Raw genomic sequence first — 72,089 nt, forward strand, 5'->3', positions numbered from 1 at the left:
ACACAAAGAGCGGGTAAGCAGCAGACAATCCGTGCGCTGTTCATCTCGCACCTTCGGTCAAATGTATCAAATAAGTCCGCCAAGATAGCTACCACCGGGCTCTTGTTGCTATGGTGATATGCAAGGAAAGCATCAATTTCGACTAGTGTAGAAGCAAATGAATTTGATGTTTTGATGATGATCATGATGATTTGATGCAAATGATGCAAATGCACTTTTCTAGTTTAAATTCAAGACAATGATTCAAGAATACAAGACACAACATTTAGATGATCACTAGTATTTTAGGAAGGGAATTCCTAATTGATATAGCAAAAGGTTTGGCCAAGTAATTTAAGTTAAAAAGTGTTTTTCAAGAGATTTACTCTCTGGTAATCGATTACCAGAGGATGTAATCGATTACCAGTGGCCAAAAATGTTTACAACAGCTATTAAAAATTTGAATTCAAATTTTAAACTGTGTAATCGATTACACAATTTTGGTAATCGATTACCAGTAGTTAATAAACGTTTTAATTCAAATTTTAAAACCTGTAATCGATTACACAAAACCTGTAATCGATTACCAGAGGAGATTTTCAGAAAATAACTTCTAAGAGTCACATCTATTCAAATGGTTTATGAATGACCATCAAAGGTTTATTTATATGTGACTTGGAAACACAAATTGTGAGAGAGTTTTTCATTGCCCAAAAAGTTTTATCCTCTCAAAAGATTAAGAGAGTTTTTCTGAATTGAAATGTCTTATCCTCTCAAAGATTCCTTGGTCAAACACTTGCATATTCAATAAGGAATTGTGATTGATCTTCATTGTACAATCTATCTCTATCAAGAGAGATTTCTTTTTCTCTTCTTCTTACTTTTGAAAAGGGATTAAGAGACTGAGGGTCTCTTGTTGTAAAGGATTCCTAACCACAAGGGAAGGGTTGTCCCTGTGTGGTTCAGACTTTGTAAAAGGAGTTTTACAAAGAGAGTGGAAAATCTCAAGTGGGTTGCTTGAGGACTGGACGTAGGCACGGGAAGTGGCCGAACCAGTATAAATCAGTTTGCATTTCTCTCTTCCCTTAAACTTCTTTTATTTATTGCTATTTATCTTTGGCTTGAAAGAAGTTTATTTTGAATTGTCTTTTGAGTAATTCATGTTAAGGATGCATTGTTAATCTAAAAAGAGAGAGTAAAATTTTAATTGGGGAATAGTTCTTGTTATCATAATTCAACCCCCCCCCCTTCTTAAGATAACTGAGGCCATTTGTCTAACAAGTGGTATCAGAGCAGGATTCTTGTACAAAGTTTAAAAACTTCAAGAATAGATATGGCCTCATCCAACTTTCCATTTCTTGAGGGAAATTCTATTAATAGGCCTCTTATGTTCAATGGCGAGGGTTATCACTATTGGAAAACCCGAATGCAGATCCTTATTGAAGCCATAGATTTAAATATATGGGAAGCCATTGAAGTTAGTTCTTTTATTCCTACAAAGGTAGTGGGAAATGCAACTATAGAAAAACCAAGAGAAGAATGGAATGATGATGAAAGAAGAAAGGTTCAATACAATTTAAAGGCCAAAAATATAATCACTTCTGCATTAGGCATGGATGAATTTTTTAGAGTCTCAAATTATAAAAATGCAAAAGAAATGTGGGATACATTGCAAGTAACCTACGAAGGCACAACTGATGTTAAGAGATCTAGAATAAACACTCTCACACATGAATATGAACTGTTCAAAATGTTTCAATATGAGACCATAGAAGATATGCAGAAGAGATTTACTCCTATAGTTAATCATCTTGCATCATTGGGAAAAATATTTCCTAATGAAGATCTTATTAACAAAGTGTTGAGATGTTTAAGCAGGCAATGGCAACCAAAAGTAACAGCAATTGCAGAATCAAGAGATCTCACTAATATGTCTCTTGCCACTCTCTTTGAAAAACTTCAAGAACATGAAATGGAACTTATGAGACTCCATCAACATGAAGAGAATGATATAAAGAGAAAAGGAATAGCACTCAGAGCCTCATCATCTTTTATTCAAGAAGAAAGTGACAAAGAGGACTTGACTGAAACAAAAGAAGATGATGATGATTTCAGACTCTTTGTGAAAAGGTTCAATAAATTTCTGAGAAACAAAAGAAATAAAAGGGAATCAAACATCAATACAAAGAAGAAAGAAGAAGACTCCTCCTTAGCCCCAACATGCTATGAAAGTAATCAACCTGGGCACGTGAGATTCGATTATCTTGTCTTTGAAAGAAGAATTGAAAAATCCGACAAGAGGAATCTCAAAGAAAAGAAAGAAAAGAAAGCATAGATCACTTGGGAAGAAAATAAAAAAAAAGGAAAATTCTTCAAGTGATTCAGAAAAATAAAATCATAAATCTGGGTATCATGATGAAAGAATATGAAAACAAAGAAGAGCAAAGGCGATACATTGATAGCAATTTCTCCAAACACATGGCATGCATCAAAGTTTATTCATATTTCTCCCCAAGACAAATGGATATGTGATTTATAGAGACAACAAACAAAGGCCACTTGATCAACAAGCCCAACAAGTAATATCAAATGATACCAACAGGTCATTTTGTCTTTGATTGATTACGTTGATGATTTTTGTCTATGATTGTTAACTTTTGATTGAGTTTTTGATGCTTGTTTACTCCTTAAATATTTGATTGTCATTAATGTTTTTGATTGATAGTTATGTTGATTGTCTTTGATAATTGTTTTTGATTATGTTTTGATGATTGCTTTTGTTTGATTGTGTTTAATTGTAAGTATTTGATTATATTTGATTGGTGTGTGTTAATTGTTTGATTAATACTTGTTTGAATGAATTAAATACATAATATTGATGATGATTGATAGTGTTAGAAGTATTTAGCATAAACATAGGTTATTTTAAAGGAACTAGCCTAGTTTATGCTCTGGTAATCGATTACCACTCAGAGTAATCGATTACACAAGAACAGGTAGCCTGTAATCGATTACAACATCCTGTAATCGATTACCAGAAGGCTCATTACTCCTGTAATCGATTACCAAGCCTTGTAATCGATTACAACTCGTCCTCGTCTATAAATACCTACGAAACCAGTTATGATGCGTGTAACATCCTGGAAATTTCTACCCGAAATTTTCGAAAACAATGTATTTTGCATGATTATATATATATATATATATAAGTATTATTCAATGTCTATGCCTATATGTTCTTGGTAGAAGTAGGAATAGTGGGGGCAAGATATGCGGGTTAGGCTAATTAAGGAAGAGAAATCCATAACTGGGACGTTATGGGTTAATTCTTAATTAATTAGTTTAAAAATCATCGTTTTGTGTGCGACTTAAAATTTAACGAAACCAACCTCTGAACCATGCTCGGGGTCTTATTCTGAGCGTTTTGATATATATATTGATTACTTTCGAAAACTGGCCCGACGGACGCAGAGAAACGCGAGGAACTGGAATCAGAGAAACGGCACGCAAACCGAGGTAGGATTTTAGCGTTTCAAAGGTCAGATTTTTTTCTCACTTTTTGTGGCTGAGTATGGGTCACAATCAAAAGGGAAAGTGGGCCCTTTTTGCTCCACTCAAATGGAGACATGTGGCATAGCTTAAATAAAATAATAATAAAAGAGGAAAAAGCCTTTTAAAACCAAAAAGCAACTCTCTCTCTCTTCACTCAGCAGAAAAAATTTCAGACAGCTCTCTCTCCCTCTCCCTCACGTTGCTTTTCTCCTTCTTCTTCATCCACCATTGTTGCCCAACAAAGCTTCAACCTTTGGTGCTCATTTTTGCTCCAAATCGCGAAAGGAGGGCATTTTCGGAGTCGTGAAGCGCGTCTCTACGTGTGGGACTTTGAAATTTCAGGTTTGGGTAGACTTCTTCCTCTCTTGATTTTCGTGGGTATGGGGTTTTGGGAGATATGATGGGTAGTTTTGCTAGTTTTCTGCTTCATGATGATTATTTGTGAAGGAACTTGTTGAAAGCATGTTGAACTTGCCATGTTTGGATGAGTTAAGCTTACCCATTCAGTTTTAGGGTTTTTATGATGATGCTTGTGATGTTTATGTGCTGAAATTGCTTATGGAAAACTGTTAGAGATGAAGGGTGGAATTAACCTAGGGTTACAAAGGGAGAATGTGGTGTTATGAGTGGAAAAAGAGTGAGGCTTTGAGAGTTGGAAGGTAAAATCTGAATTATGTGGTAAATGGAGGTTAAAGTGAGTTAATCCTAGCTTGAAATGTCATTTAGGACTTATGAGAAAGCTTGGACTGTGCTAGAGAGAAAAACAAATGACCAAAGTGAACCAAGATCCATTTCTAGGGCAAAATTGAGTGTTGATGAGTCAAATTTTGATTCGGAGGAATTTTAGGTGTAAATCCAGTTTGAGCAAGTTTAGATTGATGTTATAGACTTGTGGGAGGTGAGAGTTTGCTTCAAATTTGTCCCATTCTCAATTTGACTTCTCAAGCCTAGAAAATCCATTAAATTGAGGGGTTTTGGACACCTACATTTTGTGTTGCTGTGGTTTGAAGCTTGACTTTGGTTTAGACATGATTGATACATGATTTGGGACTTGTAGGATTTGATTTGGGCAAGATTGGATGAGGGGAAGTGTGGTTTTCGAAATCTGCACTTTGTGCAGATTTTTGCTGTGAAATTGTGCAGCAGGATTTTGCACAAGTGTAGAAAAATGCTATGCATTTGCTGGTTGGGGAAAGAGCAGTGCAGAATGAGTTCTGGATGTTTGCTAGTAGATACCAATGGTCAAAATGTAGGCTTATGTACTAGAGACTTCCAGTAAAATTTTGGAGTCGATCCAACGGTTAACGAATTGGAACGAAGGAATTGTTACTGGGGTCTTTAAGTGAGAAAAGCTGTGATTTTGGTTGGTGTTTTGGCAGAGTTTTCTGCCTTTGCTCTGTTTTCTTGGCTGTGATAGTTTGTGCTGTTTGAATGTTGTTTTACTTGGATGTTGGGGAAGCTTGAGAGGATTGATGGGGACCCGGTGTTGAGAGAAACGAGGATATGGGCTACGTAGGAGTACGTGAGCTCAGTTGGGAGGTGGGCAACAGGGGATGGTGGGTTTATGCGCGATTTGTGGATGTGGAAAAACTTGTTGTGCACCATCGCCCGACCGCCACCTAGTACCACATGTGATGGGTACCCCATAATCCTACAAGCTTGAGATGAGGAAGCGTTGAAGGGTGAAACTTCCTGCTTTTATTCGTTGACCACAGAGTGGTACCTGGAGATATGTCGCGGGGGTCAGGAGACCTTGGGGACGTCAGGTGGGGTGCTATTGCCCAAAACCAAGCTTGACCAATCCCGACCCGACCCGGGCATAGTCATTCAGTGAGAACCTGTGATGTACCTTAGCAGGCGAGCTCCTGGCAGTCAACAGATAAAAGGAACAAAGACCACAAAGCAAGGAGGCTTGTGGTGGCTGGCCAGCTGTGAATCTTGTGTGACATATGGGTTATGGCCTCTGGTAATCGATTACCAAGGGTGGGTAATCGATTACAAGGCTTAAAAATGAAGACAGGAGGCTAAGATAGTCTCTAGTAATCGATTACTAAGGGGGTGTAATCGATTACCAGGCTTGAAAACGAGGTCAGGAAGCCATGAGGGCTTCTGGTAATCGATTACCAAGTGGGTGTAATCGATTACCAGGCTTACAAATGAAGGCAGCAGGTTGTGGAGGCCTCTGGAAATCGATTACCAGTCTGTGTAATCGATTACACAGAGGAATGGGTCACTGGTAATCGATTACCAGGTATGTGTAATCTATTACACAGTGCCTTTTTCAGGTTTTCATGTCCTGAAGCTGTGTGATTCGAGTTTGGCCTCTGGTATTCGATTACCAAGGCTGTGTAATTGATTACCAGAGATGAAAAGCCTTAAGATACCCCTTTTACTTGCATGTAATGGTTATGAGAAGCATTGTGTTGCGGCATAGTTAGATTCTCGTGAAAGAGTCTACCCCTTTCTTTTCTTCCTTGTAGATCGTGATAGCGGCGCAGCTAATCCATGATCGAGTAGAGATGGAGTGCCTAGAGGGAGCCTGGGAGACCCTCGAAGGCAACACGAGGTGCCAATTTCGGGGCACTATTCGATTTACGGCTACTTCATTGGTGCATCCAGATGAACCGGCGCGTACGCTTCAGCGCACTGTGGAGTGGATACTACCCACGCCTACACCATATCGTCTAGTGGAGCCAGTCCAATTGATTGAGGTAACGTCGTCCGAGGAAGACCCTGAGGAGGATCCCGAGGAGCTACCTCCTGAGCCTGCTGTGGATGCTCTTGACTTTCTAGAGGGCGATGAGGACCCACTTCCTGAGGTGGATTCTCCCGAGGAAGTCATGTCAGCATCTGAGGCAGACTCTACGGAGGATAGTGGCCCAAGAGAGATGGCGACCAGTGGAGGCTCTTCATCATAGTGGACAGTTCCATGGACTAGTTTTATATACTTTTTGAGGGTGGGTGTATCTAGGACTGACTGTTAGGTTTACTCTTTTGTTTTTGTATGGGTAGACCTGATGTATAGGAATTTGATGATTGTATACATGTGGCTGAAGCCACCACTGTGGACACCTTTGCTCTGGATGACACTATGTATTTTGTAAAACTCCCATATTTTGGACAGCTTTAAATGATGAATGCATTTATGATCAATCTTGTTATTTGAAAAGAAAGCATTAGCAACTTTATTTGTAAAAGAGTTTATCGACTGTATTTTATCCTTTTATTTTCACGTGACGACCTAAAGTAATGGCTGGTATATTCTTCCTTTTGAAACAGCAAAATAATTTAGAGAATTATGAGCGGTAAGAAAGAAATGACTCCGAATAGAGTTGTGAACTGGCCATTCAGGACTTTATAGTGAGGATTTTCCTTCTACACCTAGTTATTGTGAAAAAGAGAAAGATATGAAAAGGGAAAAGAAAAAAAAAATTACCATGGTTTTTGTTATTTAAATCATTACTATCAAACCAGTTATTAATTTAGGGACGCCACAATTGGTGGTATCAGAGCAAAAGTTGGATTCTAGTGAACCTGTTTATGGTCTTGCTGTGTGAATGTTGTGTATCTCTGAAACTTGGAAGTAGGTTTCGGGGAGTGACGTTAAGTCACACATTCTGTGTATTTCTGCCTTTTTGTCTTGAGCATGGATGTGTGACTGATTCATAGGGTTGTTGTGTGTATAAGTATGTATAAAGAGAAGGATGTTGTTATAACTGTCATAGCCTGTGTGGTACACCCTCTCGTTAGGATTTCTTGGGTACTAATAGTTTTCCTACAGGATAGGTATGGCAGGACGTGGTAGGGATCAGAACCGTGATGTCCTCGACCGCATCACCGTTGTGCTGGAAACTCTAGTGCAGGAACGTGATGTGGAGCCGGCAGAGTATCGGGGACTCATGGCTTTCCGTAAGAACCACCCGCCAAAGTTCAGTGGAGACTATGATCCAGAAGGTGCTAGGTTGTGGTTAGCTGAGACAGAGAAGATTTTCGAGGCGATGGGTTGCCTTGAGGAGCATAAGGTCCTTTATGCGACATTTATGCTCCAAGGGGAGGCCGAGAATTGGTGGAAGTTCATGAAGCCTTCATTTGTTGCACCTGGAGGCGTGATTCCTTGGAATGCCTTTAAGGACAAATTCCTGGAGAATTACTTTCCACGAGATCTCAGGAAGCGGAAGGCGAGGGAATTTCTGGATTTGAAGCAAGGAAACATGTCTGTTGGAGAGTACACGGCCAAGTTTAATGAGCTTCTGCAGTATTGGCCTCAATACCAAGATGCTCGGAATGAGGAAGATTTATGTGCTCAGTTTGAGAATGGGCTTCGGTTGGAGATCCAACAGGCGGTTAGCTACATGCAGATCACAGATTTTAACCAGCTGGTGACAAAGTGCAGGATTTTTGAGGACAAGATGAAGGAGAGGCAAGCTAGAGGCGTTGGAGGACCTCAGAGAAACCATCCTTTTAGGGGGAATGGTAATAAGAGGATGAAGCCGTATGCTAGCAACAAGGGGAAGCAACCTATGACTACCTCCAACATGAGCCAGTCAAGGGGGACTGGGGTACAGTGCTTTCAGTGTGGGGGACCGCATCTTAAGAGGAATTGCCCACAGCTCCAGCAGACACAGGAGAACCGTTGTTATGTTTGTGGCAAGGTGGGCCATTATGCTCGAGAATGTAGGGTGATCGGGAGACCGACGGTGACTGCCAATTCCAACACCGTCAATCGTGGACCCACTAATTCCACAAGGAGCGGTAATGTTAGCAACAACAACACTAGTGGTGGAAGACCAAAAGTACCCTCTCGGGTGTTTGCTATGAGTGGTTCAGAAGCGGCTGCCTCCGACGATTTGATACGGGGTAAGTGTTTGATTGCTGATAAACTACTAGATGTACTTTATGATTCAGGTGCCACGCATTCTTTCATATCTCATGCATGTGTAGAGAGGTTGGGGTTATGTGCGACGGAGTTACCATATGATATGGTGGTGTCTACTCCGACGAGCGAGCCTACAACCACCTCTCGGGTTTGTTTGAAGTGTCCTATATTTGTTGAGGGTCGATCTTTTATGGCGGATTTGATTTGCCTACCCTTAGCTCATCTTGATGTGATTTTGGGGATGGATTGGTTATCTACTAACCATATCTTTCTAGACTGTAAGGAGAAGATGCTAGTGTTTGGTGGAGATGTAGTTCGAAGTGAATCTTTAAAAGGGGATGCGGCCAACGAAGGAACGGGGGATGTTCGAACTTACATGGTGTTGTTCTCTATGTATGCGGAAGAGGACGCTGAAGTTAATAGTATACCGGTGGTGTCGGAATTTCCAGAAGTTTTTCCTGACGACATTTGTGAATTACCACCTGAGAGAGAAGTGGAATTCATTATTGACTTGGTGCCTGGGGCGAATCCAGTGTCGATTGCGCCTTATAGAATGTCTCCGGTAGAACTAGCAGAGGTGAAGGCACAAGTGCAGGATCTTTTGAGCAAACAATTTGTTCGCCCAAGCGCATCACCGTGGGGAGCGCCGGTCTTGTTGGTTAAAAAGAAGGATGGAAGTATGAGGATGTGTGTAGACTACCGGCAGTTAAACAAGGTCACTATCAAGAACAAATATCCTCTACCAAGGATAGACGATTTGATTGACCAATTGAGGGGAGCAACGGTATTTTCGAAGATAGATCTGCGATCTGGGTATCATCAAATCCGAGTTAAGAAGGAAGATATCCCAAAGACTGCGTTTCGGACTCGGTATGGGCACTACGAGTATTTAGTCATGCCATTTGGGGTGACTAATGCTCCTGCCATCTTCATGGGCTATATGAACCGTATATTCCATGATTACTTGGATCAGTTCGTGGTTGTGTTTATTGATGATATCCTAGTGTATTCGGGGAATAAGGAAGAGCATGAGAAGCACTTGAGGATTGTGTTGCATATCCTGAGGGATAGGAAGTTGTTCGCCAAATTGTCGAAATGTGAATTTTGGTTGGAGAAAGTGCATTTCTTGGGGCACGTGATTTCTAAGGACGGGGTTGCGGTGGATCCGAACAAGGTGGAGTCGGTTATGGAGTGGCAACAACCGACAACTCCAACGGAGGTTCGAAGCTTCTTGGGGTTGGCTGGCTATTATAGAAAATTCATTAAGGGATTTTCTAAATTGGCATTGCCCCTAACTAAGTTGACTCGTAAGAATGAGAAGTTTGTCTGGAATGAGAAGTGTGATCAAAGTTTCCAAGAGTTGAAGAGGCGGTTGACAACAGCTCCAGTGTTAATTTTACCCGACCCTAAGAGACCATTTGAAGTGTATTGCGATGCAAGCGGGCAAGGCCTGGGGTGTGTGTTGATGCAAGAGGGAAGAGTAGTGGCGTATGCTTCACGTCAATTACGTCCTCATGAAGTTAACTACCCGACCCATGATTTAGAACTAGCAGCGATGGTCTTTGCTTTAAAGATTTGGAGGCATTATTTATACGGTACTCGTTTTGAAGTTTTCAGTGATCACAAGAGTCTCAAATACTTGTTCGATTAGAAGGAGCTCAATATGAGGCAACGAAGATGGATGGAGTTCCTTAAGGATTATGATTTCGGTCTTTCCTACCATCCCGGAAAGGCTAATGTAGTAGCCGACGCGCTAAGCCAGAAGTCTTTACATGTTGCGACTATGATGAGTTTGGAGCAGAGGTTGATAGAAGAATTCCGAGACTTGAATCTAGCAATCGAGATGCGACCAAAGAGCTTATTTGTGGGAGCGTTGCGGATCACCAATGAATTCGTAGATCACATACGCAAAGCTCAAGAGGATGACCCGCTTTTGCAAGGCAAGGTAATAGATGTAATGGGGGATAAGGATGTGGAGTTTGAGAAGGACACAACTGGGTTAATTAGATTCAAGGGGAGGATATGTGTGCCATCTTTAGACGATTTGAAAGTTAAGATCTTGGAAGAAGCGCATAAAAGTCATCTTAGTTTCCATCCAGGAATGACTAAGATGTACCATGATTTGAAGAGAAGTTTTTGGTGGCATGGCATGAAGAAAGATGTAGCTAAATATGTAGCGAGATGTTTGACATGTCAAAAGGCTAAGGTTGAGCACCAGCGACCATCAGGAGAATTGAAGCCATTGGAAATTCCGGAATGGAAATGGGAGAGCATATCTATGGATTTTGTATCTAGTTTACCCAAGACTAGTCGTGGACATTATGTTGTGTGGGTCATAATAGATCGACTCACCAAATCTGCTCATTTTATTTCGGTGAATATGAAGTATAGAATGGAGAAGCTAGTGGAGTTGTACATCAAGGAAGTAGTAAGGTTGCATGGAATTCCTTCCAGTATTGTATCCGACAGGGATCCGAGGTTTACTTCACGATTTTGGACGAGTCTACATGAAGCCTTGGGGACAAAGCTAAAGCTTAGTTCATCTTATCATCCTCAAACAAATGGTCAAACTGAACGAACCATTCAGACTCTAGAGGATCTACTTCGGGCGTGTATTATAGAGCAACAAGGTAGTTGGATGGATTGCTTGCCATTGATTGAGTTTACTTACAACAATAGCTACCAAGCCAGTATTGGTATGGCTCATTTTGAAGCTTTATATGGACGGAAGTGCAAAACTCCTATTTGTTGGTACGATGATGGAGAAGCAGTACTTCTTGGACCTGAAATGCTACAACAGATTAACGAACAAGTGAAATTGATTCGAGAGAAGATAAAAGCATCTCAGGATAGGCAGAAGAGCTATTATGATAGAAGGAGGAAGCCACTAGATTTTCAGGAAGGAGAACATGTGTTTTTGAATGTTTCTCCCGTAACCGGGGTCGGAAGAGCTCTCAAATCTAGGAAGTTGACGCCCAAGTACCTAGGTCCATATCAGATTTTGAAGAAGGTTGGGTCTGTAGCTTATCATATCGCCTTACCTCCGAGTTTATCGAATTTGCATCCTGTGTTTCATGTCTCTCAACTGAGACGGTACAACCCAGATCCATCACATATACTTGCAGTGGACGAGGTACTGGTGAAGGATAACCTCACCTATAAAGCACAACCTCAGAAGAGCACTGACCGAAGAATGAAGTCGTTGAAAGGAAAGGAGATCGCTTTGGTGAAGGTGCAGTGGGGAACCGATGAGGGTGATTCTACATGGGAGTTGGAGGATAGGATGAGAGAATTGTACCCAAGTTTGTTCATAGAGTAGTTAATTTCGGGGACGAAATTCCTAAAAGTGTGGGAGTATTGTAACATCCTGGAAATTTCTACCCGAAATTTTCGAAAACAATGTATTTTGCATGATTATATATATATATATATATATATATATATATATATATATAAGTATTATTCAATGTCTATGCCTATATGTTCTTGGTAGAAGTAGGAATAGTGGGGGCAAGATATGCGGGTTAGGCTAATTAAGGAAGAGAAATCCATAACTGGGACGTTATGGGTTAATTCTTAATTAATTAGTTTAAAAATCATCGTTTTGTGTGCGACTTAAAATTTAACGAAACCAACCTCTGAACCATGCTCGGGGTCTTATTCTGAGCGTTTTGATATATATATTGATTACTTTCGAAAACTGGCCCGACGGACGCAGAGAAACGCGAGGAACTGGAATCAGAGAAACGGCACGCAAACCGAGGTAGGATTTTAGCGTTTCAAAGGTCAGATTTTTTTCTCACTTTTTGTGGCTGAGTATGGGTCACAATCAAAAGGGAAAGTGGGCCCTTTTTGCTCCACTCAAATGGAGACATGTGGCATAGCTTAAATAAAATAATAATAAAAGAGGAAAAAGCCTTTTAAAACCAAAAAGCAACTCTCTCTCTCTTCACTCAGCAGAAAAAATTTCAGACAACTCTCTCTCCCTCTCCCTCACGTTGCTTTTCTCCTTCTTCTTCATCCACCATTGTTGCCCAACAAAGCTTCAACCTTTGGTGCTCATTTTTGCTCCAAATCGCGAAACGAGGGCATTTTCGGAGTCGTGAAGTGCGTCTCTACGTGTGGGACTTTGAAATTTCAGGTTTGGGTAGACTTCTTCCTCTCTTGATTTTCGTGGGTATGGGGTTTTGGGAGATATGATGGGTAGTTTTGCTAGTTTTCTGCTTCATGATGATTATTTGTGAAGGAACTTGTTGAAAGCATGTTGAACTTGCCATGTTTGGATGAGTTAAGCTTACCCATTCAGTTTTAGGGTTTTTATGATGATGCTTGTGATGTTTATGTGCTGAAATTGCTTATGGAAAACTGTTAGAGATGAAGGGTGGAATTAACCTAGGGTTACAAAGGGAGAATGTGGTGTTATGAGTGGAAAAAGAGTGAGGCTTTGAGAGTTGGAAGGTAAAATCTGAATTCTGTGGTAAATGGAGGTTAAAGTGAGTTAATCCTAGCTTGAAATGTCATTTAGGACTTATGAGAAAGCTTGGACTGTGCTAGAGAGAAAAACAAATGACCAAAGTGAACCAAGATTCATTTCTAGGGCAAAATTGAGTGTTGAGGAGTCAAATTTTGATTCGGAGGAATTTTAGGTGTAAATCCAGTTTGAGCAAGTTTAGATTGATGTTATAGACTTGTGTGAGGTGAGAGTTTGCTTCAAATTTGTCCCATTCTCAATTTGACTTCTCAAGCATAGAAAATCCATTAAATTGAGGGGTTTTGGACACCTAGATTTTGTGTTGCTGTGGTTTGAAGCTTGACTTTGGTTTAGACATGATTGATACATGATTTGGGACTTGTAGGATTTGATTTGGGAAATATTGGATGAGGGGAAGTGTGGTTTTCGAAATCTGCACTTTGTGCAGATTTTTGCTGTGAAATTGTGCAGCAGGATTTTGCAAAAGTGCAGAAAAATGCTATGCATTTGCTGGTTGTGGAAAGAGAAGTGCATAATGAGTTCTGGATGTTTGCTAGTAGATACCAATGGTCAAAATGTAGGCTTATGTACTAGAGACTTCCAGTAAAATTTTGGAGTCGATCCAACGGTTAACGAATTGGAACGAAGGAATTGTTACTGGGGTCTTTAAGTGAGAAAAGGTGTGATTTTGGTTGGTGTTTTGGCAGAGTTTTCTGCCTTTGCTCTGTGTTCTTGGCTGTGATAGTTTGTGCTGTTTGAATGTTGTTGTACTTGGATGTTGGGGAAGCTTGAGAGGATTGATGGGGACCCGGTGTTGAGAGAAACGAGGATATGGGCTACGTAGGAGTACATGAGCTCAGTTGGGAGGTGGGCAACAGGGGATGATGGGTTTATGCGCGATTTATGGATGTGGAAAAACTTGTTGTGCACCATCGCCCGACCGCCACCTAGTACCACATGTGATGGGTACCCCATAATCCTACAAGCTTGAGATGAGGAAGCGTTGAAGGGTGAAACTTCCTACTTTTATTCGTTGACCACAGAGTGGTACCTGGAGATATGTCGCGGGGGTCAGGAGACCTTGGGGACATCAGGTGGGGTGCTATTTCCAAAAACCAAGCTTGACCAATCCCGACCCGACCCGGGCATAGTCATTCAGTGAGAACCTGTGATGTACCTAAGCAGGCGAGCTCCTGGCAGTCAACAGATAAAAGGAACAAAGACCACAAAGCAAGGAGGCTTGTGGTGGCTGGCCAGCTGTGAATCTTGTGTGATATATGGGTTATGGCCTCTGGTAATCGATTACCAAGGGTGGGTAATCGATTACAAGGCTTAAAAATGAAGACAGGAGGCTAAGATAGTCTCTCGTAATCGATTACCAAGGGGGTGTAATCGATTACCAGGCTTGAAAACGAGGTCAGGAAGCCATGAGGGCTTCTGGTAATCGATTACCAAGTGGGTGTAATCGATTACCAGGTTTAGAAATGAAGGCAGAAGGTTGTGGAGGCCTCTGGTAATCGATTACCAGTCTGTGTAATCGATTACACAGAGGAATGGGTCACTGGTAATCGATTACCAGGTATGTGTAATCGATTACACAGTGCCTTTTTCAGGTTTTCATGTCCTGAAGCTGTGTGATTCGAGTTTGGCCTCTGGTAATCGATTACCAAGGCTGTGTAATCGATTACCAGAGATGAAAAGCCTTAAGATACCCCTTTTGCTTGCATGTAATGGTTATGAGAAGCATTGTGTTGCGGCATAGTTAGATTCTCATGAAAGAGTCTACCCCTTTCTTTTCTTCCTTGTAGATCGTGATGGCGGCGCAGCTAATCCATGATCGAGTAGAGATGGAGTGCCTAGAGGGAGCCTGGGAGACCCTCGAAGGCAACACGAGGTGCCATTTTTGGGGCACTATTCGATTTACGGCTACTTCATTGGTGCATCCAGATGAACCGGCGCGTACGCTTCAGCGCACTGTGGAGTGGATACTACCCACGCCTACACCATATCGTCTAGTGGAGCCAGTCCAATTGATTGAGGTAACGTCGTCCGAGGAAGACCCTGAGGAGGATCCCGAGGAGCTACCTCCTGAGCCTGCTGTGGATGCTCTTGACTTTCTAGAGGGCGATGAGGACCCACTTCCTGAGGTGGATTCTCCCGAGGAAGTCATGTCGGCATCTGAGGCAGACTCTACGGAGGATAGTGGCCCGAGAGAGATGGCGACCAGTGGAGGCTCTTCATCATTGTGGACAGTTACATGGACTAGTTTTATATACTTTTTGAGGGTGGGTGTATCTAGGACTGACTGTTAGGTTTACTCTTTTGTTTTTGTATGGGTGGACCTGATGTATAGGAATTTGATGATTGTATACATGTGGCTAAAGCCACCACTGTGGACACCTTTGCTCTGGATGACACTATGTATTTTGTAAAACTCCCATATTTTGGACAGCTTCAAATGATGAATGCATTTATGATCAATCTTGTTATTTGAAAAGAAAGCATTAGCAACTTTATTTGTAAAAGAGTTTATCGACTGTATTTTATCCTTTTATTTTCACGTGACGACCTAAAGTAATGGCTGGTATATTCTTCCTTTTGAAACAGCAAAATAATTTAGAGAATTATGAGCGGTAAGAAAGAAATGACTCCGAATAGAGTTGTGAACTGGCCATTCAGGACTTTATAGTGAGGATTTTCCTTCTACACCTAGTTATTGTGAAAAAGAGAAAGATATGAAAAGGGAAAAGAAAAAAAAATTACCATGGTTTTTGTTATTTAAATCATTACTATCAAACCAGTCATTAATTTAGGGACGCCACTATGCGCAGCCAAGGCTTCTCCTCGTGCCTCCTCCATCCCTAAATCTTCAAACCTTCGTATCTTACTCAAATCTTCACCAAAACACGTCCCGTAAAGCCCAATCTTCCTCTTTTTCACTCCTCTTTCACTTCCACCGATTGAAATCCACTAAAACTTCATCAAATGTCAGAACCATCAAAGAAGAGAAAGGGATCATCCTCCACCGCCGATGCTGCTGCCCATTGCCGCCACGGACCATCCGATGCACCCACAGCACCTATTCATCCCTCTTTGTCATCTCCAAGATCATCCACGTTGTTTTCATTTGATGATCAGCGTCTACGGTACCTTTCTCAATTTTCTTCTAGGATCATCTTAGACCCTAAATACCTAGACGTAGATTTCTTTAATGTTGAAACGTTTGATTGCTATCAAGTGTTTCAAAATTCTGGCCTGATTGATTTCATGTCATTAAAATTGCCACATTATCCTGAACTTGTAAAGATCTTCTACTGCAATTTAAAAATTCAGTATGGCATTATTTCCTCTGAGGTGCATGGTATTCCTATGATCATTGATCAGTCATTGTTCTTTTCTTTAACTCATTTACCCAGTCAAGGTGCACCTTTTGAGGGCACCATTGTTGATGACTGGAAATTTGATTATTCTAGTCATGATGCTCGCCGTATGGTCTGCAATGACCAAGCTGAAATGACTGGTAGATTGCTGGCCGGGTCATTAACATTTGATAATCGCATCATGCACTATATAATTGTTAGAATTTTGCTTCCCCGATCTTCAAATTTAGCACAAGCCTCTGAGGAGGATTTGATTCTGATGTGGGCTTTCCTTACCGGTCGTCAAATCGACTGGGCCCACTTGGTTCGGTACCGAATGCTTAAGGCATTACGGGCCAATGCACCTCTCCCTTACCCTCAATTGATAACTTTGTTTCTGCGTCATTTTCAAATTCCGCTTGATGATGAACCATTTGTTCAAGTCAAGCGTTCCTTTGCAATTGGTGCTGGTGCACTGACTTCCTTTGGATACCGTAAGGATCAGAATGGTCAATGGCTGAAGAAAGATGCACTCCCTCCTCACGATGAGTGTACTCCTTCACCTCCTCCTCAGCGAGATGATTCAGCACTCATGACTGAAGTTCTTTCCGAATTACGGGGTCTTCGTTCTTATGTTGGTGAATGTTTCGACTCACTGGATACACGTTTTGCCGGAATGGATATTCGCCTCACACAGCTTGAAGAGGATGTGGGTTACATTCGTCAGAGTTTCGATCTTCCACCACCACCTCCACCTTCTTAGAATTTAGTTTCTAATTTTGTCTCTTATAAGCCGTGTATTTTGGCTATGCTACTTAGATTATTATTTTCAGTACTTTATTTATCTTGTAGTATTTGGATTTCAGACTTTTATGCTTTGATACTATGTGTTTTTGAATTTTGAACTATTTGGATTCTGGTTTGGTTATGTCTTATCTATGAGTTTGGTTGGTTATGCCTTATACTTGGTAATTGATCTGTTTCCACTTCATTATTATATTTGTTTTGATTCACAAGTACTTTGGATTTTTGATGATGCCAAAGGGGGAGAAAAATGGGGTGTAGAGAAGCTTAGAAAAAGCTTAGAAATCAAGTGATCATCAATTCCAAAACATAGGGGGAGTGAACGTGCAATATATTATGCGTATACATTGCTTGCTTGTATCTTGATTTCATGACTTATATTGTCATAATCAAAAAGGGGGAGATTGTAGAAGCAAATGAATTTGATGTTTTGATGATGATCCTGATGATTTGATGCAAATGATACAAATGCGCTTTCCAAGTTTAAATTCAAGACAATGATTCAAGAATACAAGACACAACATCAAGATGATCACTAGTATTTTAGGAAGGGAATTCCTAATTGATATAGCAAAAGGTTTGGCCAAGTAATTTAAGTTAAAAAGTGTTTTTCAAGAGATTTACTCTCTGGTAATCGATTACCAGAGGATGTAATCGATTACCAGTGGCCAAAAATGTTTACAACAGCTATTAAAAATTTGAATTCAAATTTTAAACTGTGTAATCGATTACACAATTTTGGTAATCGATTACCAGTAGTTAATAAATGTTTTAATTCAAATTTTAAAACTTGTAATCGATTACACAAAACCTGTAATTGATTACCAGAGGAGATTTTCAGAAAATAACTTCTAAGAGTCACATCTATTCAAATGGTTTATGAATGACCATCAAAGGTCCATTTATATGTGACTTGGAAACACAAATTGTGAGAGTTTTTCATTGCCCAAAAAGTTTTATCCTCTCAAAAGATTAAGAGAGTTTTTCTGAATTGAAATGTCTTATCCTCTCAAAGATTCCTTGGTCAAACACTTGCATATTCAATAAGGAATTGTGATTGATCTTCATTGTACAATCTATCTCTATCAAGAGAGATTTCTTCTTCTCTTCTTCTTACTTTTGAAAAGGGATTAAGAGACCGAGGGTCTCTTGTTGTAAATGATTCCTGAACACAAGGGAAGGGTTGTCCCTGTGTGGTTCAGACTTTGTAAAAGGAGTTTTACAAAGAGAGTGGAAAATCTCAAGTGGGTTGCTTGAGGACTGGTCGTAGGCACGGGAAGTGACCGAACCAGTATTAATATGTTTGCATTTCTCTCTTCCCTTAAACTTCTTTTATTTATTGCTATTTATCTTTTGCTTGAAAGAAGTTTATTTTGAATTGTCTTTTGAGTAATTCATGTTAAGGGTGCATTGTTAATCTAAAAAGAGAGAGTAAAATTTTAATTGGGGAATAGTTCTTGTTATCACAATTCAACCCCCCCCCCCCCCCTTTCTTAAGATAACTGAGGCCATTTGTCTAACAGCTAGGTCCACCAAACCGTCCACGTTCGGAAAGAGGACAACCCCAAAGATTAGCAAAGCTAGTATATCCGCAAACGGGACCCACTCTTCTTGACTTGCCATATCCCTTGCCTTGCCTTCCAAGTATTTCCACGGTAGGCCCACTACGCCGTTTCGAGTTTGCTTCATACGATCTAACTCTCTCACCGAATCTCTGACCACAGCTGCAATCTTGCTCAAGGAGGGAAGAAACCCGGAGAAAAGATACGGTTTTCTTCCCCCAAGAGGGCATCCTAATATCTCCTCAAATTCTTCAACAGTCGGTACTATTTGGAAGTCCCCAAACATGAAGCATCTCAACGGCTGGTCATAGTATTGGGCGAGGGATACAACAGCTTTCGTAAATACCTCCGCTGCGGTCAAATCTAAAATCTTTCCGTACACTTTGCGGAAGGCTTGCCTTTGGAGGGGTCCCATCAACCGTCCCAACTCCTTAAGGCTGGTGACATCTAGGCCCTTAATCTTGACTTGATAAAATCTTTTTCCGTTTTGATTTATCCCCATCATTTACCTAAAAAAGGGGTGGATCAAGGCTCCGATATGAATGATGCAATGCGCATGCATGAAACGGAAAGAAAAAACATGGGGTAATTTACATATACAAGACCGAAAAAGATCCATCTTTTTAACACTACGTTCTAGGCATTGCGGTGCCCCAACGCATGTATTAAAAAGTGACGCCTTACTCGGTTGAGACAAAATATCACTAGCTGTACAGGGAAACTATAATTTATGTGCTATTTGCAGAAGAATGCATGAGAACAAATGGCACGGAGCGTGTTGGCTCCATACCCCTATTTGGGGACCTATAGGATAATATCTAGGGGTCTCTAATAACTACTCCCAACGATTCATATCTCACATGGCTGTTTTCTAGAGGTATCATCACTCAAGATAATAATATTGTGGCGGTATGGAATACCAACGACAACACATTATAAAGAGAGAAAGCTCTAGACGAGGTTTCACTATTATCAAGCAAGTCGGAGACTTAGCATGACCATAGATTCACCTCCACTCCTTAGATTCCCATGAACCCGGGTATAGGGCCCCTTTTTTACTCAAACCCGTGGGTGCTTAGAATGTAGTGTAAAAATGTGGAAACGACAGCATTTATTATATTTACACAGTTCAACAAAAATGCTTACACAAAGTTTCACAATTCCACAATTTCCTAAAATAGGCCTAACTCACAAAATTGTCCCCAGTGGAGTCGCCAACTGTCGCAACCTACCCTTTTGCGGGAGAGCGAGGCGAGGCTCACGGGTGCATCTTCCAAAGGAGGAAAATGCGCGGAGTTGCCACCAACATTTATTTGTGGAAAACGTCGGAAAAACCAAAGGAAATCGGTCATAAAGAATATTCCAAGTTCGGGAATTGTATTTACGTTTGAGGAATGTATTAGCACCTCTCACGTTTGTCTCCAAGGACAACAGCCTTATTTTTAGAATTGTGCGAAATTGTGTTACCCTAACTTTTATTTCTTTTTTATTTTTGGGGTCGACAAAAGCGGGGCTCTTGCTCCTACGTACCCTCCATCGAAGAGGAAATCATACCTACGTAGTTCTTTTTTAAGGGTGAATCAAGCGATTCTTTTTACTTGGAAGGTGATCATTTTAAGGCGTTGGACCTTAAAAATGATCCATTTACTTGGTAAGAAAAACTGAGATATTGAACTTTCAAATCCTTTTTAGTGATTTTTTGCAGATGAGCTTGACTTTGCGAGTTGATTTTAGCCTTAGTTTTACTTTAGTTATTAGTCAATTCAATTAAGAAAGAGAAATCCCAAAGAGAAACGTCCGATTGATTTTTTTGCTTTATTTTACTAAAAGATATTTTTTGATTATTATATTATTATTTTACCTCTTTTTGGTTTCCAACGTGGTTACGGCACGAACGAACGGCTGGATTTCATTTTAACAGAAATTAACGGATATTACAAATCAAACGAACGGTGGAAATTCATTTTATTTTTTGATTAGGCGAGAAAATGACTTAAGTAAATGACTGAAGCACGTCAAAAGGGGGTACGGAAAGTAAATGAAACGAGAATAAAAATACACGAAACAAATGGGGACCACCACGAGTACATAGAATGAATTGAAAAGTTCGATTTCGGGTACTTACCGGTTGAAGACCGAAGAACAATGAAGAACGAACGATGAATGACGAAGAACGGTTGAAAATCTTCGTGAAATCACCCACGGAAACGTTATGGAAACGTTACGGAAGCGCCTCGGCTTGGATTTTCTTGACGGAAACAATTTTCCTCAGTAATTTCAAGTGAATACGAAGTGCCAAGAAGGCTGAACCCTTTCCTTCTTCACTCCTCCCTCTATTTATAGCAAAATAGGGGAGGAGCTTGCCACCCAGCTCGCCCAGGCGAGCCAGGTTGCTTCCTCCAGAAGCAACCGCCTTCTGGAAGAAGAATCTGGAAGGCCCAAGTGGGCCTAGATGCTATTTGCACCCCCTTTTTTACTAAATACACCCCCTTTGCTTTTTTGGGTGATTCTTTTTCCGTAACGTTATGAAACTTTACGAATTTCGTAACGATACTTGTTTTCTTTCCGTAAAGTTACGGAACCTTACGGATCATGTAATTACTCTTTTTTGGCTTTCGAAAAGTTACGGAAACTCACGGATTGCGTAACAATACTTCCTTTTGATTTCCGGCGCGTTACGGAATTTCACGGATTGCGTAACAATGCTTCCTTTTGATTTCCGGCACGTCTCGGAACTTCACATATTGTGCAACAAATGGTGCCAAGTACCTCGAAGCGGTCAATCAAATGTTGCATGCCATCAAACAATAGTCCCCGGACGAAATTAGGGTATGACATCACCCATTGAGGTAAATGCGTCAAGCTAATGACGTTAAAGAAGCGCTTCCTGGGAGGCAACCCAGTTTTAATTTCTGTTATCTTTGTTTTTCATGCATTATATCATGTGGAAATTGCTTTATAATTTGTACATTGGATTATATCAGCTTATCCTTGAATGTTAGATATAAGGGTTTTAATTTCTTGAAAAAAAAAAAGGACTAAAAAATATCTTAGAAAACATTTTCTTAAAAACAGTCCTTTTGCTAAGCGCAAGCCTCGCGCTAAGCACATCTTTGGTCATGCGCGAAGCCACGAGTCTCAAGCGCTTTGCGCCCAACCCTTGCATCTAAGGTTGATTTGGTCTGCTAAGCTGGCCAAGGCTAAGCTAAGCCAATTTCAATTCGATCTGAATTCGGCTAAGTGATGACCTAACCACTAAGCGTATTGTATTCTTTGGCTAAGCGAGACTCGTTGCCGCCAAGCTCAATTCCTTGCAGCCTAAACTGGGTTTCATGGAGCTAAGCGCCAATCCTGGCGGTGGCGGCTAAGCTGAATTCCTTGCGGCAATGTAAGCACTAAGTGATTCCTTATCCGCTAAGTGCTCTCTCCTCTGTACTTAAGATGCATCATTTTAGCTAAGCCGGCCCAGAGCCCGGCTTAGCGAGAGTTGCAGGTTTTTTTATTTGCAGAACTTGCTAAGCGGTCTTATCCGCACGCTAAGCCAAGCCCTTTGTTCTTGAAAAAAAAATCTGATTTTGAATTTCAAACATCGGCTAAGCACGCGGATCCGCTAAGTGAGCCTCATTGAGAAACCAAACGTCTCTCTGGCTCACTTAGCGCAGCGGTCTGCTAAGCGAGAAGGTCAAAAACTGCTTAAGTGAGTGTAAAGGCAGTTACACTCATGTTTGATCACGTGGCCTCAGAATAATTAAGAAGAGGGGTTGAATTAATTATTCCTAAACCTTTACTAATTAAAAATTTACTCTTCTAAGGCTTTTACTTATGTTATTAAGAGAATAATGAGTAGAAGAGAAACTTAACCAAATGTAAAAGCGGAAATTAAAATGCACAGCGCAAAGTAAAAGAGTAGGGAAGAAGGAGACAAACACACAAGAGTTTTTATATTGGTTCGGCAACAACCCGTGCCTACATCCAGTCCCCAAGCGACCTGCGGTCCTTGAGATTTCTTTCAACCTTGTAAAAATCCTTTTACAAGCAAAGATCCACAAGGGATGTACCCTCCATTGTTCTCTTTGAACCTAGTGGATGTACCCTCCACTAGAACTAATCCACAAGAGATGTACCCTCTCTTGTTCTCAGTCAACAACCCAAGTAGATGTACCCTCTACTTGTACCACAAAGGATGTACCCTCCAATGTGTTAAGACAAAGTTCTCAGGCAGTTAAACCTTTGAAACTTTGTGAATGGGGATACAAAAGAATTCTCAGGCGGTTAGTCCTTTTAAATCTTTTGTATATGGGAAAGGGAAGAATGAAAAGAATTCTCAGACTGTGTCGTTTTGAATTCTTTGACAAGGGAGAAGGGAGACACAAAAGAATTCAGGCGGTTAGTCCTTCATTCTTTTGGAAAAGGGAGAAGAGAGACACAAAAAGAATTCAGGTGGTTAGTCCTTGGCGAATTCTTTTTGGCAAAGGGAGAAGAGATGAAAAGAATGAATAGCACAAGTTTTCAAGGTTTAGAAAACCAGAAAACTTTGGAAAGCTTTTGGCACAAAGAAGAAGAAGAAGTTCAAAGAGATTCAAGGCTTGTAAAGGATTGTATTAGATTGATTGGATTGTTTTTAAAATGCAAAACAAAGCCTTGCTTTTATAGACTCTTCATGTCTGGTCAAGAGGACCATTTAGAAGAGTTATGACTTTTAGAAAAACATAAAACCAATTTGAAAAAGTCAAAAACCATTTGAATAGTTACATCTTTTAATTTATTCAGAAACAATCACTGGTTATCGATTACCAAATCAGTGTAATCGATTACACAAAGATTTTATGTGAAAGGATGTGACTCTTCAAATTTGAATTTGAATTTCAACGTTCAAAGGCACTGGTAATCGATTACCAAATCATTGTAATCGATTACAACATTTTGAAATCAATTACAACGTTGTAAATTTAGTTGAAGGATTTTTTGAAAACCATTTTGCTACTAGTAATCGATTACTAGAGAGTAAAAACTCTTTGGTAAACATGTTTTGAGAAAAATCCATGTGCTACTCAGTTTTTGAAAAAACCTTTTCATACTTATCTTGATTAAGTCTTCTCTTGATTCTTGAATCTTGAGTCTTGAACCTTGATCTTGATTCTTGGAAGCTTGATCCTTGAATCTTGACTCTTGATTCTTGAAATTAACTTTCCTCTTGAATCTTGAAGTGTTCTTGATTCTTTCTTGAAAATCTTGAACTCATTCTTTGATTGACCTTTGAGCTTTTTGTCATCACCTTTGTTATCACCAAAACATCCTTGAATCAATCTTGATTCATCATGAAGCTTTGCTTCTACATCTCACAATTGCCAGATTTTCGTAAACTCTTTCTTTGCATTCTCTCTCACCAAAAATTTGCGCATTTTGCATTTGTGCTTTCTTTTTGCATAGACTACTTCCAATCACAAAGCATCAATGATACAAGTAAGTTCCTTACTTCCTTTTCTCTTTTACTTTGTTGAACTTTAGGGTAGAAAACCTTAGATTTAGCTTTAGATTTTTAGGGTCTTAATGTTTTTCTAGAAGTAGTTAAAGATTTGGACTTTATATGCGTTTGTACTGTATTGATTATTTTGGGAACATTGCATGTTTGATATGCCTTTTAGAGGCTTGAAAAGTGCAAGAAAACGAATTGTATTTTCTGTGTTTTCTGGAAAACGCAATGAACTCGCCAAGCAAGCATGCTGCGCTAAGCGAGTTCATCAGTACTCATTGAATATACGTGTCTCTGAAGAACTCGCTAAGCGCTCTTATCACGCTAAGCGATTTTATCTTTTGAGGATGAACACTCATCCTCTTGCTGAGATGCGTGCGGCTAAGCGAGGCTGAATCGCTAAGCCCAGGTAACTTAGTCAAATTTTTTGTTAATAGTCGCACGCTAAGCCGAGCTTACCTGAGCTAAGCGCATTTCGTTGCGGCAAATCCCATACTTAGTTTATTTTCTGAATTGTATGGTGCCGCTAAGCGCAGCTTTTGAGGAGCTTAGCACAAATCCTTGCGATAGACGTTCAGCTTAGCAGGCACTGGCCAGCTAAGCCAATTATGCAGAAGCTGAATTTCTGCAACTTCCACTAAGCGGCCCCACATGTCGCTAAGTGGTAGTGTGTTTTTTGTGAAGGCCAGCTAAGCGGGCCATGTCTCGCTAAGCCGCCAGTGCCTTTTTCAGTTTTATTTTTCAATTTTTGAATTTGAATAACTTGTGTCCTGTTTAACTGTTTGGTTCCTTTATTTGCAGATGGCTTCTAGGAAACGCAAGAGTATTGGTTCAAGACCCACAACACAATATGATACAAGGAGATTTTCCTCCCTAGATGCTTGGAACTGATACATAGATAATGTCCTGCGGAGAAACATGTTGCCTGAGAGGAAGGTGGAGCTCTATCACACTGAGCTAGATGATTTTAAGACTGAATTGGAGAGGTGTAATTTCCATAAACGCCTCACCAATTTGGTTGATGGGAGCATAGACTTGGCTTTGGTGAAAGAGTTCTATGCAAACTTATACCGCTCTGAGGGCCCTTCACCAAAGCAATCTAGAGTCAGAGGCCACCTAATGAAGATTGATGCTGACAACCTCAACACATTCTTAGAGACACATGTGGTGTTGACAGAGGGTGAGACTTTGCCCACATACTCTAGATACTGTAGGCTGCCCACAGATTACAGAGAGATTGAGGTTGCCTTATGCATACCAGGCCGAGGGTTCATCTTGAACACTAATGGCCATCCTGGGAAGATTCTCAAGAAGGATTTGACTACTCTAGCTCAGGTGTGGAGTGTTCTCTCATACTCCAACCTGGCTCCCACATCACATACCTCTGATTTGACAGTGGACAGAGCTAGGCTGATCTTTGGCCTAGTCTCTTGCATGGACATGAACATAGGAGCTCTTATTTCTGGCCAGATGACTTCTATAGCCCAGTCTAACACTTCTAGACTTGGGTTTCCTACTTTGATCACCGCACTATGTAGAGCCATAGGGGTTGTCTCTGACAGCCTTACTTTTGAGCGCCTGAGCCCAGTCATTAACTTGGCCTACATCACGAAGAACTATTGAAATCCTGAGGATCTAATAATTTCTATCCGAGGGGCTACAACTGAGCTTCCTTCCACATTTGCAGCTCCTACTCCAACATCCACATCAGCAGCTCCTTCTGTCCCAGCTCAGACATATTCTCAACACTTTAAAGCCATGCTTCAGAGCATTCATCAGGGACAGATCATTTTATTACAGAGTTTACAGGTGGTGGCGACTCCAGGATCTAATCCTTTAGTTGAGCAGTTCAGGGAGATGATAGCCTGGCCCCGGACTCAACCTTCTCTTCATAGGGAAGATGAAGGTCCCACAGCCCAGGTACCAAAGCATATGGAGGATGAATCATCTGAGGCCACCATTCTAGAGCCATTTGTTCTAGGGGAGGAGGCAGGTGAGACACAGGTGAGACAGGTAGTTGCTGTCACTCCCGAGAGATCTCTTGAGGCCACTTCAGAGCCTCCTGCACCATTAGTGGACCTACCCTCACCTCAGCGTACAACAAACCCCTCCACTCCTGGCTATGGACACTTCTCCTCCAGCTACTCCAGTACTTCATCTGAAAAATGAGGAGGATGTTCAGACACAAGATACTCAAGACCAGTCACAGGAATTCTAAATTCCTAATGATGCTTTTTGTTTTTTTTTTTTTTGTGGATTGTTATTATTATGATTATGGTTTCCGTACAGTATTTCTTTTATGTTTATATGCACTGCTAGTTTTGTTTGTGGGTAGTTGGTTTGCTCATTCTGAAGCATATGGAACATTTTGACTTGATTTTGATGATATGGCAGTGAAACACTTTTATCTTTTTGTGAAAATTGGTGTATGATGTGATTTTGAATTGAATGCATGATTGTTATGGAGTTTGTGTTTCTTTTCATGAGTTTGAGCAAGTGTGTATGTTAGACAAAGAAAGAACAAGAATGAGAACTTGCAATTAGAATTGTTAGTCAGTAGACAGATTGATTGAGAAAGAAAAGCTTGAACCAAAACCGGTGAGAGTGTGATCTTAAACTGTGAGTGAACGACTAGCTGTGAGTATTAATCTTTGCATCAGTCTCTGAATTTTAGAATGAAATGTATGAATGAGGACATGATGAAGGCCATGATTGTGCATACACAAGCCTTTTGACCAAAAAGCTTACCTTGAACTATAATTGTATCATTTGCACCCTTTGTGAGCTGAATGATGTTGTCAATAATTGAACCCTGAACCTAAATGATTATCTCTAGATACCTTGTTTAGATTCTAGGAGAGCATATGGTTCAAAGCATATTTACCCCAAATTTGGGGGAGTGGAACTGATTGGCATGCAAAGAAAAAGGTAAAGCATCAACACACATAACAAATAAGTTGTATGTTAAAAAAAAAGAGCAATCAAAGAAAATATGTGTTGTTGTAATAAGGTCAAAAGCAAATGAAAGTGAAAAACTAGTGAGCAAGCTAATTGTATTAAAAAGATCACTTGGATAAGTCTAGGATTTGTGCTCTCTTAGAATCTAAGCCTTTGAATCCTAGAAAAACCAATGAATTCTTGTAGCCAAGCCTCACTACAAGCCTGCGAAAGAACTTCTGATTCTGTTTATACATTTTTGACTTTATGGCATGAGATGAAGTGCAAAGATTGGACCTCTTGCTAGTTCTTATTAATGAATAACTTAAACACTTGTGCATGAGTGAAACAGTGGCCGTGAGACTGGGTTTAAGCTACTTTCCTTGATATTTGTCTTATGCCTAACTTCATCTAATTGTACAGGTCACATTTTATTCTTCTCTTTGGATAACTGCATGCCTTGTAAAAGACAAGTGATGAGGGCATTTTGCTTCATTCTCTTGTCATGCAATCAGTAACTTTTGCTGCATGCACCTTTGTACATAGTCACTGCATGTTATTGTCACTTGGGGACCAATGAATTGTTCTTTATTTGCTTGAGGACAAGCAAAACTGTAAATTTGGGGGAGTTGTTAGTCGGTGAATACGACTAACTTTTGTGTATAAAACTTGTGTAAATTGTATCAAACTCCTCCAATTTATGGTTATTTTGTAGTGTTGTAATTACTTTTTGTCAAAGATAGGTAATAAATACTTAGTACTTCCATTTTATGTGTTTAATAATCATTTTCTCTCAATTTTAGGATAATTAGGCAAGTTTTGAAGTGCTGATTTTCACCCTCTCGCTAAGCCAATTTGTTGGCTTAGCGAGCCATCTACTGAGCGCAACAATCCTCGACTAAGCGCGAGGAAGAATCTGGAAGAAGGATGAGTTGTGCATGTTCGTTGAGCGAAGGGTCATCCCACTAAGCGCACCGCTTCAGTCCATCCATTGAGCGAGAAAAGTCGCGCTAAGCCGAAATTCACTAATGCGCGCTAAGCGGTTCAGAATTGCGCTAAGCGAATGAGCACGAACCAAGCCACCTATTTAAGCCTGAAATCAGATTTTGGAAAGGAGTTTGGCCTTTTCTTGAAGCTTCTGCATGTCTAGAGAGTTCTAGAGAGAAAAAGGTCCAAGTTCCAGAGAGTTTGAGAGATTTTATTGTGTGAAGATCTGCAGAGACCAGAGCTTGAAGAGGAAGTCGTCCTGAGAGCTTGAGATGAGTTTGTGAGTGATTGTGAGGTCCTAGAGGTAGATGAGACATCCCCACTACTTGTATTTCTGCAATCTTTCATCTTTCTCTTTTCTTTGTTGTAAAGGAAGCTTCCCAGTTATGGAAAGCTAAATCATCTGTTGGATCTTCCTTGTAGGTACTTGATGTAAATATCTTTTTATCTATTTAATGATGTTTTGTGTGTTCATTGTGCTATCAGAACTTCATTCTAGCATGCTTTTGCCTTGATCACGTAGATGCATGTGTTTTTAGGATCATTCAACAATGGAAACTGGTCTAATTCTTATAACTTGATAGGACAGGGCTAGTTTGTCTTATTACCATGAGGGATCGGGGTACGGTAACCTAGTTGTTGTATGTTTCTCTTAATGTAGTCCTGGCCGAGTTTAGTCCAACAAGAGGAATTTGAGGACGATGCTTGATCAGGATTAGGCTAGACTTCATGAGGAATCGGGGTTTAGCATTTCAGGAGACACCATAGAACGCATAAGCATTGTTAAGTAGAGAATATCCTTTTAACATTGGGCACCTATTAGGAAGACCAACGTGTCGTCTATTTGTCTTTACACATCATTACTCACGTGATTTTCCTTTTTAGTAATTAGTTTACACACCTGTTCATAGTAAACACATCTTTTTTTACACTAGACACCTATTCACTGAAATAGCTTTAGCAAGTAACACAAGTTCCCCGAAAGTTTGATACTCAGTTCTTACTGTTTTATACTACTTGCGCGATCTGGTGCACTTGCCAGAAGCAAACACTACCATCAATGCGGCCTCAGATGAGCATGGTTGTACCGAGGGAGACTCCAAGTAAGCATTGCTCACCACTTCCAATGCCTGAAAGGACATTTCCAAGGACTCCTCTGCGGCCTCCACATAAGGCGTAGAAGAAGGACAACTCACAAGAATGTCTTCTTCTCCCGAGACTATAATTAACTGCCCCTCTTCCATAATTTTCAACTTTTGGTGTGGTGTAGAAGGGATCACCCTAACCGAATGAATCCTAGGCCAGCCTAATAAGCAGTTGAAGGCAGGATTTATGTCCATCACTTGGAAGGTAAGTTGGCATATGCGGGGTTTGATTTGAATTGGGAGATCGATCTCCCCCCTTACGTCCCGGCGGTTTCTGTCCAAAGCCCGCACCACCATGGAGCTTGGCCTTAAGTATGATGCATTAAAAGGCAGCTTGTCCAAAGTATCCTTGGGCAGGACATTGAGGGAGGAGCCGTTGTCAATAAGAACTTTGGCCGCTATGTGGTCCAAACATTTTATGGATACGTGCAAGGCTTTGTTGTGCCCCTAGCCCTCGACGGGTATTTCTTCATCGGGGAATGTGAGGTAATTGTTGCCCATGATGTTGTTGATTATGCCCCTAAAACCCTCCACAGATATGTCTTGTGCTACGTGGGCTTCCTTCAAAATCTTGACCAATAACGCCCGATGAGGCTCAAAGTTCATAAGCAATCCCGACAGAAAAATCCTAGCTGGGGTTTTATTTAGTTGTTCAATCACCTTGAACTCGCTCTGTTGGATGATTCGCATGAAATCGATTGCTTCTTCAGAGGATATTCCTTTTTTTCTCAAGTCATCTTCTTCCTTGGCAAACCTTCCGGCCGGGACCTCGTCATCCGGAACTAGGCCCGCCTTGTCGCTCTCTTCTACGCCTGCCTTTGCTTTCCCCTTTGGGTCCTTGGACCACACCGGTGGCTCGGGTGCCGTGAAGATCCGCCCACTACAAGTCATTCCGCTCGTGCCAGAGATGTTAGTGACCTTAGCGAAGGATAGATCACCTTTAACGTGTACGACAGACGCGTCCTTCCTTTCATCGGGCCCTTGTGTGGCGTACCTCCATGGCACTGCTTTGTCACTCTTGTAGGGGAAAGGGGCAGGCTTCTCAACTAGGATAGGCTAGAAACCTCGGGGCTTTTATGTGGCAACATCTCTGGTGAAGTGGATCACCAATGGCTTGGGTTTGCTCGGGCTTTTATCAACCAATTGCATGCACACAACTTCTTCCCCCTTTCTTGCGCCACAAACTTCAATTAGGCCTTTTGTCCATCATCCCATGTAGCAGCTCCTCTGCCACCGAACATTTCTCTACATCGTGTGACACCCTTGGATGTATCAAAGAAGAATCTCCCTTGTCCCTGTCAAGGCAGATCATGCCCGCTTCAAGAAGTGCTTCCAATATGAACCTCCTAGAGGTTAACACGTCTTCCATCCGCTTTAGCCCCCGAGGTCCACATTCCTCCACCGCATTAACCGTTGAGCCTCCATGACTAGTGAGGGGATTCGTCCTAACATTCGGGTTGTCCTCTTGAAATGTCAGCCACCCTGCATCAATCAAACTCTGTACCTTGTGTTTGAAGGCCACACATTGCTCTATTGAATGCCTCAGGACACCCCCGTGATTGGCGTAGGTTGCATTGGGGTTGTACCAGCAAAAGAAGGGAGACTGGTAGATCTTCCCGGGGTTCACTACTACCATCTGGTTGGTGATCAAGGATGGTAGCAGGTCAGCATATGGCATCAAGATCGGGGTGAATTCTGCAAGCTTCTTTGCTGGAAAATTCCTTCCCAAATTGGCCCTTGTGCTGGGATTGGTGTTGCTAGCGGGACAAGATTGTGTGGGAAATGAGCTTTGTGGGGGAGTCCTTTGTGGTTTAGTGGACAACCTTTGTTGGACAGGCGCCAGATTGGGATAAGGCTTATTTTGATTCACAAATCCAGCCACAACTCAGCACCACAACTGAACTTCTTCATAGGCATCATGTAGGAAACTTAGAAAACAAAAAAAAAAAGTTCAACAACAACACTACTTCTAGGAATTGATTTAGAACATGTTATGAACTAAATAACATGCATGAATTAGACTCAAAATTCAAAAGATAGGCTAAGAATGAGAAGAATACATGAACAAATGTATCTAGAATTCAATCAACAAAATCAAAATTCAACACAAACTTAGAACATAATGTGACAATTATTATGACTAAACATGACTCTAAGACAACATGGATTAAGTGATTTACACTTAGATTTTTGTGTTTTTTTTTCTAATCAATATTTTGAAAGAAAATTTAGATCTAAAGGTTCAGCACAAGAAAATTATGACTGAAAAATGATAGAACCTAAAATCAACACAAAAACATGATTCAAGAGTATATCTATAAAATTTGAACCATAGGAATGCAAGAACAAGTGTAGATCTAAGATTTAATCAGTTTATTTTTTTGAATCTACTCTAAACAGCACCAAACCACAAGACAATTGAGGATATACATGGAGAATAAGATGAAGAACAAGGAATTAAAGTGAGTTGACCGAACAAAAAGATAGAGGAAGCAAAAGAACATCACCTAGACGAAGATGCTCTTGATACCACATGACGTAGCTCCATGTGGAGCTTGTAGGCCTTGGATCTTCTTCATCAATGGAGTCCTTTGCTTCTTGAATATGAATGGCAGCGAAATGGAGAAGGAAGAAAGATGATTGGAGACACCACTTCAAGGAGAAGATGAGTCAAGCACAAGTTCACCACCATAGGAAGTCATGGATAAGAGCTTGAAAGAAGAGAAGATGAGTGAAGGGAGAGGGAGAGGAGGAGCATGAAATTTTGTGCCTCAAATGAGGTCTGAACTTTGAAGTGTAATTTACAAATGATAAAAGTTGAAAAAATACACACACATGGTCTCTATTTATAGCCTAAGTATCACACAAAATTGGAGGGAAATTCAAATTTCTACTTGAATTTGAAATTGAATTTGTGGAGCCAACTTTTGGAGCCAAAATTTCACTAATTATGATTAGTAAATTTTAGCTATGGTTCAAATCACTAATCCAAGATCAAGTCCAAGATTCTCCACTAAGAATGTTTAGGTGTCATGAGGCATGTAAAGTATGAAGAACATGCACAAAGTGTGACTATATGATGTGGCAATGGGGTGTAGCAAGCAAATGCTCACCTCTCCCTCTAAAATTTAATTGGATTGAGTTTCTCCGAATTCAATTAAATTTATTTTCCAACACACACATCAAATATTCACTTAATGCATGTGAAATTATAAAACTACCCCTAATTCAAAAAAACTAATCTAGGTGCCCTAAAATACAAGGGCTGAAAAATCTTACATTTCTAGGGTACCCTACCTACATTATGGAACCCTAAATATAAGGTCCAAAAATAATGAAACTTTAATCATGTATAAAGATAAGTGGACTCATACTTAGCCCATGGACCCGAAATCTATTCTAAGGCTCATGAGAACCCTAGAGTCTTCTATTGCATCTCTGATCCAATCTTCTTGGAGTCTTCTATCAAATACCCTTGGGGGGTAGGATTGCATTAGCCAAAGCTACTTTGAGAAGATTAGGTATGCAAAGAAGCAGAAGTAAGTATTGTTGAATCTGTTAATCATAGAGGAAACAAATTCTAAATGCCCAACTTTTTATATTAGAATTCTTCATTTTTAGTCATTTAAAATTTCTCTAATATTCCAAAGCCTTAAATTCCTTTTAACAAACTATCTAAACAAAATTTTATCACTAGGAATCTTAAACCCCCCTGAAAATTGCACTCCCCACTTCAAATTTCTTACCCAAACACAACGCTAGTTTCTCTTTGATTCAAATTTCAACATGTCTCCCTTCACTTTCTTTCCTCTCAACCAATACAAAACATTAAATAAATATGAAAAAATAATAATTATAGAGATTAGAAGATTTGACAAAGGCAATAAATTATGCTTTTACTTTCTTTCATTACCTGTTGAAATTCCCAACCTAAACTACATGTCATTTGATCTCTAGATACAACAAAGGCCCATTGCTAAGGTTTCCTGATTCCCGCGTAAAAAATGTAAAGATAGAAATGGGGGAGAAATGAGTAATCCGTACTTGCTTAAAGTCTACAACAAAGAAAATAATTTCATGGCATCTATAATTCAATTTAAAGAAACACGTTGAGAAGCAAGCAGCATGCATTTCTTTGGATAGCCCTTCACCAAGATGTTTTCCAAAAGCTTTTCTTTGGATAGCCCTTCACCAAGATGTTTTCCAAAAGCTTTGACCTGCTAAGTCCTCAAGTGGAAGGTGCCAGTATCAGGCTCAATGCCTACCAGCCATGCCAGCTGTTTCTGAATGTCAAATGCATCCAACCTTGGTAACGTTCACCAATAATTCTCATTACCCAGATCCATCTAGGTAAGATCCATATTTGGACACCCAAAATATGTGCTACCTGTAGTGGCAGTTCATGTTTTACATTTTACTTGTATATATACAGTGTACAATAAATGTATAGGTAGCAAGGTTTACAAGATGACATTACTGAAGTACAAATTGTCCCAAACCCTATAGATGCCATTTTCAACGTTCCATAGATATAGAGATACTAAGCATGGCTGGCTTGCAAGGTTCTAGAATCATAAAAAAAAATCAGGCCAAGCTGAAATTTTCCCTGGGCCAAACTAGATTAGATTAGACTCTCCGGCAAAATAATGATGCCCCCAGATTTCTTATTCAGTTAGTAACCCATCTTCTTTTCCGGGCAGGTCGTTCTTGTTTGACTTCTGAATCTACTACTGGATTTTCACTTTTGGCAGAAGGCAGAGGTTCACTTTCTAACTTCTTGATGACGAGGGCCTCTTTTTCACTAGGCATTGGGAGCTTGAACCGCTCACTTCGCTTCTTCAACCTCTCAACTGTGTCAAGGTGCCGATCCCCTGATTCTTTTGTATCAGCATCCCTATTTTCCATATCTGCAGAATCCCTTGCTTCAACTGACAAGATATGTTGGTTATCAGCATCAACAGTTTTAGCAGGTTCATACGCAGGCTTCCCAGCTTCAGAAGAAGCATCATTATTATCCTTATCAATGTCTTTGAACTTCAAGGAAGAAGAGGACTTGTTGACATTGAAATCTCTTTCCTTATGGCTGGTCCAGCGTTCCAATTTAGAACGTCCTCTGCGAGAATCTTGCTGTTCATCATCTGAAGACATGTCTTCCCGCTGTTTTCTTGACAGGCGATGCCCTGAAATTTCATGCTCAGCACGCTCTTCATCACCAGATCCTTTCAAGCCCTTCACAAATAGAAACTAACAATTATAGAAAACAAGAGCAAGCATCTAATGAATAATGATAATTTTCCATCATCAGCAACAGCTTTAATGCAGTGTAACACATTGAAGAGCACTCCACTATCACTTTCTTGTTCAGGCAACAGGGACAGGCTAGTTAAAATAAGAAACACTTTTTCCTAGCGAGCAAAGTCTCAACGAGATCCCTGCTGACCAGGGTTATTAAGATTGCGATTTTCTGCACAGTATTGCATGATTTTACAATTTTGTAACCGGGCTTCAGTCTCTATCATACACACCAATGTCAAATTACTTTAATTATTACTATTTATTTTATAAATACATGAATATAATTTTGTCTTTTAGATAGAATCTCAATTCCGTTGACCTTACTACTAACAATAATTAATCATCGATTAAATTTAATAGTGAGTCTTAGATCCAATTGTGATAAATAAAAAAAAAAAAAAAAAACAACTTATCTTGTTAGGTTAGATCATCTACATGGATCAAACGATACCATTGAATTCTTTTAAAAAATCAAAGTTTCAATAATCAATTTCAAGCACGGCCATTTTATGGTATCTCCTAAAGTAGCAAATTACTTCCAGGTAACAACCTAGAATTAATATATTTGATTTGTTAATCCATGCATGCTAAAAGTTTCAACAAAGTTGTGCCTATTGCCAATTGGCTAACACATTCCTATTTTATCAACTCTAGTTACTTATGAATGAAATAAAATAAACGCAAAAGGTGATAAGCTTGTCAGTTATAATAAATACCGTGCTGAGACATCAAGACAACAATATACAATAACAACAAGGGTTTTTGCAATCATCATTCACTTGGACGATATTTCTAGTTCAATCAAATAGGGTCACTAGTCACAACAGCAATAATCTCTCAACCAAAACATCAAGATAAAAAACAGGATAATGCATAACAATTTTAAGATAAAAGCTTGTCATAAACTGGATGATCCACTAATCCAATTGACAGAAAATTATAAATGGATCATTTTTTTTTCTTTTACTGGAGGAGCTTCGGAATAGATTGACTCTCTCTAGGACCCATTTTATTGACGGGATTTATCACTACGTTAGCGGCTCAGCCGGTTACTCGAGAATCCAAATTATTCTATTTCCTGATGTTAGCAATGTATAGTGGTCAAATAGGAACATTTTCTTCTCAAGACATTTTACTTTTTTTCATCATGTGGGAATTAGAATTAATTCCCGTTTATCTACTTTTATCTATGTGGGTGGAAAAAATCGTTTGTATTCAGCTACAAAGTTTATTTTGTACACTGCGGGAAGTTCTGTTTTTTCATTACTGGGAATTCTGGGTATGAGTTTCTATAGCTCTAATGAACTAACATTAAATTTCGAATCATTAACTAATCAATCATATCCCATGGCACTGGAAATAATATTCTATATCGGGATACTTAAGAGTGGATCCCTTAATGCAGTATTGGTATGTAATAAATTCCAATTAACACTAGGTGGATTTATTAAACATCATCATACAATCTGTTTAAAAGCCACCTAACTACTTTCTTCCAGAAGTTGAGTCTTCAAAGTTGGCAAACCTACTGGGACAAAAAAGACAAAACAATGCCTCAAAAGAACATATCTTTTAATTTCCACCTCCTCCCAACATATTAAGAGGGGAAGGAGGAATAATAAAAATGCACAAGCTAGTTATTCATGATCAAGCGTGCATTGACATACATTATGTGGCTTGAACCAACACTTCTAATATAACTGGTCACCAAGTTGCAACTAAACATAATTCTAGACCTTCATGATTCTAAGAGTCACGTATAGAGAATACTTCATTTTCATGTAAAGATTATTTTACTCTCCAGATAGTTTCACGTTTTTACATGCAAGTGTGCATACCTTCTCATTGGTTGGACCACTTTGATTTTCTTGACTTCTCTTGGACAGGCCTAAACTATTAAGGTCACTAACATCACGTTCTTTGCTTTTCCTTGAGCCTTCTCTATGCTTGACTTTTTGGTTATCAGAAACATTAGCAACACGATCACTACGACTACTTGACCTTTCTAGCCTAGATCGCCTTTCCTCAGTAGTATATTGATTTCCACGGGCAGAAGCATCATCTCGCCCCTTATGATGTGGACTTTCATCCTGAATTCGATCCCTTCTCTTCAATTGGTCATTGTGTCGCATTGCTTCTCGGGATTGGTATTCTTTCTCAGAAAGTTTATGTTCAGCCCCTCGTCCACTTCTTACAGAACTCCGTCCTTCTCTTTCACGCTTGGGTAGGTGTTCTTCATGGGACTGTTTCATCCGGCACCACTCTTCCCTATCTCTCTGCCTATCACCCCTCTCCTTCAGTACCCAGGCCTCATCTTTCTGCCTAGTAGCATATTGATCATCAGGGTTATCTCTAGCTCTTTGCAGGTCATCCCTCTTTCGTGGATCCAATACTTCATCTCTTTCTCGTCTGCGCCGACTACTAGCAATTTCCCTGTAGCCATGCAGAACTTCTTCTTTGTCAATATGCTCCCTCCTAAGATATTCCTCATCCTTCCTCTTCTTGCCACGGTAATCCTCTACTGCTTCGTACCTAATCCTCAAGCCCTCATCTCTTTCCCTTTGTCTTGAGTCTCTAGACCCAACATCCTTTTCATAGGAAACCCTGTAGCTACCATTATCCAACTGTTTTCTTGAATGAAGGCTATCTTCTTTGTCGTTTTTCTCATTTTCTCGAACCTTAGCCCTATCCCTCTTTCTAGGTTCATCATTTCTAACCCTTCTGTTATAGAGATCATCATCTCTTCGTGACCAATCCATTTCAGAATTGTCCCTTTCTTTTTGTCCATCAAATCCATCAGCATTTGTGTTCAACTGAGTAGCTGAGCTAGGATGCCGGTCCTTGTAAGGGTATGGTCTCTCTCTGCCTTTAAGCATCATGAGATTTCTTCCGGGTTCTTGCTTTGCATCATGCTCTCTTCTATAAAATCCCTGCTCAATTTCATCCGGGTGCTGTCTGATGCTACTCAGTTGTGCTGATCGTGGATCTTGAACTACTTCCTCTTCAAAACCCTCTCGCCGCTTTTGGTTATCCCTACTGCTGGCTGATCTTGCTTTGCTGTTATCACTACTTTTTGCAGCTTTTGAGTCCTCCCAATCATCAACTTCATCAAGCAAAGGTGGCTCAACTCGAGATGTCAACTTCTGTCTCTTTGCTACCCCATCCTCAAGGGCATCTACTTTGTCTACTGTTTCCTCCTTTTCCAATCTGGAACTTCCATCAGCTGTCCCAGTATCCTCAAGTTCAATATCCTTCTCCTCCACACTGGACTCCCTTATATCCTTAACAGCAGGGGATGATCTATGTCTACCTTCCATGCTTTCTGCTGACTCTTCTTTTAGACTGTTATCAGTTGCCAATTCTTGAATGGGAGTAATTGAAGGAGACTGACCACCCACTCTTCTTTGCATCTGCCTGTAAATACAAAAGTAAAGACATTTATAAATTGCACATGAAGATTACCAAGCCTATTAGGTCCAGACACCAGCTTACTAAAAAATGCAATTAAAATAATAAACTATGTTTCTAGTAAATTAGAATTTTTACAAGTACGCTAAAGAATGTACACATGAAAAAAAAAATCTTTAAATCAAGAAAATGTATCTAAGTATCTAACAAATGGAACGATATCTTTTATTTTCTTTAATATATTTTGAAACAAGGAAAACTGCTTTTTTTTAACTTATAGCATCTGAGTATGCTGAATATATTTCAATATTATTTATGTCATGTTCATAATGTGCTTCTCCAACCATTCAAAATTTTAGCTATTTTATGACACTAATTTAATTCAAGGCAACATCACCATAACCAATTTTGTCAGTTTCGGTCATTTGTCCTGGTTTAGAAAATCCCTTACCAATCGCAACTAACCTTAGCATGAATCAATCCAGATATCTATATCTCCTCTACTTCATGGTGCATTGCAGCACACAAACCTAATTAGCTGATAAAGACCTCTGTGTGAGATACATTTCAAAGATTCTTAAACTTAATGAGCATCGGCTGATTTATGGATGCCTATAGAATGAAATGAATGTGATAACAATAAAGTAAAGCAGTGACGAAAACATAAGCATACAGATAAAGGTTGACCTTTTCAAATTATTTTCTTGTAGAATATACACTATCGAGTACCTTTCGTCATGAGAGGAGCTACAATTGCCACCATAGGACCTACGATTTTGGCCCTTTGAACCAGAGTACTCAATCGGCTCTTCCTGTGGGAAGAACAATTTTTCATCTCCATTAGGCATGTTAGCAGCACTGGAATTTATAAATGACATTCTTCTTCCTGCAATCTCTTTCTTCCGACCATTATAAACCTGTGGAAAACCATCAAAATACTCGGGTTCCAACCTTGGAATTTCATCTCCAGCTACATGGTCTTCTCTAAAATCCTCTCTATGGGGTTCTCCACCCTCTGGCGGATCTTGAGCAACTCCTGCAGAGGACTGGTCATCTTCTGTATCCTGTAAAACAATCTGTTTACAAAAATACTTAGTAATGTGTACAATGCATATGCAGTAAAATGGGTTATCAGAAGACTACATATGCTTTATATGACAAAATCATCAAATACCTCAATGATAGCATCGGAATCGCGGATTCGGGGAGGGCGGGTATCAATGGAGGGAAGCCGGTCACCATAACCACCTTCCACCTGTATTGCTCTACCAGTTGGCTGGTAGGGAATAAATTTATTAGAGACTAGAGATGGAATTAGTGAATAAAGGAAAATATCTTCCACAAACATAATGCTACATTGACCAACATCAAGCAGCCCAAAAAGCATACATAAAGCAGGTATATGGGCTTAAAATGTGAAAAATTCCTACAAACATTTAGACAAAAAAAATATTTAGACAAATACATACTAGTGGTGGTCGCACACGTCCAGTCCCAGAACCTTTCATAACATCGCTTTGTCCGACATCTGACTTTAGAGAATTTGTGTTTTCCACGGGACTATCATGTATACCGGTAGCTGCAGCTAATTCAGGGGGTAAGTCTGGATCATACTCCTGAAATGAAATCAATTAGATGATTAACTTAATTATACAATCAGTACTCAGAAACACCTTGGGAAATTGATAAGGAAAAGGAACTAAATTTAAAATACAAAAGTGCCTCTACCTGCTCTGTTCGACCACTCTCATAAACACGGATCTTGCTTTGCATTGTAGACTCCAAGCGTAGTTGCTCCTAAAAAAGTCAAATACAAGGTTTCTCAGTGTACACTAACTGGTGGAGAATGTTGGAAGTATGTTAATAATTTACCAGCTGTTTGCAATAATCTTTCCAGCTCTCCTCATTCAGGCCAAAGTTGAAAAAATCTGATGTATCAATATTTGGATATTGCCACGGTTTCTCCTCAAAATTCTCAATATCTACATCAAATATAGTCCTGAAAATAATTGGCAGGTTTATAAGCACTGAATAGGTAACACATACATGAAATTTAGTTATAAATGGAGAAAAATATTAAAATGGAAGTAAAAGTATCCTGTATCAGAGATGTGCTTTTGTTGTATGATTCTAACTCAAATAGATTGCTACATGTAATATCAAATTCCATACATCAAAATTTATTTATTCCGCAAGATAGTTGTCAGAGAAAAAGGTATTACAAAGAAAGCACATTGCTACATTAATAAAAAGTAGGAGTGAGCAATTATATTTATACATCATGGAGATAAACCACAAAAGGACAGAAAACAACAACAGTTTGTCAGAAATAAAGATAGTTATTAATATGTCATTGGGAATAATGAGAGTTGATGTATCATTGACAAGATAAGGGTTCTAGGGAATGATTTAATTCTTTATTATTGCTCTTGTAAATGTAAGATGTAGTAATTCTTTTGTGTCTGCATGTGTGTATTAGAATATATCAGAATACTGAGTGCTACCCTCAAGCAATTCATAAATCATGTCTAGTAATGTTTTTAGTATCATGGTGCATTGTCAGTTCAAGTCAATAATAACATTACAAGAAAAGCAAATGACAAACATGATCCAGTAGCACAACAGTTTTCATTTTATATAATTAAATCAAAGTTAAATAAAAGTCAGACATGTTTGAATAGATCCAAGGACAAAAGAAACAAAAGTACTGGAACTAGCCTCATTCCACTCATTAATGCATATAGGATTCTAGACACTTCTCTCCTAAATTGCAGTGATACTTAACCACTCAAAAAATGCCTTCCATTTTGGAAAGATTATATTATAGGAAATAATTAAATTTTTATTTAAAAAAAATAGCTTTCTCAGGAAGTTTCCAGAAAAAAGTGATTAATCCCCCAAAATAGGCTACTCTAAGTCACTTCAAGTCTAGGGTCTAATACAACTAAAAAACAAAATGAAATTTAGTTCATGATAATTTAAAATTACTTGTGAGAAGGAAGTGTGAATTCCAATCCACCACCAAAACCCCGCCCTGCTGCACCGTTGCCCCAACCAGGTAATCCGGGACCTGCATGAAAACCTTTTTGCATAGCAGCACCACCTTTTATTCCAGGCGGTCTCCAGTCCCCTCTGCCTCGACCAGCCATGTTAGCAAGAGGACGAATCTGACCAGGAGGCCCTCCTGGAGCAGAAGCAGCAGCTCCAGGCATTAGTGCTGCACCAGGCCTAACATACTGATACTATGCAAAACAATAAAATAACAAATCATTAGATTTTTTCCATTTCAATAAGCCACGATTTATCATATATTCATAAGCAAAACAAGAACTATCATGAATTAACAACAATCAAATTTTTTAGCTTTAAGATGAAAATCATGAAATTAATATCAGCAAAACTGCAGAGAAGAAAAAGCCATCCCACTTGTTAGAATTAAAGAACTTCACTTGAAAGGCCCTGATCAATTCAAGCTATGAGCAATCCCCTTTCATGGGAAATTTGTAAAAGCCAAAGGTTAAGCCATCACCAAGGCTTGTGGCATGCCCTAGCCTTTGAATTGCAGTAGCCTCCCCTCCCCTTAATTTTCTTATTAGTGATTTACCAAAAACATAGCATTCAACCAAAACTAGGTTATCTGATTACAGATATACGAAGACTATATGAACACAGAAGTAATTTTTTGTTCAAGATGAAACGGTGAAAGAAATACATACAAGCATACAATTGTTATCAAGGCCCCACCAGAATAGTTCACAACAAAAAAGGCGATCAAAGTTCCAAGTGTAGACACCAAACAAAATTTTACCCTCACACAACAACACGTTACATAGCACAAAAATTTGTGACTAAGCCATCCAGTCCTTGAACCCAAGCTTCAGCTAGTATACAACAACAAACTCAGTACAAAGTGCAAGACTGCATGCACTAGCTAACTAATAAAAAACATGTACACAAATCTCCATGTACGAAGCCCTGCTAAACAATTTAACGACAGAAAGAACCAGAAACTCTTTTCCAAAACAAAAAGACAATTAGGCAAGCCAACATGAATCACTCACATCTCATCTCACTCAATTGATACAAATTTTAACACAAAGCCATCCAGATTTCCATTAGCACATCATTTTCAACACAGACTAATGCAATTTATCATAGCCACTCAGTCTTTTCCTTTTTTTCCTTTTCAACTTTTTGCAAAAAAAATGAGTACTTTTGTCTTAAACATAAAGCCAGGTGATTCAATTTCAAATGATCAAAGTTCATTTGACAAACAAACTAATCTCTTACACAATTCTATAAACTACAAACACACAAATTTTGCACTTGAATTCACGCTATAATATCCCTAAAAACAAGCAATGCCCTTTCAATCAACACAACACAACAACTCTTACCTTAAAAGGCGAATGAAAGGGGTGATATCCTTGATTGCTATACCCAATCTTCGGGGGCACAGCCGCACCGCCGGCCTTGGCCAATTCCCCGGCGGCATCCTTCCTCTCGCCGTCTCCGGCGGCCAGGGTGGCATTCTCGCCCCACTCCGGCTCCTCCGCGCCCTGATTCGGATCGCCGCCAGCCACAATCACAAGCTCCTCATCCCCATCCTCCTCCTCCTCATCACCATCCGCCATCCCTCCTCTTTCCATGGCCATGTGGTTGTTCTCATTCAACACTATCTTCAAATCATCCTCACTATCGCTGTCCCAATCATCGCCCTCGCCCTCAGTCGGCGCTGCCAACTCGCCTGTAAGCCCCGGAATAACCGGCTCTCCGCCGTCTTCTTCGTCCTCCTCGATGTCGAATTTCACCTCCCTGTCCATCGGATCAACGGCAACGGCGGCGGCGGCGAGGTTTGAATCCGTCGTAGGCTTGGCGTCCGGAATTTTAGGCGGCTCCGTGGGCGCTTCGCGTGGGTCTGGCTCAGGGAGGGGATTGGTTGGTGCAGGGGAATTAGCGTGGGGCGCATCGCAGGGGATCTGTGCATCGTCCGGATTGGGACTGAGATCGAGGGAGGGGGGCGCAGGGGAAGGTTGGTGGGGCTGCGGCGCAGAGGATAATGAGGGCGAAGAAGCGAAGGGGCGGAGAACGTCGGTGTATAAATCTCCGAACTCGTCGTCGTCTTCCATTGGGCTAAGAGAAGAGAAGAGAGTTTCAAAACAGAGAAAGAGAATGATAAAGTGTGCGTCTGCTTTAAAGAGAGGGTTTTGTAGGTTTGGGAACTTATGCCATACAGCTTCGGTTCTCTATGGACTCAGCTTCGTTCGCCTAGGTTAAACAACCATTATAGTTCGTTGCAAATTAAACTACTATATTGCACTAAGAACGACAAATTGTATGATAAGAAATGAAATTATTATTGGGAATATAGATTAATTTAATTTTTATAATTAGAAAAAAATGTCGAGGCAAAGCGATTTGGTAAAAATTTAGGAGGGGTATAAAGCCAATAAAAACTCTAAAGTAGAGAAAGTTTATAAATTCAGAGAGTATTTATAACTTTAAAAAAAGTGTTTATAAATGTTGAAAAAAAAAGAGATTTATAAATAAATTTACATATACCTCATTTTAAAGTTATGTATGAAAAAATATTTCAGTAATTAGTTTTTTTATTAGTTAAGAAACTTGTTTGTTTATTCTCTAAAAAAGTGAGAAGGAACTAAAACTAACTACCAATATACAATCAACTATTCCCTTAAAATTAGTATGCAATAATTTTTTTTATCTGTAGAAATAACTCATACATGATATTTAACCTATTGAATTAAATTTCATTATTAGTATATAATAGTAGTTTTAGATGATGATATTGACCCTTTGGATATTTGATGTTGTAAATAAAAATTAATTTAATATTTAAAATTATTAAAATGGAAATAATGTTAAAAAAACTAAATATTTTAAGAATTAGAATCACATTTTTCGAATTGTAAGAATTAGTTTGATCCGTATCTTTGATTTAAGAAACTAATTTAATGAATTGTTTAATGCATTATTGACTGGTTTATGCATTTAAACATTATATATAGTAAATTAATCCGTTAAAAAATTCAAATATGTTAAATAAAATTAGAACAATTTAAATTGATTTTCTAACCCCTTAACTTTAAAGACTTTTTTCTTTACGTTAACTTAGTGCGTTAAACTAATTTCTTAAAATTACTAACCAATTTTTTTATTTGAGTATCATTTGAATACTATAAACTCATTATGTCTTAATAGGTTTCTTGGTTTATCACTCAACCAATTTAACTTGGAAATTGTTACAAAAATAAATCTATAATTCAATCATTGACGGGAAACTCAAAAAGAACTGTTTTTTGTTCTTTTTTATCTCTTCGACCCTTCGTCATACTTTATCAGATGATTCATTCGATCCTAGTCGCTTCGTGTTTACGCACTTGAGATTATGGGGTTATGTTCCCATTTGACTCTCTTAGTCAGTGGCGGATCCAAGACCCTAAGTCAGTGGGTGCAAATTATAAAAAAAATAAAATCAATGGGTTCAATTATATAAATATAGATAAAATAAAATATAAAAATATAATATTTTATTTACAAATTCGATGAATTTTAAAAAATGAGAGGGTGCAAGTGCACACCCTCACTCACATGTAGGTCCACCACTGCTCTCAGTGCATATTTAGTCTCTTTACATCGCAACTCTTGAGACTAAAGAATTATGTACCATTCAATTCTTATTGGGTCGACTTACCTAAGACTCATTGCCTCAGATGTCAAATAACCTAGCCCAATTACGACTTTATTATATAACTCAAATAGATTACCCTTATCTCAATTTCTTTAGATTACACTTATCTCAATTGTGGCTACTTGATCATGTCATTGTATCATACTTTGTCATTAAATTAGAGGTATACAAATCCTATTGGAAATTGTACTTTGGTATTAAGTATTATTAAGGCAAATTCTTGCCAATAAAATAAATTGCCTATTACCATCCTTTATATTTTGTACTTGTGCCCACATTTGTTTTCATTTTTCCAATCTTTGATAAGGCTTTCTATTCATTTTGTTAGCTAATTCATATACCAATTACGATAGAAATACTATATTTCTCTTGTTGTGGTTGTGCACATATTAAAACAAAACTGTCATTTACTATTATATTGCATTATCTCCCCTTTTAAACTTGAATGCATCCACCTATTGCCTTTGTAATTCGTATATGAAGGTTGGTTTTCAGGTTTTGTGATACATTGATATTTTTAGGAGGACACTATTTTATTAAGTTCCTTTGTTAAAATGCATCACCCATGAATTCCTTGTAGCAAATGAAATTCGCAGTTGAAGAGAAAGGACTATATCCAATTTAAATACAAGGTATGCCTTATTGGCTGGATGGTTAATGGGAGATGAGGTTACAATTTTGTAATGAAGGAGAACATGTCAATACCAAGTGATCCAATGTTGCTTGAAGCAAGTAAAAGGAAAAAAATTCCTCTGCGAATAAGAGCCTACAAGAAACTTACCTTTAGCCCAAACTAGAAAAAAACTATTCTAGCATGCCTTCAGAAATTCATGCATATGCTAACAACTTGTAAAACACATGAAAAACTTGAGTTAAAGAGAGACGCAACTTGATCAATCACATGCAAGAACCTTTGCTTGAGTGAATGAGTCTCTTTTTGATCTCACAACTCACTTTTTACCATGAGAGATTTAGAAAAACGAAGTCTAGAAGTTGTGAGTCACACACTTATTCTAAGCACTTTTTCTTCTCTCTTCTTCCTTCTCAAAATTGAGAACACAAGGGGTTATTTATAAAGGAAACAATTATAACCACCTGTAATCGATTAAATAGCCAATGTAATCAATTATTTCGAAAAATCAATTATATTCTCATTTCAATCGATTAAAGCGTTCTTCCTAACATCTAGAAAACTTTCAATAACAATGTAATCGATTAGATTCTTGTTGTAATCACTTAAAGTGTTCTTGGTCACTTCTAGGAATACCTTTTAGAACGAAGTAATTGATTACAATCACCTGGTAATCCATTAAAGCAAAGACTCATGAAAAGCCAAACATGATCTCAACTGAACTATGTAATCGATTACGGTTAACTAGTAATCAATTAAACCAAAACTTGAATCTCTCTACAAGCTACAGACACTTGTGTAATCGATTACAAGTAGCCTTGTAATCAATTAAAACAAAGAGTTTTATGTACTGAAGAAATTTCTAACTTTAGAAACAATCTTCCTACCTCTACATGATGATGCATGGTGTATATATGAAAAGATGGAGACTAAGATGCAACAATAATACAAATGTCACTCAAAGAGTTGGACATGCAAAAAGACAAAATTTCTTCAAGCTCCAAAACTTAGCCTTCCTCTTGGTTGTATCCTTTTGCAACCAATCTGGCCTTGCTCCTCAATATGATGCATGATTCATCAAGTTTGTTTCAAAACACCCATTTGGCAAGTCTAGGAACTAAATTCCATATTTCATTCCTTTTAAACTGATTTAACTCTTCATACAAAGCTTCATCTATGTTTCTTGGTTCCCTTTTTGACATGCTTCACATAATTTATTTTTTCCAAACTTGAGTTTTGGAATACCAATTACTAAGTCTTTTTTAACTTGATGATTGAGATTATGCATGTTTATATGTGCAACCATATGATGCCATAACCAAAAATCATCAATCTTACTTAGCAAGCAACTAAGTTCATGAAATAATGCATGTTCAATATTCAACATGTAGATATTACCTGTTCTTTTACCTATGTGAAAAACCACACCAAATATAGCTTAACAAATGAGACATCAATTCTTGTTGAATTCAATTTTGAATCCTTTGTCACATAGTTGACTTATACTCAAGAGATTGTGCTTAAGTCCATTAACACATAACATTTTTTGTTTGAGTCTTGTGTTGATCTCCAATGTTTCCTTCTCCCATATTGTTGTCTCCAAAAGTGACATATCCTTCTTCCTTTAACACGAAGTCAGTAAATCTAGACTTGTCACCCATCATGTGTAACACCCTGATATATATATATATATATATATATATATATATCTATATATTATTAGTAATTATGTTTGATGTTTGATTATTTGTTACATTATTTTCATCCGTAATTATTTTTAAGGAAGTTAATTTAGTTAATAGAGGGGTGTGGATAGATAAGGATCTAGCTTCTCAAAGAATCCTCTTGAGAAAGCTTCTCAAAGAAGCCACGAGGAAGCTTCTGGAGGAAGCCTCTTAATGAAGCTTATAGAGAAAGCTACATGAAGTTGTCTCGGTAAAAACGCTGTCCAGCCTTCGTTAACCGTTGGATCTTCTCGAAATTTGGATTGCAACTTCAAAAGACACTTTTCCATGATATGACCGTTGGGATCTTTGAAAAGATGTTGGGAGTGTGCTAGAAGCCTCTTAATGAAGCTTCTGGAGGAAGTCTCTTAATGAAGCTTCTAGAGAAAACTACATGCAACTGCCTCGGTAAAAACGCTGCCCAGACTTCTTTAACCGTTGGATATTCTAGAAATTTGGTGTGCAACTTTACAAGACACTTGTCCATGATCTGACCGTTGGGATCTTTGAAAAGATTTCTGGAGTGTGCTAGAAGCTTCCATTCCCGAGAGCATCTCTTATTTAAGCATTTCAGCCTTTGCATTCGTGTAGCTTAGGAAAAACGTCATTTCTTCTTCTTTCTTTCTTCCAAAGCCATTTCTAAAGTTCCAAGAACTTTCTCCATCACCCACAACCACCATTAGCCACCACAAACCATCGTTGTTCTCCACACCGAGAGGAACCCTTCAACCGAAGCGGAATCTTCCAACTTGGCTTGCGGTTTCGGTAGAGAACGAAACCCTAATCTGACCTTTCGTTTTCTTTCGAGGTAACCATGGTTCTACGCTTGTTTCTTGTTAGTTTCATCTTGTCTTTGCATCTTTTCTGACTTTGGAACCGCCATTGTATGTCTTATGCTTCCTTTGAAAAACTTTTGAGAAAGAGACTTTGTAAACGTTATCCTTTCATGAAATGCATGTTATTTTCGTAACCTACACTGAACCCCAGTCACATTGGCATGGTCGGAATTTCCAAATGATGTTCCTTTGTAAAACCTGAAATGCTCTCAGCTCTTTCAAGTAGTGATGTGGGTGTTTGACCCAAAGCACTGTTACTAGCTTTGTTTTATGAAATCCATACTAAGTCTCCTTCATTTTGGCATAGTAGAGGCTTACGTGGAATCGACGAGCAAGGACGAAAAGGAATCTTCAAGTGACGCGATGAGGAATCTGCGGGGTAGCTCACGATAGGTGAGGGGAGTTTATTATAAAATTTACCGTTTTAACACCATAGTTAGGGTCAGAAAACCTAGCTATGAGGATATCTGCCTATCCCTGTTGCATGATGATTTTTCTTCAAAGAAAATTACGTTTTAACTAATGGGATGCGATATATATACATACATATATATATACATACATACATACATACATATATATATATATATATATATATATATATATATATATGTATTGTGATGAATGATATTGTTTTGGTTGTTTAAAATGTGTTGTTTGAAGATCGTGCGTGTGGAAATGATATTGTTGTGTATGTTTGAATTGTTGTTGTTGATAACGTCATTGAGATGAGATGATATTTATGTTGTGAATAACATGGAAATGGAATGTTGATTGATGTTGGAAATGCATTGGCATGTGCATGTTGTGTATGTTCGTGGGGGGCACTGTGCACTGACCTTCCAGGGTCTTTGGCACTAGCTTTTGGCCACGAACATACGTCGTATGGAGTGTATGTCATGGGGGGTAGAGTGCACTGACCTTGTCGGATGGCCCGGACATGGGTAACTAGCGTGGTTAGAGAATCTAAGCATTTCTGAGGGGGTGCTTAGGCGCTTTAATTGGTCCATGGTCTTTGGCACTTACTTTTGGCTGTGATCATAGCTCATACGACACAGGAAATAGAGTAACTGTGGTCAAGTGTACTTTGTACTAGGGGGCTTGTCACCTGGTAGGGAACACCTTTGGGCTCCCAGGCTGATCACCTATGGGAGGGGGGCTGTTACGTGCACAACCGGGTGGTCTCGACAAACTCAGCACAGTTCCCTAAGTGAGAGTGTCGTGTGGACACGCTTAGGCTATTTCCTGAGGTTTGGTTGTTGTTGGTACGTACCACATTGCATCTGAGTGTTGAGTCAGGTGCATGCATCATTCTGTGCAGTCTTGATTGGATCCATGGATGGATGATGAGTAGTTGTTGGATGTGAATGATGAATATTTGTTGGATATGAGTGTTGAATAATGATTGTTGTGTATGCTTATCATGTTTGCCTATGTTCCTTGCTAATTGTGGTTATTTGGAATTGGTATTGGTTCTTTTATAATAAACTCACCCTTGCAATTTTGTATCGTGTGGTTGATACCTGTGATGATCACGAACCTTGTTCGTGGGAGCAAAATGACAGTGGCAGGGTGTAGGGAGTAAGATTCTGGTGAGGAGCTGCCGAGCCAACGTGATGACGTTGGCGTTATTTTGGGAGAGAGTTGTATTTTGTAATCAACTCCTCCGTAGTTGGTTTTTAAGTTTTATTTTGTTGAGTTAAAGATGTAAAACTGGGATTTTAATTATATATATGAATATATTTAATTTTCGTTATGTGTATAACATGTACGGAATTATTGTTTCTATGTAATTATGCATATTCACTTAAGTAATAGCGTGTTGTTGGATGAATTTATACTGTGACAAAATCACTTCTATTTTCATAATAAAAAATTAAGGGAGTTCTTTTTATAAAAATTGAAATTATCGAATATTAGAGTGTGGATACCGTAGCGATGAGGCGGGTCGTTACATCATGTGCCTAGAGTAGCCATTATCCAAGTACTATAGTGAGTATCTTGCTTTTAGGCACACTTACACCAATTAGAGAAATGTGGTACCCAATTATGATTGGGTCCAATGGGATTAATTTCCACAGTTAAATATTTAGGAATCCAAACACATTTACCTCTAGGAAGGTCAAATCTCCTAACATAGCATTTATAAGATACATGTTCTCTTTTCATGCAATTATGACAAGTCTTTAGGCTTAAAATGCACTATGTTTTTCTTTTTGGAAACTTTGTTGGGGTTCACCTTGTTGAAGGATGCAAAATTGGTTTTCTTAGAAAAGGTAGTTTGCTTGTTATACCCCAAACCAGCCTTATCGGTAGTTTCCTTTTGTACACTGAGCAAGTGACTAAGATCACTCTTTCCTTTGTTCATTTTTCTAAATAGATCTTTAAGATAAGAAAGCTCAGTTAGCAACTTCATACGTTCTTCATAATGATCCTGTCTTTTAACTTTTCAAACTCAATTGGCAAAGATTTGTAATCATACATATTAAAAGAAGTAGAAGCACAAACTTAACCAGTGATTTTATAGCTTGAAACAAGTTTTTCATTTTCTTGTCTCAATTTATCTAGTTCTCTTTATGTTGAAGCCAATTTAGTGTTATGCAATTTTAGATCGCTTCTCGGCTTATTGTTCGAAGCAGTAAGCCTTTGTGCTTCTTCGTGCATTTCATTAAATGCTTCCAAAACTTCTTAAAATTCATACTTTACCTTTGTTTCTTCAACGGTTGAAGAGTCACCCATTGAATCTTCCATCAAGCACACATTTGCAACTTCTTCTTCAATTGTTCTAGAATGCATGACAAGATTTTTAGATAGATTAATAGCACTTGTGTTGTCACATTTCAAAAGAATGTGATCAAGGATTACTCCAAAGTCTTCCAGCTTTTGTTTCAGCCAGAGACTTTGAGCACAATAACTTACAGCTACAATGTATTCTGCTTCTACAGTGGATAGTGCCACACAAGTTTGTTTCTTACAAGAGAGCTTCCTAAGAGATGGCATGTCTCGGGTTCGACCAGAATACTTGTTTACTCTTTCTTCCAAATTGGTATTACTTGTTTTTATATGGGAGTGGTCTTACCGGCAAGCACATCGGGTCGTCAAGTAAAATAATTAAAATGGAATGAACCGAGTATCGAACATAAGGAACTTGTTCATTTAGCAAAGTTTTGTTAAGTAAGAAGGCATTTGCAAACAGAAATTAATGATTTTGAATTAAAGCAAAAGTATGTTCTATCCTAAGTAATAGCAATAATCGAGAACAAGTAAGTGTGAAAACAGATATCTAAAGACGTTGGGTCCTGCTACTGAGTAAGTTGATGCAATTAAAGATGTTTTTCTAATTAAAGATTGATGTGTCATCATTTTCTTCTATTTCTTAAACCCTTTTTGCACCATTTTAATTACTGATTAATCTTAATTGTCAAATTAATTAGGCAGTTTTATTATTTGGGCTCATTTAGCTAATTTGATGTTTTTAATCTAATTTCAGGAATTAATGAAACATTGGGCTTAATCTGGATTTTGGTTGTGGACTTGAAGAGGGCAAATAAAGCAGCGCTTACCTTAGTTAATTTCTAATTAGGGGATTGCAATTTTATTTTATGTGGTTTAGTGTTTATTTCGTTTTGGGCTAGAATATTGTAATAGAGCCCAGTGACTTTGAGTGACTCTTTTTAAATAGCAGCCTTGGGATTCGTGCAAGGCTATTCTGTTAGACTATTATTTAGAGCATAGGGTTTATGGTTTTTACGTTTTTTTGTTCCAATGCTACTGTTCACGTAATGCAATTTTCCATTTTCTGCTTCTAATTACAATTTCGTTCTTGTTTCTTCATTTATGTTTCTGCTTCATTTAAGTTTCTGCTTCATTTACATTTCTGCTTCATTTACTTTTCTGCTTCGTTTATGTTTCTACTTTTAGTTTCATTTACGTTTTCTATTTGAATCTATGGAAGGCTAAATATTCTGGTGTTGTTTCCTTTTGAGGATGAAGCTCAACTCTCTTTGAGGTTTCGTTTATAATGTGGCTACCTGGCAGTTTTCCCTTCACCAGTTAACCCAAATTCGTTAACATTAATCTGTGCACGCTTTGTGTTAGATTAATTGCCTCTGAGCCTAACTTGCGTTCATGCTTAATGGATGAAGGGCTAACTGGTGTATGTGTTGCCTAATCACGTATTGACAACCCTAAGTTGATTTTCGCTTAGTAAATTGAAATAGGGTTGGATTAAGTGGTTAACTGTTAGGGACGAATTCTCCATAACCCAGGACAAGAGAATGGCTTTTGAATCAGAGGAAACAACCCGTTTTTAATATTATTAGTTTCGTATTCCAGTTTACTTGTTCTGTTTTTAAATCACAAAACAAACAAACCCCCCCCCCCAATCGTTACTGTTACAACAAGTATATTATGAATATTTGGTTTATCATTGCTCGTTGGGAAACGACCTAGGATCACTTCCTAGTTACTGCATTTTCATGTTTATTTGATTCGGGTACGACCTCGATCAAATTTGGCGCCGTTGCTGGGGAGCAGTGTCCAAAGGTTCATAATAGCTAGCGTTGTGTGTTTAATTCTTTCGTGTTTTATGTTTAATTGTTAGTATTGTGTTAATATGTGTGTTAATGTTGTTTAATGTCCTGGTATTTTGTTTAGTGTGTGTTCTGTTTCAGTTTTCCTATTAAGCGCTTCCCCTGTTTCAGTTTTGGGTGTTTTGCTATGAATAGTGTTTTGCGACGGACTTAGCGACCACTTTTGCTTGCGGCAAAACAGAGTAGTAGTAGAAATCATGTAGCGACGGATTTTAGCGACCACCCATGCTGAATTATTTGGAATTTTTGTTTTAGTAGCTAGGGTTGTTATTTCCTACGCCGTGGCAGCCAGCCGTAGGCCGGCTAAGGTCTCCATCGTCCACAAAAAGTGATTCTGTCAAAAGTTTTTTATTTTTCAAGTTTTATTCACTTATTTTTCTCAACCTACCATTTTTAGCTTCCATAGTTAGACTTTGAATTTTTGTCTGAAATTTTTTATGCTATCTTCTCATCATTTGATAAGGTTGCTCAAAAAATTTCAAGTCATTTGGATATCATTTGAGCGTAGCTGTAGTTCAAACCTACACCTTTATTTACATGACAAGGCAACTAGTTGTGCATGCTTAATGTAGTGTATGACTAGAGGCAATCCATCTGACTTACAACCCTTTGATCCTGAGATAGATAGGACATTTCATAGATTAGTTAGGCATCATTTTATACCTTTTGATCATCCTGAGCATTCCATTACTGGTGAATCAGTGCATTCTGTTATTGGTGATTTTGAACATCTTGATTTTGAGCATTATAATTTTGAGCATTCTGATTTTGAACATTCTGAGAACATGGCACAACCTCCACCCCGTGAGAGGACTCTAAGGGAAATGGCTGCACCTGATTTCACATATGAAAGCTTGTGCATCCAATACCCTAATGAGGATGTCCCATATGTTCTTAAAACTGGACTGATTCATTTGCTTCCAAAGTTTCATGGCCTTGCAGGTGAAGACCCGCACAAACAGTTGAAGGAATTTCATATTGTCTGCTCCACCATGAAACCCCCAGATGTCCAAGAGGATCACATATTTCTGAAGGATTTTCCTCATTCTTTAGAGGGAGTGGCAAAGGACTGGCTGTATTTCCTTGCTCCAAGGTCCATCACGAGCTGGGATGACCTTAAAAGAGTATTCTTAGAAAAAAATTTCCCTGCTTCCAGGACCACAGCCATTAGGAAGGATATCTCAGGTATTAGACAACTCAATGGAGAGAGCCTGTATGAATACTGGGAGAGATTTAAAAAACTATGTGTCAGTTGCCCTCACCATCAGATTTCGGAGCAGCTTCTTCTCCAATATTTTTATGAAGGACTCAGTAATATGGAGAGAAGTATGATAGATGCTGCCAGTGGTGGAGCCCTTGGAGACATGACTCCTGCTGAAGCCAAAAATTTAATTGAGAAGATGGCTTCCAACTTCCAGCAGTTTAGTGCCATAAATGATGCTATAGTCATTAGAGGAGTGCATGAGGTAGCTACAAACCCAGCTGCATCATTCGAAACTAAGAAGCTAGAAGGAAAACTAGATGCATTGGTTAACTTGGTAACCCAACTGGCCTTGAATCAGAAATCTGTACCTGTCGCAAGAGTCTGTAGTTTGTGCTTCTCTGCTGACCACCATACAGACCTTTGCCCTTCCATGCAGTAACCTGGAGCAATTGAGCAGCCCGAAGCTTATGCTGCAAACATTTACAATAGACCTCCTCAACCTCAGCAGCAAAATCAACCACAAAAGAACAATTATGACCTATCCAGCAACAAATACAACCCTGGATGGAGGAATCACCCTAATCTCAAATGGTCTAGCCCTCAACAGCAACAACAGCAGCCTGCTCCTTCCTTCCAAAATGCTGCTGGCCCAAGCAAACCATACATTCCTCCACCAATCCAACAATAGCAACAACCCCAGAAACAACCAACAATTGAGGCCCCTCCGCAACCTTCCCTCGAAGAACTTGTGAGGCAAATGACTATGCAAAACATGCAGTTTCAGCAAGAGACCAGAGCCTCCATTCAGAGCTAAACTAATCAGATGGGACAATTGGCTACACAATTAAATCAACAACAGTCCCAGAATTCTGACAAGCTGCCTTCTCAATCTGTCTAAAATCCCAAAAATGTCAGTGCCATTTCATTGAGGTCGGGAAAGCAGTGTCAAGGACCTCAACCTGTAGCACCTTTCTCATCTGCAAATGAACCTGCCCAACTTTACTCTACTCTAGAAAAAGGTGATGACAAAAATTTACCTAACAATTTCTGTGCTGGTGAATCTTCTTCCACTAGTAATTCTGATTTGCAGAAGCAGCACATCCCTCTTCCATTCCCTCCAAGAGCAGTTCCCAACAAAAAATTGGAAGAGGCAGGGAAAGAGATCTTGGAAACATTTAGAAAAGTAGAGGTAAACATACCTCTGCTGAATGCAATAAAGCAAATTCCAAGATATGCTAAATTCTTGAAGGAGCTGTGCACTAATAAGCGAAAGCTTAAAGGAAGTGAACGAATTAGCATGGGCAGAAATATCTCCGCATTAATTGGTAAATTTGTTCCCCAAATTCCTGAAAAATGTAAAGATCCAGGTACATTCAGCATACCTTGTATTATAGGGAATAGTAAGTTTGACAATGTCATGCTAGATTTAGGAGCTTCTGTTAGTGTTATGCCTCTGTCTATTTTTAATTCTCTATCTCTAGGTCCCTTGCAGTCAACTGATATGGTAATTCATTTAGCTAATAGAAGTGTTGCCTATCCTGTTGGTTTCATAAAAGATGTCTTAGTTAGAGTTGGTGAACTGATTTTCCCTGTTGATTTTTATATTTTGAATATGGAAGATGGATTTTCTCAAGGATCAGTTCCCATCATTCTAGGCAGACCCTTTATGAAAACTGCTAGAACTAAGATAGATGTATATGCAGGCACACTATCCATGGAGTTTGGTGATATAACTGTTCATTTTAATATTCTGGATGCTATGAAATACCCATCTGAAGATCTTTCTGTATTTCGTGCTGAAATAATTGACCATGTTGTTGATGAATACATGACTGATCTTTATTCTAATCTGCATGCCTCTCACTCTTCATGCATTGAGTCTGAAATTGTACTTGATCATATGTCTGAATTTGATGCTGAGAGTGAATCTGAAATTGATATTGATTGCATGTTTGGTGGTGGTGTTTTACCTCTCGAGATTGATTTTATAGAGTCAGATAGGACTAACCATGTTTCAGGAAGTACACATACCTCTGACTTTCTTTATGAGGTACAGGCTGAGAAACCATCTTCTTCTACCACTATCCATTCGGCCACACCAGAATTGAAGCCTCTGCCATCAAATTTAAAATACGCTTACTTGGATGATATCAAAAGTTTTCCAGTGATTATATCTGCCTCCCTTGTTGATGAGCAAGAGGAGAAGTTGTTGTCTGTTCTCAAGAAGCATAAGAAGGCTATAGGCTGGACCCTGGCGGACATTCCTGGTATTAGCCCATCCACATGTATGCATCGAATAAATTTAAAGGATGGAGTTAAACCAGTAAGACAGCCACAGAGAAGACTCAACCCGATGATTCTTGATGTAGTGAAGAAAGAGATAACCAAGCTTTTGCAAGCTGGAATCATTTATCCTATCTCCGACAGCCAATGGGTGAGTCCTATCCAGGTAGTCTCAAAGAAGACCGGTCTCACAGTGATAAAAAATGAGAAGGAGGAGCTGATTCCTACTTGGGTGCAGAACAGTTGGAGAGTCTGCATTGACTATAGGAGGCTGAACCAGGTTCCCAAAAAGGACCATTTTCCCTTGCCATTCATTGACCAGATGCTTGAATGCCTGGTAGGTAAATCTCACTACTATTTCCTTGATGGTTTTTCTAGTTATATTCAAATTACTATTGCTCCTGAGGATTAGGAAAACACCATATTCACTTGTCCCTTCGACACTTTTGCCTATAGGAGGATGCCTTTCAGCCTGTGCAATGCCCCTGGTACCTTCCAGCGGTGCATGATTAGTATTTTCAGTGATTTCTTAGAAAATTGCATAGAGGTGTTTATGGATGATTTCACTGTATATGGATCCTCTTTTGATGGTTGTTTGGATAGTTTGGAAAAAGTTTTGAATAGATGCATTGAAACTAACCTTGTTCTAAATTTTGAAAAATGTCATTTTATGGTTGAGCAAGGTATAGTTTTAGGCCACATTATTTCAAAAAAAGGCATTGAAGTAGATCCTACAAAAATTTCTGTTATATCACAATTGCCTTACCCTTCTTGTGTGCGAGAGGTGCAATCTTTTCTTGGTCATGCAGGATTCTACAGGCGCTTTATAAGAGATTTTAGCAAAGTAGCCCTTCCACTGTCCAACTTGTTGCAAAAGGAGGTGGAGTTTGACTTTAATGATAACTGCAAAGAGGCTTTTGACTGCCTCAAAAGAGCACTGACTACCACCCCCATCATCCAGGCACCCGAATGGACAGCCCCTTTTGAGCTTATGTGTGATGCATCAAATTATGCATTGGGGGCTATCTTTGCTTAGAAAATTGATAAATTGCCCAGGGTGATATACTATGCTTCTAGGACTTTAGATGCTGCCCAAGTGAATTTTACTACTACTGAGAAAGAGCTTCTAGCCATAGTTTTTGCTCTTGAAAAATTTCGATCTTATTTGCTTGGTACCCGCATTATTGTTTATACTGACCATGCAGCTCTAAAGTACTTGTTAAAGAAGGTTGATTCTAAGCCTAGGTTGATCTGATGGATGCTCTGGCTCCAAGAGTTTGACTTGGAGATCCGTGATAGGAGCGAAGCATAAAATCTAGTTGCCGATCATTTGAGTCGGATCGAACGTGTATCAGATGCGGATTCACCCAATCGGGATGATTTCCCGGATGATCATTTGTATATACTGTATAGTATTTCTGACTCTCTTTCTACTCCCTGGTTTGCCAACCTTGTCAATTATTTAGTTGCTTCTGTTTTTCCTCCCTTAGCATCTAAGGCCCAAAAAGATAAAATTAAAAGTGATGCTAAGCATTTTATTTGGGATGATCCCTACTTGTGGAAATTGTGCAGTGATCAGGTCATTAGACGGTGCATTCTAGATCATGAGACTGACTTAGCCCTACAGTTCTGTCATTCTTCCACACCGGGAGGTCATCTGGGTGTTCAAAGGACAGTTCGCAAAGTGCTTGATTATAGTTTTTATTGGCTCACCATCTTTAAAGATGCGTGGAAGATCTGCAGCACTTGTGAGCAGTGTCAGAGAGCAGGAAATACACTTACATGGCGACAACAAATGCCTCAGCAACCTATGCTATTCTGTGAGGTGTTTGATGTCTGGGGTATAGATTTCATGGGCCCTTTTCCTGTCTCTTTTGGTTATGTTTACATTCTCCTTGCAGTTGACTATGTTTCAAAATGGGTGGAAGCCAAGCCCACTAGAACTAATGATGCTAAAGTTGTTGCAGATTTTGTCAGGTCTAATATGTTTTGCAGGTTTGGAGTACCTAAAGCAATTGTTAGTGATCAAGGAACCTATTTTTGCAACAGAACAATGCATGCCCTGCTTAAAAAGTACGGGGTTGTACACAGGGTATCCACATGATGTAAGCTCCATTGGAGCTTGTAGGCCTAGGATCTTCTTCATCAATGGATTCCTTTGCTTCTTGGAAGATGAATGGCAGCAGAATGGAGAAAGGAAGAGAGAGAGGAGATGCCACTTCAAGGAGAAGATGAGTCTAGAAGAATGTGGCGTCCCCAAAATAATGATTGGTTTATTAGTAATGATTTAAATAAAAAAACCATGGGAAATTTTTTTTTCTTTTTCCTTATTCGTTTCTTTCACTTTTCACAATAATTAAGTTCAGAAGGAAAATTATCACTATAGAGTCCTGAATGGCCAATTCATAACTCTATTCGGAGTCATTTCTTTCTGCTCACTCATAACCTCTAAAATATGTTGCTTTTTCAAAAATAAAAGTATACCAGCCATCATTTTAGGTCGTCACGTGTAAAATAATAAAATAAAATACGGTCGGTGAAATCTCTTTCAAATAAAGTCTGTTAACACATTCTTTCCAAATAACAAGATTAAACATAAGTGCATTCATCATTTAAAGCTGTCCAAAATATGGGAGTTTTACATAATACATAGTGTCATCCAGAGCAAAGGTGTCCACAGTGGTGGCTTCAGCCACATGTATACAATCATCAAATTCCTATACAATAGGTCTACCCATACAAAAACAAAAGAGTAAACCTAACAGTCAGTCCTAGATACACCCACACTCAAAAGTATATAAAACTAATCCAATGAGCTGTCTACTATGATGAAGAGCCTTCACTGATCGCCATCTCTCTAGGGCCACTATCCTCCGTAGAGTCTGCCTCAGATGTCGACATGACGTCCGCGAGAGAATCCACCTCAGGGAGTGGGTCCTCATGGATTAGTTGTGTCGCCATCACGATCTACAAGAAAGAAAAGAAAGGGGTAGACTCTTTCACGCGATATCGAACTAAGTGGCAACACAAAGCGCCTCATAACCACTACATGCAAGTAAAAGGGGTATCTCAAGGCTTTTCATCTCTGGTAATCGATTACACAGCCTTGGTAATCGATTACAAGAGGCCAAATTCGAATTACACAGCTTCAGGACATGAAAACCTGTAAAAGGCACTGTGTAATCGATTACACATACCGGGTAATCGATTACCAGTGGCTTATTCCTCTGTGTAATCGATTACACAGCCTGGTAATCGATTACTAGAGGCCTCCACAACATGTTGCTTTCATTTCTAAGCCTGGTAATCGATTACACCCCTTGGTAATCGATTACCAGAAGCCCTCTTAGCTTCTTGATCTCGTTTTTAAGCCTGGTAATCGATTACACCCCTTGGTAATCGATTACCAGAGGCCATCTTAGCTTCTTGTCTTCACTTTTAAGCCTTGTAATCGATTACCCACCCTTGGTAACCGATTAGCAGAGGCCATATCCCATATAACACTCAAAGTTCACAGCTGGCCAACCACCACACAAGCCTCCTTGCTTTGTGGTCTTTGTTCCTTTTATCTGTTGACTGCCAGGAGCTCGCCTGTTTAGGTACATCACAGGTTCTCACTGACTGACTATGCCCGGGTTGGGTCGGGATTGGTCAAGCTTGGTTCTGGGCAATAGCACCCCACCTGACGTCCCCAAGGTCTCCTGACCCCCGCGACATATCTTCCGGTACCACTCTGTGGTCAACGAATAAAAGTAGGAAGTCTCACCCTTCCACACTTCCTCATTTCAAGCTTGTAGGATTATGGAGTACCCATCACATGTGGTACTAGGTGGCGGTCGGGCGATGGTGCAAAACAATTCTCCACATCCACAAATCACATATAAACCCACCATCCCCTGTTGCCCACCTTCAACTGAGCTCACGTACTCCCACGTAGCCCTTATCCTCGTTTCTCTCAACACCGGGTCCCCATCAATCCTCCCAAGATTCCACAACATCCAAGTAATTCAACATTCAATCATCACAAACTAACACAGCCAAGAAAACAGGGCAAAGGCAGAAAACTCTGCCCAAAACACAAACCAATATCACAGCTTTTCACATTCAAATACCCCAGTAACATTCTCTTCGTTCCAGTTCGTTAACCGTTGGATCGACTCGAAAATTTTACTGGACGTCTCTAGTACATAAGTCTACATTTTGACCGTTGGGATCTGCTAGAAAATGTCCAGAACCCCATATGTACTACCCTTTCCACAACCAGCCATACACAAGCATTTTTCTGCACATATACAAAATTCTGCTGCACATTTCAACAGCAAAATTCTGCATAAAGTGCAGATTTCGAAAACCACTCTTACCTTCATCCAATTTTGCCCAAATTGAATCCTACAAGTCCCAAATCATGTATCAATCATGTCTAAACCAAGTACAAGCTTCAGACCATAGCAACTCAAAATCTAGGTATCCAAAACCCCTCAATTTAATGGATTTTCAAGGTTTGAGAAGTGAAAATGAGAATGGGGTAAATTTGGAGCAAACTCTCATCTCACACAAGTCTATAACATCAATCTACACTTGCTCAAACTGGTTTTACGCCTAAAATTCTGCCGAATCAAAATTTGACTCCTCAACACCCAATTTTACCCTAGAAATGACTCTTGCCTTCACTTTGGTCATTTGTTTTTCTCTCTTGCACAGCCCAAACTTTCTCATAAGTCCTAAATGACATTTCAAACTAGGATTAACTCCCTTTAACCTCCAAATACCACTAAATTCAGATTTGGCCTTCCAACTCTCAAAGCTTCACTCTTTTTCCACTCATAACACCATATTCTCACTTTCTAACCCTAGGTTAACCCTACCCTTCATCTTTAACAGTTTTCCATAAGCAATTTCAGCACATAAACATCACAAGCATCATCATAAAAACCCTAAAACAGAATGGGTAAGCTTGACTCACACCAAACATGGCAAGTTCAACATGCTTTCAACAAATTTCTTCACAAATAACTATCATGAAGCAGAAACCTAGCTAAACTACCCATCATATCTCCCTAAACCCAATACCCACAAAAATCAAGTGAGAAAGAAGTCTACCCAAACCTGAAATTTCAAAGTCCCACACGTAGAGATGTGCTTCACAACTCCGAAAATGCCTTCCTTTCGCGATTTGGAGCAGAAATGGTGACTAAAGGTTGGAGCTTTAATGGAGGCTTCAATGGAGAGGAAGAAGAAGAGAATGGAAACGTGAGAGAGAGAGAGAAAAAGGCTTCTGAAATTTTTGGGGCTGAGTGAGGAGAGAGAATACAACTTTCATCTACTATTATACAAACAAGGCCCTGACATTGGCTGTCAGGACCACGTGTCATGCTGTGGTTGCTTCAATTCCCGCCCAAAAATATCACTTCTTGCTACAGTGCCAAACCCGTAATTAATGCCAACACAGTTTCCCATTATCTCCACAATTCTCTCTCCACTGTTTCCATTCTCATTCTCTTTTTTTTCCTACCACCGTTCTCTCTATTTCACTCTCCCCACCCTTTCTCATTCTCATTCTCTTTTTTTTTTCCTACCACCGTTCGAAGACGATGCCTTGGTGCTGTTGTTCTCCAAATGTCGGACGGAAATGAGGGAAATGCCGAACGAAAAAATCAAAGGTTATGCTTCGTTTTCCCTTTCCATGTGCTTTTTTTCGACTTTTTCACAGCATGTTCATTGTTTCTTCTAAAGCTATCATTTTTATCTCAAAAAGCTTCGCTTTTTATTGCAAAACTCCATAAATGTGCTTTGTTTTCCCTCTCCATGTGTTTTTTTTTCGATTTTTTTCACTGCATGTTCGTTATTTCTTTAAAGCTACCATTTTTATCTCAAAAAGCTTCGATTTTTATCTCTGCTTCATTTTCCCTCTCCATGTGTTTTTTTTTTATTTTTTTCACTGCATGTTCGTTGTTTCTTCTAAAGCTACCATTTTTATCTCAAAAAGCTTCAATTTTTATTTCCAAACTCCATGAATGTGCTTCGTTTTCCCTCTCCATGTGCTTTTTTTTTTTATATTTTCACTGCATGTTCGTTGTTTCTTCTCTACTATTATACAAACAAGGCCCTGACATTGGCTGTCAGGACCACGTGTCATGCTGTGGTTGCTTCAATTCCCGCCCAAAAATATCACTTCTTGTCTTCACTTTTAAGCCTTGTAATCGATTACCCACCCTTGGTAACCGATTAGCAGAGGCCATATCCCATATAACACTCAAAGTTCACAGCTGGCCAACCACCACACAAGCCTCCTTGCTTTGTGGTCTTTGTTCCTTTTATCTGTTGACTGCCAGGAGCTCGCCTGTTTAGGTACATCACAGGTTCTCACTGACTGACTATGCCCGGGTTGGGTCGGGATTGGTCAAGCTTGGTTCTGGGCAATAGCACCCCACCTGACGTCCCCAAGGTCTCCTGACCCCCGCGACATATCTTCCGGTACCACTCTGTGGTCAACGAATAAAAGTAGGAAGTCTCACCCTTCCACACTTCCTCATTTCAAGCTTGTAGGATTATGGAGTACCCATCACATGTGGTACTAGGTGGCGGTCGGGCGATGGTGCAAAACAATTCTCCACATCCACAAATCACATATAAACCCACCATCCCCTGTTGCCCACCTTCAACTGAGCTCACGTACTCCCACGTAGCCCTTATCCTCGTTTCTCTCAACACCGGGTCCCCATCAATCCTCCCAAGATTCCACAACATCCAAGTAATTCAACATTCAATCATCACAAACTAACACAGCCAAGAAAACAGGGCAAAGGCAGAAAACTCTGCCCAAAACACAAACCAATATCACAGCTTTTCACATTCAAATACCCCAGTAACATTCTCTTCGTTCCAGTTCGTTAACCGTTGGATCGACTCGAAAATTTTACTGGACGTCTCTAGTACATAAGTCTACATTTTGACCGTTGGGATCTGCTAGAAAATGTCCAGAACCCCATATGTACTACCCTTTCCACAACCAGCCATACACAAGCATTTTTCTGCACATATACAAAATTCTGCTGCACATTTCAACAGCAAAATTCTGCATAAAGTGCAGATTTCGAAAACCACTCTTACCTTCATCCAATTTTGCCCAAATTGAATCCTACAAGTCCTAAATCATGTATCAATCATGTCTAAACCAAGTACAAGCTTCAGACCATAGCAACTCAAAATCTAGGTATCCAAAACCCCTCAATTTAATGGATTTTCAAGGTTTGAGAAGTGAAAATGAGAATGGGGTAAATTTGGAGCAAACTCTCATCTCACACAAGTCTATAACATCAATCTACACTTGCTCAAACTGGTTTTACGCCTAAAATTCTGCCGAATCAAAATTTGACTCCTCAACACCCAATTTTACCCTAGAAATGACTCTTGCCTTCACTTTGGTCATTTGTTTTTCTCTCTTGCACAGCCCAAACTTTCTCATAAGTCCTAAATGACATTTCAAACTAGGATTAACTCCCTTTAACCTCCAAATACCACTAAATTCAGATTTGGCCTTCCAACTCTCAAAGCTTCACTCTTTTTCCACTCATAACACCATATTCTCACTTTCTAACCCTAGGTTAACCCTACCCTTCATCTTTAACAGTTTTCCATAAGCAATTTCAGCACATAAACATCACAAGCATCATCATAAAAACCCTAAAACAGAATGGGTAAGCTTGACTCACACCAAACATGGCAAGTTCAACATGCTTTCAACAAATTTCTTCACAAATAACTATCATGAAGCAGAAACCTAGCTAAACTACCCATCATATCTCCCTAAACCCAATACCCACGAAAATCAAGTGAGAAAGAAGTCTACCCAAACCTGAAATTTCAAAGTCCCACACGTAGAGATGTGCTTCACAACTCCGAAAATGCCTTCCTTTCGCGATTTGGAGCAGAAATGGTGACTAAAGGTTGGAGCTTTAATGGAGGCTTCAATGGAGAGGAAGAAGAAGAGAATGGAAACGTGAGAGAGAGAGAGAAAAAGGCTTCTGAAATTTTTGGGGCTGAGTGAGGAGAGAGAATACAACTTTCATCTACTATTATACAAACAAGGCCCTGACATTGGCTGTCAGGACCACGTGTCATGCTGTGGTTGCTTCAATTCCCGCCCAAAAATATCACTTCTTGCTACAGTGCCAAACCCGTAATTAATGCCAACACAGTTTCCCATTATCTCCACAATTCTCTCTCCACTGTTTCCATTCTCATTCTCTTTTTTTTCCTACCACCGTTCTCTCTATTTCACTCTCCCCACCCTTTCTCATTCTCATTCTCTTTTTTTTTTCCTACCACCGTTCGAAGACGATGCCTTGGTGCTGTTGTTCTCCAAATGTCGGACGGAAATGAGGGAAATGCCGAACGAAAAAATCAAAGGTTATGCTTCGTTTTCCCTTTCCATGTGCTTTTTTTCGACTTTTTCACAGCATGTTCATTGTTTCTTCTAAAGCTATCATTTTTATCTCAAAAAGCTTCGCTTTTTATTGCAAAACTCCATAAATGTGCTTTGTTTTCCCTCTCCATGTGTTTTTTTTTCGATTTTTTTCACTGCATGTTCGTTATTTCTTTAAAGCTACCATTTTTATCTCAAAAAGCTTCGATTTTTATCTCCGCTTCATTTTCCCTCTCCATGTGTTTTTTTTTTTATTTTTTTCACTGCATGTTCGTTGTTTCTTCTAAAGCTACCATTTTTATCTCAAAAAGCTTCAATTTTTATTTCCAAACTCCATGAATGTGCTTCGTTTTCCCTCTCCATGTGCTTTTTTTTTTTATATTTTCACTGCATGTTCGTTGTTTCTTCTCTACTATTATACAAACAAGGCCCTGACATTGGCTGTCAGGACCACGTGTCATGCTGTGGTTGCTTCAATTCCCGCCCAAAAATATCACTTCTTGTCTTCACTTTTAAGCCTTGTAATCGATTACCCACCCTTGGTAACCGATTAGCAGAGGCCATATCCCATATAACACTCAAAGTTCACAGCTGGCCAACCACCACACAAGCCTCCTTGCTTTGTGGTCTTTGTTCCTTTTATCTGTTGACTGCCAGGAGCTCGCCTGTTTAGGTACATCACAGGTTCTCACTGACTGACTATGCCCGGGTTGGGTCGGGATTGGTCAAGCTTGGTTCTGGGCAATAGCACCCCACCTGACGTCCCCAAGGTCTCCTGACCCCCGCGACATATCTTCCGGTACCACTCTGTGGTCAACGAATAAAAGTAGGAAGTCTCACCCTTCCACACTTCCTCATTTCAAGCTTGTAGGATTATGGAGTACCCATCACATGTGGTACTAGGTGGCGGTCGGGCGATGGTGCAAAACAATTCTCCACATCCACAAATCACATATAAACCCACCATCCCCTGTTGCCCACCTTCAACTGAGCTCACGTACTCCCACGTAGCCCTTATCCTCGTTTCTCTCAACACCGGGTCCCCATCAATCCTCCCAAGATTCCACAACATCCAAGTAATTCAACATTCAATCATCACAAACTAACACAGCCAAGAAAACAGGGCAAAGGCAGAAAACTCTGCCCAAAACACAAACCAATATCACAGCTTTTCACATTCAAATACCCCAGTAACATTCTCTTCGTTCCAGTTCGTTAACCGTTGGATCGACTCGAAAATTTTACTGGACGTCTCTAGTACATAAGTCTACATTTTGACCGTTGGGATCTGCTAGAAAATGTCCAGAACCCCATATGTACTACCCTTTCCACAACCAGCCATACACAAGCATTTTTCTGCACATATACAAAATTCTGCTGCACATTTCAACAGCAAAATTCTGCATAAAGTGCAGATTTCGAAAACCACTCTTACCTTCATCCAATTTTGCCCAAATTGAATCCTACAAGTCCCAAATCATGTATCAATCATGTCTAAACCAAGTACAAGCTTCAGACCATAGCAACTCAAAATCTAGGTATCCAAAACCCCTCAATTTAATGGATTTTCAAGGTTTGAGAAGTGAAAATGAGAATGGGGTAAATTTGGAGCAAACTCTCATCTCACACAAGTCTATAACATCAATCTACACTTGCTCAAACTGGTTTTACGCCTAAAATTCTGCCGAATCAAAATTTGACTCCTCAACACCCAATTTTACCCTAGAAATGACTCTTGCCTTCACTTTGGTCATTTGTTTTTCTCTCTTGCACAGCCCAAACTTTCTCATAAGTCCTAAATGACATTTCAAACTAGGATTAACTCCCTTTAACCTCCAAATACCACTAAATTCAGATTTGGCCTTCCAACTCTCAAAGCTTCACTCTTTTTCCACTCATAACACCATATTCTCACTTTCTAACCCTAGGTTAACCCTACCCTTCATCTTTAACAGTTTTCCATAAGCAATTTCAGCACATAAACATCACAAGCATCATCATAAAAACCCTAAAACAGAATGGGTAAGCTTGACTCACACCAAACATGGCAAGTTCAACATGCTTTCAACAAATTTCTTCACAAATAACTATCATGAAGCAGAAACCTAGCTAAACTACCCATCATATCTCCCTAAACCCAATACCCACGAAAATCAAGTGAGAAAGAAGTCTACCCAAACCTGAAATTTCAAAGTCCCACACGTAGAGATGTGCTTCACAACTCCGAAAATGCCTTCCTTTCGCGATTTGGAGCAGAAATGGTGACTAAAGGTTGGAGCTTTAATGGAGGCTTCAATGGAGAGGAAGAAGAAGAGAATGGAAACGTGAGAGAGAGAGAGAAAAAGGCTTCTGAAATTTTTGGGGCTGAGTGAGGAGAGAGAATACAACTTTCATCTACTATTATACAAACAAGGCCCTGACATTGGCTGTCAGGACCACGTGTCATGCTGTGGTTGCTTCAATTCCCGCCCAAAAATATCACTTCTTGCTACAGTGCCAAACCCGTAATTAATGCCAACACAGTTTCCCATTATCTCCACAATTCTCTCTCCACTGTTTCCATTCTCATTCTCTTTTTTTTCCTACCACCGTTCTCTCTATTTCACTCTCCCCACCCTTTCTCATTCTCATTCTCTTTTTTTTTTCCTACCACCGTTCGAAGACGATGCCTTGGTGCTGTTGTTCTCCAAATGTCGGACGGAAATGAGGGAAATGCCGAACGAAAAAATCAAAGGTTATGCTTCGTTTTCCCTTTCCATGTGCTTTTTTTCGACTTTTTCACAGCATGTTCATTGTTTCTTCTAAAGCTATCATTTTTATCTCAAAAAGCTTCGCTTTTTATTGCAAAACTCCATAAATGTGCTTTGTTTTCCCTCTCCATGTGTTTTTTTTTCGATTTTTTTCACTGCATGTTCGTTATTTCTTTAAAGCTACCATTTTTATCTCAAAAAGCTTCGATTTTTATCTCCGCTTCATTTTCCCTCTCCATGTGTTTTTTTTTTATTTTTTTCACTGCATGTTCGTTGTTTCTTCTAAAGCTACCATTTTTATCTCAAAAAGCTTCAATTTTTATTTCCAAACTCCATGAATGTGCTTCGTTTTCCCTCTCCATGTGCTTTTTTTTTTTATATTTTCACTGCATGTTCGTTGTTTCTTCTCTACTATTATACAAACAAGGCCCTGACATTGGCTGTCAGGACCACGTGTCATGCTGTGGTTGCTTCAATTCCCGCCCAAAAATATCACTTCTTGTCTTCACTTTTAAGCCTTGTAATCGATTACCCACCCTTGGTAACCGATTAGCAGAGGCCATATCCCATATAACACTCAAAGTTCACAGCTGGCCAACCACCACACAAGCCTCCTTGCTTTGTGGTCTTTGTTCCTTTTATCTGTTGACTGCCAGGAGCTCGCCTGTTTAGGTACATCACAGGTTCTCACTGACTGACTATGCCCGGGTTGGGTCGGGATTGGTCAAGCTTGGTTCTGGGCAATAGCACCCCACCTGACGTCCCCAAGGTCTCCTGACCCCCGCGACATATCTTCCGGTACCACTCTGTGGTCAACGAATAAAAGTAGGAAGTCTCACCCTTCCACACTTCCTCATTTCAAGCTTGTAGGATTATGGAGTACCCATCACATGTGGTACTAGGTGGCGGTCGGGCGATGGTGCAAAACAATTCTCCACATCCACAAATCACATATAAACCCACCATCCCCTGTTGCCCACCTTCAACTGAGCTCACGTACTCCCACGTAGCCCTTATCCTCGTTTCTCTCAACACCGGGTCCCCATCAATCCTCCCAAGATTCCACAACATCCAAGTAATTCAACATTCAATCATCACAAACTAACACAGCCAAGAAAACAGGGCAAAGGCAGAAAACTCTGCCCAAAACACAAACCAATATCACAGCTTTTCACATTCAAATACCCCAGTAACATTCTCTTCGTTCCAGTTCGTTAACCGTTGGATCGACTCGAAAATTTTACTGGACGTCTCTAGTACATAAGTCTACATTTTGACCGTTGGGATCTGCTAGAAAATGTCCAGAACCCCATATGTACTACCCTTTCCACAACCAGCCATACACAAGCATTTTTCTGCACATATACAAAATTCTGCTGCACATTTCAACAGCAAAATTCTGCATAAAGTGCAGATTTCGAAAACCACTCTTACCTTCATCCAATTTTGCCCAAATTGAATCCTACAAGTCCCAAATCATGTATCAATCATGTCTAAACCAAGTACAAGCTTCAGACCATAGCAACTCAAAATCTAGGTATCCAAAACCCCTCAATTTAATGGATTTTCAAGGTTTGAGAAGTGAAAATGAGAATGGGGTAAATTTGGAGCAAACTCTCATCTCACACAAGTCTATAACATCAATCTACACTTGCTCAAACTGGTTTTACGCCTAAAATTCTGCCGAATCAAAATTTGACTCCTCAACACCCAATTTTACCCTAGAAATGACTCTTGCCTTCACTTTGGTCATTTGTTTTTCTCTCTTGCACAGCCCAAACTTTCTCATAAGTCCTAAATGACATTTCAAACTAGGATTAACTCCCTTTAACCTCCAAATACCACTAAATTCAGATTTGGCCTTCCAACTCTCAAAGCTTCACTCTTTTTCCACTCATAACACCATATTCTCACTTTCTAACCCTAGGTTAACCCTACCCTTCATCTTTAACAGTTTTCCATAAGCAATTTCAGCACATAAACATCACAAGCATCATCATAAAAACCCTAAAACAGAATGGGTAAGCTTGACTCACACCAAACATGGCAAGTTCAACATGCTTTCAACAAATTTCTTCACAAATAACTATCATGAAGCAGAAACCTAGCTAAACTACCCATCATATCTCCCTAAACCCAATACCCACGAAAATCAAGTGAGAAAGAAGTCTACCCAAACCTGAAATTTCAAAGTCCCACACGTAGAGATGTGCTTCACAACTCCGAAAATGCCTTCCTTTCGCGATTTGGAGCAGAAATGGTGACTAAAGGTTGGAGCTTTAATGGAGGCTTCAATGGAGAGGAAGAAGAAGAGAATGGAAACGTGAGAGAGAGAGAGAAAAAGGCTTCTGAAATTTTTGGGGCTGAGTGAGGAGAGAGAATACAACTTTCATCTACTATTATACAAACAAGGCCCTGACATTGGCTGTCAGGACCACGTGTCATGCTGTGGTTGCTTCAATTCCCGCCCAAAAATATCACTTCTTGCTACAGTGCCAAACCCGTAATTAATGCCAACACAGTTTCCCATTATCTCCACAATTCTCTCTCCACTGTTTCCATTCTCATTCTCTTTTTTTTCCTACCACCGTTCTCTCTATTTCACTCTCCCCACCCTTTCTCATTCTCATTCTCTTTTTTTTTTCCTACCACCGTTCGAAGACGATGCCTTGGTGCTGTTGTTCTCCAAATGTCGGACGGAAATGAGGGAAATGCCGAACGAAAAAATCAAAGGTTATGCTTCGTTTTCCCTTTCCATGTGCTTTTTTTCGACTTTTTCACAGCATGTTCATTGTTTCTTCTAAAGCTATCATTTTTATCTCAAAAAGCTTCGCTTTTTATTGCAAAACTCCATAAATGTGCTTTGTTTTCCCTCTCCATGTGTTTTTTTTTCGATTTTTTTCACTGCATGTTCGTTATTTCTTTAAAGCTACCATTTTTATCTCAAAAAGCTTCGATTTTTATCTCCGCTTCATTTTCCCTCTCCATGTGTTTTTTTTTTTATTTTTTTCACTGCATGTTCGTTGTTTCTTCTAAAGCTACCATTTTTATCTCAAAAAGCTTCAATTTTTATTTCCAAACTCCATGAATGTGCTTCGTTTTCCCTCTCCATGTGCTTTTTTTTTTTATATTTTCACTGCATGTTCGTTGTTTCTTCTCTACTATTATACAAACAAGGCCCTGACATTGGCTGTCAGGACCACGTGTCATGCTGTGGTTGCTTCAATTCCCGCCCAAAAATATCACTTCTTGTCTTCACTTTTAAGCCTTGTAATCGATTACCCACCCTTGGTAACCGATTAGCAGAGGCCATATCCCATATAACACTCAAAGTTCACAGCTGGCCAACCACCACACAAGCCTCCTTGCTTTGTGGTCTTTGTTCCTTTTATCTGTTGACTGCCAGGAGCTCGCCTGTTTAGGTACATCACAGGTTCTCACTGACTGACTATGCCCGGGTTGGGTCGGGATTGGTCAAGCTTGGTTCTGGGCAATAGCACCCCACCTGACGTCCCCAAGGTCTCCTGACCCCCGCGACATATCTTCCGGTACCACTCTGTGGTCAACGAATAAAAGTAGGAAGTCTCACCCTTCCACACTTCCTCATTTCAAGCTTGTAGGATTATGGAGTACCCATCACATGTGGTACTAGGTGGCGGTCGGGCGATGGTGCAAAACAATTCTCCACATCCACAAATCACATATAAACCCACCATCCCCTGTTGCCCACCTTCAACTGAGCTCACGTACTCCCACGTAGCCCTTATCCTCGTTTCTCTCAACACCGGGTCCCCATCAATCCTCCCAAGATTCCACAACATCCAAGTAATTCAACATTCAATCATCACAAACTAACACAGCCAAGAAAACAGGGCAAAGGCAGAAAACTCTGCCCAAAACACAAACCAATATCACAGCTTTTCACATTCAAATACCCCAGTAACATTCTCTTCGTTCCAGTTCGTTAACCGTTGGATCGACTCGAAAATTTTACTGGACGTCTCTAGTACATAAGTCTACATTTTGACCGTTGGGATCTGCTAGAAAATGTCCAGAACCCCATATGTACTACCCTTTCCACAACCAGCCATACACAAGCATTTTTCTGCACATATACAAAATTCTGCTGCACATTTCAACAGCAAAATTCTGCATAAAGTGCAGATTTCGAAAACCACTCTTACCTTCATCCAATTTTGCCCAAATTGAATCCTACAAGTCCCAAATCATGTATCAATCATGTCTAAACCAAGTACAAGCTTCAGACCATAGCAACTCAAAATCTAGGTATCCAAAACCCCTCAATTTAATGGATTTTCAAGGTTTGAGAAGTGAAAATGAGAATGGGGTAAATTTGGAGCAAACTCTCATCTCACACAAGTCTATAACATCAATCTACACTTGCTCAAACTGGTTTTACGCCTAAAATTCTGCCGAATCAAAATTTGACTCCTCAACACCCAATTTTACCCTAGAAATGACTCTTGCCTTCACTTTGGTCATTTGTTTTTCTCTCTTGCACAGCCCAAACTTTCTCATAAGTCCTAAATGACATTTCAAACTAGGATTAACTCCCTTTAACCTCCAAATACCACTAAATTCAGATTTGGCCTTCCAACTCTCAAAGCTTCACTCTTTTTCCACTCATAACACCATATTCTCACTTTCTAACCCTAGGTTAACCCTACCCTTCATCTTTAACAGTTTTCCATAAGCAATTTCAGCACATAAACATCACAAGCATCATCATAAAAACCCTAAAACAGAATGGGTAAGCTTGACTCACACCAAACATGGCAAGTTCAACATGCTTTCAACAAATTTCTTCACAAATAACTATCATGAAGCAGAAACCTAGCTAAACTACCCATCATATCTCCCTAAACCCAATACCCACGAAAATCAAGTGAGAAAGAAGTCTACCCAAACCTGAAATTTCAAAGTCCCACACGTAGAGATGTGCTTCACAACTCCGAAAATGCCTTCCTTTCGCGATTTGGAGCAGAAATGGTGACTAAAGGTTGGAGCTTTAATGGAGGCTTCAATGGAGAGGAAGAAGAAGAGAATGGAAACGTGAGAGAGAG

General features: G+C 39.5%; 1 protein-coding gene and 1 non-coding gene across 3 annotated transcripts; both read right to left on the reverse strand.

The window, feature by feature from the left end:
- Nucleotides 1-33,015: 33,015 nt before the first annotated feature.
- On the reverse strand, nt 33,016-43,112 carry LOC114388041 (FIP1[V]-like protein). 2 transcript variants are annotated; one of them, XM_028348378.1, is made up of 9 exons: nt 42,246-43,112; nt 40,837-41,084; nt 39,721-39,847; nt 39,577-39,645; nt 39,318-39,464; nt 39,023-39,124; nt 38,578-38,924; nt 36,279-37,854; nt 33,016-34,374 (listed from the first exon to the last, which is right to left on the reverse strand). In XM_028348378.1, exons 1-9 carry the CDS (start codon nt 42,975-42,977, stop codon nt 33,814-33,816), a joined length of 3,909 nt encoding a protein of 1,302 aa, XP_028204179.1. In that variant the 5' UTR covers nt 42,978-43,112; the 3' UTR covers nt 33,016-33,813. The 2 variants fall into 2 exon arrangements, with proteins under 2 accessions (XP_028204179.1, XP_028204178.1); XM_028348377.1 differs by having other exon boundaries at nt 40,837-41,090; nt 42,246-43,111.
- A 10,394-nt stretch (nt 43,113-53,506) lies between these two features.
- On the reverse strand, nt 53,507-53,613 carry LOC114388824. Its single transcript, XR_003661615.1, has one exon. It is a non-coding gene; the product is annotated as a small nucleolar RNA R71 (small nucleolar RNA).
- Nucleotides 53,614-72,089: the final 18,476 nt, after the last annotated feature.

This window comes from Glycine soja, chromosome 15 (assembly GCF_004193775.1).
Source record: "Glycine soja cultivar W05 chromosome 15, ASM419377v2, whole genome shotgun sequence".
In the NCBI taxonomy this organism is placed as follows: domain Eukaryota; kingdom Viridiplantae; phylum Streptophyta; class Magnoliopsida; order Fabales; family Fabaceae; genus Glycine; species Glycine soja.

Bases quoted from the DNA above. Each gene is read 5' to 3' on its own strand.
- LOC114388041 (XM_028348377.1), bottom strand. From the start codon at position 42,977: ATGGAAGACGACGACGAGTTCGGAGATTTATACACCGACGTTCTCCGC. The intron at 39,646-39,720 runs GTAAATTATTAA...TGACTTTTTTAG, and splicing joins AAGATTATTGCAAACAGCTG to GAGCAACTACGCTTGGAGTC. The intron at 38,925-39,022 runs GTATTTGATGAT...TTTTGTAAACAG, and splicing joins ATTCCGATGCTATCATTGAG to ATTGTTTTACAGGATACAGA.